The sequence below is a fragment of the Neofelis nebulosa genome, chromosome 3 (genome assembly GCF_028018385.1).
Source record: "Neofelis nebulosa isolate mNeoNeb1 chromosome 3, mNeoNeb1.pri, whole genome shotgun sequence".
NCBI lineage: Eukaryota > Metazoa > Chordata > Mammalia > Carnivora > Felidae > Neofelis > Neofelis nebulosa.
In genome coordinates this window covers 199302484-199374060 of record NC_080784.1, presented here as the reverse complement: position 1 = coordinate 199374060, position 71577 = coordinate 199302484, and the positions used below count along the sequence as shown (strand labels likewise).

Below are 71577 nucleotides of genomic sequence, written 5' to 3'. Positions count from 1 at the left end.
AGTGGGGGAGGAGCAGAGAGAGAGGGAGACAGAGAATCCCAAGCAGGCCCCTCACAGCGAATGCAGAGCCCGATGTGGGGCTTGAACCCATGAAGAGTGAGATCATGATCTGAGCCGAAATCAAGAGTTGGACACTTAACCGACCTAGCCAGCCAGGTGCCCCAACAATTGTCTGTTTGTCTTTAACTTTTCAACATGGGTTCAGATAAAGAACGATTAGAGGTAGCTGAAAGCAGACTATGCTTCATTGAAGATCAGATCGTAGTGACGAAGAATGGCTTCCGTAACTCTTCCCCACTCCGCCCCGGAAACAGCAACTTCTGACACAGGCCAGTGACAGCAACTCAGGTGCTAGTCAGGACCGAGTCCATGAGACATTCTGGGAATGAGATAACCAGCTAGGAAACAAGAATGCTTCTTTTTGGTTCACAGGAACATATGGGAAAATGTCAATTCTAGGCAGAGCTTCTGAATGGACTGTCCTGAGTCTCTCTATTGGAAATCTCACCACAAGGGAGGAGTAGAAAAGGCCACCATCACAAGTGAAAATATTTTATGCATTTTGGGGCAAGAGATTTATGAGCCACTGGTTTGAATAAATCAAAAGACACATCCATATCGGGGTAGGATATATTATTTATAAATGGCTGTATGTATTAGCTGACTCCTAGGTCCTTAAATGTCAACTCACTTAGCACTCCAAGTGACCCACGAGTTAGGAACGGATATTCTCATTTTCTTCCCCATATAATTAAACAAAGCTTCATGGCAGTCAGTGTGTCTGAGCTTTCACAGCTGGGAAATGTTGGAGCCCATTTACGCTCACGTCTGTCTTACTTTCCTCTGGAGAGCAGGAGGCAGACGGAGGGGGCATCTGAGCCCTGCGTCATCACAAACAATGAAAAGAAAGTACCTGAGGAGTTTGCTGGAGTGAAGAAGTCTCAGTAGGATACGACGGGGGTCTGACTTCAAGCCATCTATCTTCTACAAGATAGATAACAACAGAAACGCTTTGGTTAAGTGGGGATAAAAGTTGTTCCCTCTGAAGTGCCCCGAGGCAAGTCAAGTCACTTACTGACTCAAGGCAGGGTAGTTCAGTGAGTAGGCAGGTACAGCCTGAGTCCCACTGCCTTGAGCCCCAGCTTTGGCTAGCCCTGGTGTATGAACTTAGGCAAAGACCTGAACTTCCTGGTGGTACATGTGTTCCTTCGGGTCCCCTGAGCCCCCAATGCCAATATGGCGTTAGACACGTTAAGACATTTAATGAAGGAATGTATTAGCGTCAGCCCGTGATGCTGAAATAAAATACCACAGACTGGATGGCTTAGGCAACAGAAATCTATTTTCTCATAGTTTCCAGAGACGGTCAAGTCCAAGATTGGATGTGCTAGGCATTCATGTTTCTGGTGAGAACCCACTTCCTGGCTCTCAGTTGGCCACCTTCCTGCTGTGTGTTTACATGACAGAGAGAGACAGAGTATGATCTCTCTCCTCCTCTTCTTACAAGGACACAGTTCTATTGGATTCGGGACCCACCCTTGTGACATCATTAAATCTTTATCACCTCCTAACGAGCCTTATTTCTAGACACAGTCACATTGGAGATGGGGGGGGGGGACAGGTAGAGCTTCAACATCTGCATGGTGGAGGGGGTCCCGATTCAATCCATAGTGAGGAGGGAGCAGGAGGAAGTTGGGAGAACCTACAGAATTCTATGGGGTCTGATATCTGTGAAAGATGAGAAGAGAAGAAGACTTGATGAGGAGGAAGGATCTCTGTAGCACAGCTTCAGGGAAGATTTGGCTGAGCTAATAGGTGTACTTGGGCCAGTCTCCTACCGAACGAGTCTTGCAACTCACTGGAACAGTTGTGGAGTGTTCTGCCCTACTTGGCCATTGGGTTGGAAGGCGCCCAGGGAAAGTGTGCTCTTTCAGACATGGTAGCGCATTCACGGGGACAGCAGCCGGGACTCTCAGCAAATTGTGCTTTCTACCGTGAGAGATCCGGACAGTACCTTTCCATGGGTGCTCAAGGCATAGATGAGAAGGAGAAACCGATAATAGTGCCTAGCTCAAAAAACTCTTCGCAGGATTAAATGAGTTAATACAAAGCTCATGGCTTGGTGCCTGGCACACGGTGAGCACTTAGTATATATTAGCTCCTATTAAAGTGTACTTATCATGCACCCTGGTCTTTGGGTGAAACTTAAAGAGCTCCCATTACATATTCATCCCAGGTTGGGCTTGTTGACCATCAACGTCCCTTCGCACCTCAATTAAATATACCATTGATTTTATTGCTTTGTAAAAAATCTTCAGAGGAACATCAACACGGATGCCAGAAAAGGTTATTGCTCTATAAAAGGGAAGAAGAACTCAATTTTCCTGGACTTGAGGCTAGTGACTGTAATATGCAATTGCACTTGTAATGGTTATTTGTGGGCTTCTAGTTTGGTCGAGGTACCCTAGCGTTACAAAGTCTCTGAATTAAATGGAACATTCTAAGCCATCTGGTCCAAACACCACCTCTGCTGAGGTTTCCCAAAGAAATGGTCCTTCAGCCTCTCTTCACAAGCAGCAGTGATGAAAAACAGAGTGTTTCGCAAGGTCGGCTCCTTCTTTCTTGGACTGTAGTCAGCCTACCCTCTGTCTGGCTCTAGATGGTCTCTTCACTCTTCTCCACCCCATGCTTCTCTCCATGAGGCTGGTCTCTGTGGAATGTATTCTTGCTTCTAGTTGGATTGAGCCAATAGATTTAGGCAACATCCAGCAGGATACTGGTGGGTGGGAGGAGAGAAGTCAGGCTACCGGCTTCCTTGATTCCTGCCCTAAGGATAGTATAGGACAGGTAGGTCCCTGACTGAAGTCACTGCTCCTCTCAAAACAGTGGGTGCTTGTAACCGTCTTATCCTGTCCTTTTTATTAATCCAAATGATCACACTGTTCTTCATACTTTGCCCACAAACCCCTGCACCTTTGTAGTTAATCTATTTCCTACTGGTACTCTGCCATAGACGGTCCCTAACTGATAGAAAGTTCTCCGTTATCCAGGTGATGGAACCCCCCCGTGTCCCATGCCTTGCAGTCAGACAGAAGGGGTCTCACACATCTGCCCAAATCATATCCCTTCAAGCCCACAAGGACTAAAACCCCAACAGAGTCCTAAAAATCTGGACACGGCCACTTTCAAGTTGAGGCTTTTGTGACAAATATTTTGAGAGGCATTTTGTGAAAAATCAAATTTTTTTGATTGTTTTCCCTATGTATGCTGTGCTGAGCTCAACATCTCTTGTATACCTTCCATTCAAAAACTTATCTGAGGCTTTTAACAACGTACTTATATTTTCAGTCCTTGCCACTCCTTAAGAAAACACACTCCTGTGTGCGTAGCTTTGTGAGGCTACATGCTCTCTGAGTGTGTCATATGAAGCACGATAGGCTTTAATTTGTCCTCAACTGACTGTGCTCAAGCTTCCTCTGAAGATGAATTATACATCTTTAATGTTATTCAATTTTTCATCTTAAACAACCAGTAAAAAATGGTAGGGAGGGGGATGTGGGGAAAAGGAGAAAGCAGAGAAAAGGAAAAAAAGGACAGAAATGGATCTGATACTTGCAAAATATTAAATCAAAATCTAACCTACATCAGGGCACCTGAGTGGCTCTTGTCGGTTGAGCGTCCGACTTCCACTCAGCTCACGATCTCACACGGTTCACGAGATGGAGTCCTGCGTTGGGCTCTGCGTTGTCAGTTCAGGGCATGCTTGGGATTCTCTCTCCCCCTCCCTCTGCCCCTCTCCTGACTTGCACTTTCTCTCTCTCTCTCTCTCTCTCTCTCTCAAAATAAATAAATATCCTCAAAACAAAATCTAACTTACATCAGTAAGGTCCTCTCAAATTGCCTATGAAACGTTGGCCTGTGGTTTTTGAAAAGCATTTGCATCTTGAGAATGTGAGATACAGAAAGAGAGATTCTCCTCTTAACATCTGCCTTAAAAGCCACCTAATTAAGTTCCCTCACCTCGTTTTCTTTTCTCGGACATCTAGGACGCTTGAGGAACGACAGTCCATGTGAAGTGCTGTTCACACGGTCCAGCGTCTGATCGCTGCTTAAGGAAGGATCATGTATACGTTGACTCGAGCACTGCCCCTGTAGAGCTGTGTGACTTCAAGTAGGCAACTCAACCTCTCTGGGCTTTACTTGTTTTATCTACTGAATTAAGATGTTATGTGAGCTCATTTCAGAGAGCTCCGTGATTGAATGGTGTCAAAATCTATGAACCACAGTCCTAGATGTGACGGGGAGCTGTCGGACCCGCACCCTTCGTTCATTTAGGCCTTATCATGGAGAGGAAGAGAATGATGCTTGAGCGGGGACAGGCTGAGCCCTCCATCTGGGCTCCTATGCCCTCTCTACCACCCACCACAACTTACCACGGAGAAATGGCGCGGAGACAGAACATATGTTATTTCTCCGCCGGGCTCTGCTCGGTTCCCAGATAACAAGTCAGGAGTGTGTGCTGAGTCGAAGAGCTGAGCCGGAGTAGGGGGGTTTCAAAGACAGCAGACACATCAAACCCATAGCAGGTGCTTCACTGGGTTGTCCTGCAGCACTCTTTCCCATCTCAAGGCTTTGCACTTCACGTGTCTGGCTCCTTCTCACCCCTCGGAGCTCAGCCCGCATCTCACTCCACCCCAGATGCCGTCGCTGGCACTGACGACCCTATACCCCTCCTCCACCATGACCACCTCATCCCGGGATGCTGTCCGAGGAGCAGTGATCACCCCTAAAATTGCGAGCGCGTGTACGCTCGTCTTGTTTCCTGGGCCCCCAACTAGAAGTCAGGCTCCACGAGATCTGGAATGCCTCTTTCCTGTTCATCATCGTGTACCGATACCTGCCGGGTACTATAGCTGCATGGATACGTGTCAAATGAATAAACGAATGGGCTTCAGGAGAAAGCCCGACAGGAACAAGGTGCAGGACAGAGTAGTCTGCGGAAGGGAGGAGATCATGAGCGATCCAGACGGTGACCTATGAAGTGGAGGAGAGGGGCAAGAGTGGTCTGTATGGAAGAATATTTTATCACTCATGTGGGTTAGCATCACCAGTGCATGGGAGTAAAAGAAAGCAGACCTACTTTTACTTCCTTTCACTATTGGTTTTAAACTCTGGATGGACAATGTGCCCATCAGTGCCCACATCCAGGGCAGACTGTTCCCCCTGCCCTGCCCTTGGTACCACAGGATTCGGAAGCATGTCTTCTTCTAGATGGAGAGAAAGAAATATCCTCCCCCTTGGAGGACACGAGTATTTGTCTACTCTTTATTGGCTCTTGAAATATTCTCACAGCAAACATTTGTTGGTCACCCGCTATGAGGCCAGGGCTGCGTGAGGTAAAAGAGAGAGACAAGGAGACACAGGCTTTGTGCCTGGTTGGGGACTCCAGCCAAGAATGACCGGGACACTGAATGATAAGGTCTGGACACGCTTAAAAAGTGCTTCAGAGACGTTGTGAAGGTGTTTTCTACCTATGGGGTTAAATCCAAAAGGTGCGTATCAGCTGGGCTCTGAAAGTCACACAGGCCACTGTACCAAGAAGAGGAAAATGTTTTGAGCTAAAAAGTCCTAGAGGTGTGAAAAATTATGGTCTGTCTGGGAATCCTGGCTGGTGTATCTGCCACTCTCGTGGCTTGACAGGCCGCTAAGTACGTGGAGGAGTAGAGAAAGGGGACAGGAGGGTACAGTCAGGCCAAGCTTGCAAAAGGCCTTGAATGCTGCATTCAAAAAGCAAAAAAAAAAAAGCAAATTTGCCTTCCCTCAATGGTCAGCCAGCAAGGTACGTAAGTGGGGAGGGATCTCCTGTGAAGCAGAACCCCGTGTAAATGGTGGCCAGCCGCAGAAGTGGAGCCCCAACGCCATCCACCTGCCTTCTGCATCTGTGTTCCTATCCCTTATTGACTGCCGTGTATCTACACCTCAAATACCCGTTCGTGTTTATTAATGAGAGTCTAGAGTACATCACAGGAGTGTGGCGTTTAAAAACTGGAGGTTGTTTAAAGGATGAGATTTCCGGGTGCCTGGGTGGCTCAGTCGGTTAAGCGTCTGACTTCGGCTCAGGTCATGATCTCACGGTCCGTGAGTTCGAGCCCCGAGTCGGACTCTGTACTGACAGCTCAGAGCCTGGAGCCTGTTTCAGATTCTGTGTCTCCCTCTCTCTCTCTGACCCTCCCCCATTCATGCTCTGTCTCTCTCTGTCTCAAAAATAAATAAATGTTAAAAAAAAAAAATTAAAGGATGAGATTTCCAAAGAAAAACAAATTCCTCCACATTCGAACCCCTCTCAGTTCTACCAGCTCCCATGGCTTCGCAGCAAGAGCGTAAGGGTTTTTAAACTCCAAGTGCTTCTTACAGGTTGAGGACCCAAGCTTGAGGTGTTCCCAACATTGATTGTTGCCTCGTATGCCATGAATATGACAGGGTCTTGGGCAGGAAAGGTCCATTGTAGCGTGCTATGATTACGCATACATCAAATGCAAATGTAAAACCTTGCTTTGCGAGCATAATTCGTCCTGGAAACATGCTTGTAATGCAAAGCACTCATATATCGAAGCGACTTCCAAGAACCATTGGCTCAGTTGTGACCATGTGACGTTCGGTGTCACGTACTACTCATACTGCAAGACATCGCTCATTTATCGAATTAAAATTGACTAGGAATGTTTGCTTGTCCTGCAGAACACTCGCAGAAACCAGTTACTGCGAGTTACAATCCAAGTTACAAACCAGTTACGATCCAAGGTTTTACTGTGTTAAAATGACGCACGTGCAAGCAAAGGGAGCAGAGCAGAGAGAAACGGAGGACAGATTCAGTGTCCTGTGATGGGGAGAATTTGCCGGAGAGAGAGACCTTCCTGGGCTCAAACCCCAGCTTCAATTTCCTGTCCTCCAAGGAGGCAATCAATGTCAAGGTTCAGGGAGACAGAATACACCGAAGACGTCCGCTCTGCGTCCAAGCAAGGCCACATATACATTTAGTTCAAAACGATAGTGCCATTGACGCCCCTGGCTTGATGGCAGGGTCCCGGTTCCTCTCACCCATGTCTTCCAGTTCTTTCCTCCATCCCCAACAGGAGCATGTCACATGCTCACAGTGAACAGCTGTCATCACTGCCCAGTGAGTTGTCTGCTTAAGCTCAGGTTGTATCATACAACCCAAGGCATCTACAATGGCAACGTCGCTGAATCTCAAAGGCTTGGTATCCAACCTTTGTTTCTAGGTCCCACAAATCTGCAGAGCATCCAGGGACTTCGGCACAGTTTCCCCTTGCAACTTGTCCCTGTTGCCCGTGCGGCTGGGGAGGAAAGGGGCGGGGATGTGTACACGGAGCTACCGTTTCGTTGGACCGCAAAGAAGCCCTGTTCCGCCCACAGCCCCACCAAAAGATCTCATGACACCAGATCCTTCTGCTACTCTCCATGCCTCCTCTCCTGCACGCAGGTCTGAAAAAGGACTTTCAAGGATCATCTCCGTTTCCCCAGCGGTAAGGTACAGTTTAGAGCACATCCTACATCCATTGCCCTCTGCCGGTCCCTGCCAGGCCCCACTGGGGACCAGGGCAGCGCTGACTTAGCCTCTCCCACTGTAATGACTGACTGATGTCCCATATGAAATAAAAATGGCTTGCCCTCCCAAACCATTGCTAACCGCCTCCGCTGAAACCCTCTGCACGGCAGGGGTGACTTTTCTAGAACAAGATTTGCAAGTAGATGTGTCTCAGGACAGAGGGAGCCACGGCTGCGAAGAGATCCTCCAGTTTCCTCATCGAAGAGCATCCCAAAATGGTCACAGCTCTTCAGAGATCATTTTTCTGGCTCCTATCCAGGATGATGTAAAAAAAACAAACAAACAAAACAAAAAAACAAAACAAAACAAAACAAAACTAAGGTACTAATTTCAGCCAGAGCAGCCTGCGAGTTAAAATCTTGGCACGTGACAAAAAGAAAAAGAAGAAAGAAAGACAAAAGGGAAAAAGAGAGGAGCACGGAGGAAGGAAGGGAGGGAGAGAAGGGCAGATAAGAAGAAGAACAGACAAAGCTCCCCTCTTTTTCTCACCTAGAAGTCACAACATTCTGGAACTTGCCAGGACCTTAAAGAGGTCTAGTTCTGTGACCTTTACTGGGGAAGGAAATCTGAGCCTTGCAGAGGCGAAGGTATTGGTCTCAAATCACAGAGCTGGTGAAGAGCTGGACCAAGACTTGGTGCCCTGCTGTTGTCTAGAGAAACACCAGCTGGGGTGAGTATCGCTTCCAGGCTGGCACCAAAAATTCCAGCCTCCCGTCTGTACAGAGGTACTTGGTTTCTGTGCTGAGAGAGAAGTGCTTGTCTGAGCCCCTGGCCACCAGCCAGAGAAGCAGGGCCCTGGAAAGGGTTCAAGGGGACCGCAGGAACGGGAGGGAGCCTCCTGGCTGGGAGGAGTCTTGGCTCCCCACCGAGGAGTGCAGAGGAATCCTGCACAGGAAACTATTAAGAAACCCCTCCAAGAGAGTAAACAAGTCCAAGTGTATAGGTGCCGACAGAGGATGAAATACTGACCTGAACACAAAGTGGGTTCAATGTCTTACTTTGTTACTTTCTTTTTTCTTCCTCCTTCCCTCCTCTTCTTCGCTCGTCCTTCCTCCCCTTCCTCCTCCCCTTGCCCCCTCCCCCCGCCCCGCCCAGCTCTCTTCTTCTTCCTCCTCTTCCTCTTTCTTTCCCACCCCCCAAAGTGATTTATCTCTTCAGGTGTTCAAGCCCCAGCTGTCTAGAGATGCCAGCATCTATCTGCTTTCCCTGGAGTGTCACACACAGACACGCGGTGTGTGACTGAGGTCTTTGCCAATCCTTCGCGATGCACTCTGGTCACTCAGCAGTAAGTTTGCGCCATTCTGAGTTCCGACCCTGTCCGCGTCTGGCTGTGTGTCCTCGAGGAAGCTACTTGCCGTCTCTGCGCCTCACTTTCCAGAGCTGACCGCAGGGACAAAGCACAGACCGCAGGGAATCCTGAGGGTGATGTAGGAGATGCATCCAGTCACCCAAGTTCTTTGTCTCTTAGTGATCTTCAAAGTTGGCCTTCCTGTCCTCTCTGGTGTCAGTATCTATGCGCCTGATAAAAAAAGAAGAGCCATTTGTCCATTCATCAAGTATCGGTAGCATAAACCAGGCACTGTTGTAGGTCCCGAGGCTTCAGGAATGAACACAAAACACAAAATGCCCAACACAGAGACTCGAACTCGGGCTGTGATTCAGCCACTAGGAGGCGCCCCCTCAATTCCATCAGGCAGGGGTACACTCTCCAGTTCCCCTCCTGAGATCCCAACTAGAGAGCAAGTGTTTGATTACTCTGTGTGTTTCAGAAGAACCCGTGGCTCTTAAAGAAAAAAAAGAAAAAATCAGATTCCCTAAGCCCAGCCCCATTCCTGTAACTCAGCATCTGTCGGAAGTGGAGTCTACTTAGTTAAGCACTTCTTTTTAATTCAAGTTAGTTAACCTACAGCGTAGTCTTGGCTTCAGAGGCAGAACCACTGATTCACCACTTACATATAACACCCAGCACTCAACCCAACAAGTGCCCTTCTTAATGCCCGTCACCCATTTAACCTACCCCCACCCACCCACCTCCCCTCCAGCAACCCTCAGTTTGTTCTCTGTATTTAAATGAGTCTTTTACGGTTTGCCACCCTCTCTGTTTTTATCTTATTTTTTGCTTCCTTTCCCCTGTGTTCCTCTCTTGTGTTTCTCAAATTCTGCATATGCATGAGATCATACGGTATCTGTCTTTCTCTGACCGACTGATTTCGCTTTGCACAATGCACTCTAGTTCTATCCATGTTGTTGCAGATGCCAAGATTTCATTCTTTTTGGTCGTCGAATAGTATTCCATTGTGTGTGTGTGTGTGTGTGTGTGTAGCACATCTTCATCCATTCGTCAGTCAATAGACATTTGGGCTCTTGCTGTATTTTGGCTATTGTTGTTAGTGCCGCTGTAAACATTGGAGTACATGTGCTCCTTGGTACCTTGTGCGTATAAGGCATCATTAGAACACAGAAGGAGGAGGGGAGAGGGGATTTAAGAAAACCTTCAGGAATCTACTGAAGAATGGGGGCTGTGGCCAGTGGTAGGAGGGAGGCAAACGTAAGACCATCCATCAAGTCTCGGGTCAAATGTCCCCTGTCCTGTGATACCTTCCCCAATCCAGGTGACCACCATGCCCCCTATGGACCCTCTGTCTCTGTCCACCACTCTATCAGGGCTTGAAGATCCAACTGCAGTCTTCCTCTCCTTTCTGTCTCCTCCTCTGGGCCATGGCCTCCTCCAGAACAGGAACTGTCTGAGCCATTGGTCCCCATTTTGATGTATATCAGAAGCCTCACGCAATGTGTCAGAAGAATGCCCAGAAGGACATACAGTAGGGTTTCAGGGTGCAGACTTAAAGACACAAACTGAAAAGGGGAGATGGGACAGGATGGCCTGGGAAAGGAAGAAGATGAGCGAAGACTGGCCTGACTTTACCTTTACCTGCTCCCATCTCTCAAAGTGCCCCAGGGCTGAGACTCAGAAAGAAGCCCCAAGCAGAAGAACTCCTTAAAACCAAGAATTCTCTCCCAGCCACCTCCATTTGCAAAACAACTGCACTCCCTTCCCGAGGTCCCCGGGTGTGGCTGGGTGTGACCCCTCCTTTTATCTTGTGTTCTAAACCTGAGGCCCTTCAAAGATCAAGAGTCTGCACCTTAGGGCACATCAGAGATCTGCCCAAGCCCTGTGGGAGGCCCCATAACGGTCTCAAGATGTCCACACCTTGATCCCCCCAATCCCTGTGAATATGTCACCTTACCTGGCAAAGGCACTTTGCTGATGTGCTGAAGGTAAGCATTTTGAGACAGGGAGGTTACCTGGGTTACCAGGGTCACCCAATGTAATCACAAGGACTCTTTTAAAAGGAACACAGAGGTCTGAAGAAGACTGAGGTGATGTGGGACCACTGGCCAAGGAATGAAAACAGCGTCTAGAAGCAAAAAAAGGACAGTTCCCCCGGAACCTCCCCACACTTTGACTTTAGCTCACTGATTCGGACTTTGGACTTCCAAGATCACCAAATGTAAGATCGTAAACGTGCATTGTCTCACGCCATCAGTTAAGTTTATGTTCATATGTTTGTGTCCATAGAAAATGAATACAAGTGCCCTGCTACATCTTTCGGGTTAACAGAATCCCACTTGTAGGAGAAGATCCCATTCCTATACAAGGCAGGCATTCTGGGACTTCATTGTTATAAAAAAAAAAAAAAAAAGAAAAAATGACCCAAAGCTGGCCTGTGTACATTGGCACCTAGTTTGTTTACTTCCTCATGGCAGGCTCAGACCCCTGAGTTCAAAAGCCCACTGGCCCCTAACACAAATTTTTACATATCCAGTTCTTTTTAACAGCCAAACAAGCAGATTTTCAGCCCTGGGGACACTGGCTGCTTTGTGTTCTCGGGGAAAACCTCACCCAGCAACTGTTAGCCCTTGATAAGAGACCGCCCTGTAGTTACAAGTCCCCAGGCAGCTCCCGCCCTCCAGAGTTCTCTGACTCAGAGACTGCTGGCCTTGCTGCTGAGCAACATCCTCCAGATTTGTAAGCCCCGTTGGCTGAGTGACATCCCCTAGATTTGTGAGTCCCATTGGCTGAGTGACATCCCCTAGATTTGTAAGCCCCATTGAGATACCCCTCTCCCTCAAGGCTCCCCTGCCCTCCTCCCCCTCTGGATGGTGACCCCCTTGCCTACGCTGTGTGGACTCCCCTCTGGTGCTACCCTGTCCAAGTTCCACTCAGTAAATAATATTTTCCCTGGATCAGCCCCAAACCCCTCTCACCATTTATACCTAGAAGCCTCTCTTAGGAGAAATGTCCCCTGTCCCCTGCCTGCCCGCCCCCCCCCCCTTAAACTACTGAACTGTTATAGAAATCAAAGTATAAACTCTAAGGTGTCAAATTCTCTCCTTACAAGACTGTGTGTATTTGCACAATTAACTCTCTATGAAGTTAAACACAGAGCAGTCTCATTTCTAGTTCTACAGCTTTTTCCCACTCAATATCTAAGAAGTTGGTTTATGAGACATAATGATACGTACTCAATCACTGCACCTATATGAATGATGGATAAAAAGCAAAAACAGACAAACAAAAACCTGGCATGTTAATGTGCCCCCCACTATTAATTTGTTCTTTCAGTTACTTTATTTTTTTCAGTTCCTTTTAACAGACATTAATTAAGCACATCATTTGTTTTTGCTTGCTACTGACCTCATCTTTTTAGCGTCTATTTCAAATAGTGTGGTGAGCTAAGCTCAACCCGCGATGGTAAATTTTTGTCAAACAGAACTGACAAGGCCAGGGGTTGATTTTCACCCTGGAAAGATCAGACTGATGATGCACATACCCTGCAGTTGTGACGCTGACCACTTCCCACATAGATTGGGAACAGCCTCATCTGGAGAGGCAATAACGTCCTTTGCAGGATGGAGAGAAGGTGAAAACTCTGTACAGTCGCCGAACTGATAAGGATGAATGATTTATTTGGTTTGAAACTAAGCCAGCCACCAGTTGGGGACACAGAAAGTGGGTGTAATTAGGTCTGCTTCACGTCAGGTATCATGTGTATTTCCCATCTATAAACTGATAAATAATGTAGCGATTAGAAAGTGCAACTGTAGGGGCGCCTGGGTGGCGCAGTCGGTTGGGCGTCCGACTTCAGCCAGGTCACGATCTCGCGGTCTGTGAGTTCGAGCCCCGCGTCGGGCTCTGGGCTGATGGCTCGGAGCCTGGAGCCTGTTTCCGATTCTGTGTCTCCCTCTCTCTCTGCCCCTTCTCCCGTTCATGCTCTGTCTCTCTCTGTCCCAAAAATAAATAAACGTTGAAAAAAAAAAATTAAAAAAAAAAAAAAAAAGAAAGTGCAACTGTCAGTCAATGATTAGGCACAGAGTTCGCACTTTCCTGGAAGTCCTTCTGCATATATTGCAAATGAACCAAGAATGTGGTTGGGCTGGTTGCAATTAAATACAGGTAGTATAGAGCCTAAGAGTGCATTTTTGTCTTCTTATTTGGGTGTATGTATTTACGTGTGTGTATATGTGTGTGTGCGTGCGTGTGTGTGTGTGTGTGTGTATGATAAAAATACAGCATAAAGTTTGACATGTTAACCTTTTTTAAGTGTACAATTGGAGATCATTAATTACATTCAAAATATATACCCGTCGCCCCTGTCTATTTCCAAAACTTTGTCATTACCTTGGCAGGGACTTGGCACTTATTAAGCAACGGCTCTTCACTCCTTCTTCTCTCTCCAGCTCCTGAGAACCTCTACTTTACTTCTTGTTTCTATGAATTTGCCCATTCAAGATATTCCATGTAAGTGGAACCATACAGTATGTGTCGTTTTGGGTCTGGTTTATTCCAATTAGCATAACGTTTTCCAAGTTTGTCCACGTGGTAGCACGGGTCAGAACTTCCCTCCTTTTCCTGGCCGAATAGTGTTTCACTGTGTGGTGAGACCACGTTTCTTTATCCAGTCATCTTCTGATGAACATTTGAGTTGCTTCTGCCTTTTGGTGATTATAAGATTGGAGTTTAATACATAGATTGGCATGGCTAAACTATCCCCTGAACCTTAAAACTCTTCACGTTTCTTTTCCAAAGTTACCATAACCTCCTCCCCAGCAAGGTAAAAAAATACTAATACTAAAAATAAATAGGACGTTGTACATTGGGAAGTGGGAAAAAACCAATTTTAAAGGAGAAATTTTGGTAAAAATGAGAGAAATGGAAGCTCATTGAAAACTAGTTATTTTGGATCCTTGGAAAACAGGAGCCTTCTCTACCAAAACAGGTACATTTCCAAACTATTTTATTTTTTAAATTCCCTTGAATCTGCATCTGTCATGTATAGAGAACAAAGAAACAAAGAGACCATTTTCTTCTTCATTATTTGAATATTTCAGGAAAATAAAAAGAGCTTTATGATCTGGGTAACTGTCTCAAAGATTGTGTTTGTCTATGGCTTGGATTTATCTGCACGTTTATGTTGAGAGGCACAGACAAACTCGCTGACTTTGGATGTGTCGGTTTTGAGGTTCATGATGAAAGGTAATGCTGAAGCTCTATTCTATTACCAACAGTGGGTTCTTATTCACAGACCCTTTGGATGGGTCCACAAAGGGTGTGTGAAAACAACATTGGGGGCGCCTGGGTGACTCTGTTGGTTAAGCCTCTGACTCTTTTCCACTCAGGTCATAATCTCGCAGTTTTTGAGTTCTAGCCCCGTGTCAGGCTCTGTGCTGACATGTGGGGCCTGCTTGGGATTCTGTCTTCCCCTCTCTCTGCCCAGCCCCCACTTGTGGGCGCGCACACGTGTTTTCTCTCTCTCTCTCTCTCTCTCTCTCTCTCTCTCTCTCTCAAAATAAATAAACTCAAGGGGAAAAAAGGAGCAATGAATGTACATGTACTGAATGCTTACTCGGTCCCTGGATGGGATCACAGCTTCTAAGATGCACAATAATTCAGGAAACAAAATCTTATTCCCATTTAATACGTGAGCAAACTGACCCTCCGAGACGGTTAATCAAATTTGCCCAGAGTTAGCCACATTTTAAGTGATTATGTCAAGATTTAGAAACCCAGTGTTCTTACTGGGAGGCAGATAAGCAGATAAATAGAGGGGGAAAAAATGTAAATCACAGCTGAATTGGATACTTGAAGTGCAAATCAGAACTAGGTACAGTCTTTAATTGTGTGGAAAATGTAAATTGCTACTAAAGATAGAACTTCCAAATTAAGGCAAGTGGAAATGGAGTTTGCCATGCATTCTTTTTTAAATTCTGTATAAAGCTTTTTACATGCCGAGTTCAAGGTCCCAGCAGCATCCTCTCGCGCTGGACAGATGATCTAAGAGGTCTTGTAGGTGTGCCAGGGTTCTGACCTACATAAGACAAAGTTTTCCACGTTGATCCCAGTCCACAGTTTGCTCTAAGCATATATATATATATTTTTTTTCTCAGATGGTTTGGCTGGGCTTTATCAAAATACAGAGAAAGAAGCTCAGTGTGCATGCCGGCACCCTACTTCTGGAACAAATGATTCATGCACAATCACTTCATCACCATCACCCACGATCAAAAGATTGAACTGAAAATAGTCAAATGCCTTAGGTCAAAATAGCTGAAATTATATAGCAGGCCCAAGGACTTACAGTAATGATAGCTTACATTAGTATAATGGACTCTAAGGTTCATGAAAGCTTACACCTATATTAATCTCCCTTTTAAGTATGACCAAAGATCCATTAGGTGGGTGTTCTGTCCGTTTTATTGTCAAGGAGCAACCAAGTATGGTAATGGGCCTCCAAAGAGGACCCACCCCCGAGAACCACACCCTTTATTATTTAGCTCTCTTTGTAGTCCTTGCCCACACCAAATCTGGGCTGGCCCTATCGAAACAATGGGGTGTGGTAGTAGTTTGGAACGTAACCCTTGCAACTTGGGCTTTGGTCTTCTGGAGCATGCACTCTTCGGGACAGCCAGCTGCCGTGTAAGAAGTCCCACCCATGACCCTGCAAGGAAGCCCAAGCTGGCCACACGGAGCGAGAATGATGCCTCGGCAGCCCCAGGGGATGTGGTTATCCCAACTGAGACATCGAACGTGCGGCGAAAGAAATCCCTTGGACATCCAACCCAGTCCAGCCTTCAGACAATGTCAGTCCTAGCCACCACCTGACCACAGGTGAGCGTCCAAGCGGGACCTGCACAGCTGTTCCCAGACCACCCACAGAGCTAGGGGAGAGAACAGATGGTGGCATTAAACCACTACATTTTGGGGTGGTTTCTTACATGGCCATGGGGAACTGGAACACTTGGTCTGTTTAGCTTTGATTGCTTGTCCCACTGCACCAGAAACATGACTACGTGAGGTGGGTAACTTCCATGGACCACTATCAACTAGATATCCGTGTTACACAAATGACTGTGGGAGGCACTATGGTCCGCCTGGGGAGCAAACTGTGTAGGTGGGGAGTTCGATGGGTGATTGGACACCAAGTATACAGTGTGGAAGGCACCAGGAAGTCGTTCTGAGTTCTCATCTGGTTTCTGCTATTAACTACGTGAGCGTGACCAGCGACTACCTGTCCACACCCTCACCTTCTTCGTCCATAAAACAGGAAGATTGGCTTAAATGACCTCTAAGATCCCTTTGAACTGTATCGACAGATATCAACCGTTGTTTTTTTCTTTTTTTAACTCCAGTTTTGGGTAAGTTATCAAAAAGATGTAATTTAATTTTAATATATATGCACAGATGCAAACACATTCATAAGCTGGAAAAATCTGGAACCATGCAAACCAAAAATGTTGGCAATGGTTATCCCGGAATAGTCTCACTTGAAGGATCTGGTTGTCATACAACAGACACGTATCCCTTGGGTGACAAAAAAAAGCCCTGCATTGTGTTTGTTTTCGAGAGAGATTATAAAAAAGTGAGCGTGAGCCAAGATGAATGGCAAGAACATAGACTTGTCTTTGCCTTAGTTATCCACACGTAACAGATGACTACAAACTCAGCAGCTTAAACCAACCTACATGTAGCGCCTCGGTTTCCATGGGGCAGAGTTTGAACAAGCCCTAACGTCGCTTCGGTCTCACAGGCAACGCTCAATGCTTCAGCCAGGCTGCTTTGTCATGTGGAGCTTGGGGCCCTCCTCCAAGCTCACAGTCTGTTGGAAAACCCAGTTCTTTACAGAGGTGGAGCTGCGGGCTTTGTTTTCTTGCTGGATGTTGGCTGGCAGGGGTGGAGGGCATGGGCGGTGGGGTGGAGCCCTCTCAGGATTACTGGCCACCACCGTCCCTTGCTATGCTCTCCCCTCCTAGGCCTCTCACAACATGGTAGGTGACATTTCCAAAGCCAGTGGGAGACTCTCTCGCCAGTCCACTGAGTTAGTCTCATATACCATATATAGTCCAATGTCATCATCTTTGCCATCTAAAGTAACCCAATTAAGGGGCGCCTGGGTGGCTCAGTCGGTTAAGCGGCCGACTTCGGCTCAGGTCACGATCTCGCGGTCCGTGAGTTCGAGCCCCGCGTCGGGCTCTGTGCTGACAGCTCAGAGCCTGGAGCCTGTTTCCGATTCTGTGTCTCCCTCTCTCTGACCCTCCCCCGTTCATGCTCTGTCTCTCTCTGTCCCAAAAATAAAATAAACGTTAAAAAAAAAAATAAAGTAACCCAATTAAGAGAGTAAATATCTCATCTTATCTCAAGTCCTACAAACTTTCAAAGGGAGAGGACTATACAGGATGTGTCCAGCAAGGGCTGGGAGCATTGGGGAGCCATTCGTGAATTCTGCCCTTCGTGAATATAGTCTTATTGCTGAGATTCGTCTTAAGTTCCTGATCTCTGTTTTTGCCTTCCGGGTTCTAGCTGTTTCCATAGGCGGATAAGTTGGGGAAGAAAGTCTATTTTGCATTGAAAGAGAATGCAGCCTGGAGGGTGAGGATCGTCGCCCTGAAGACGGACCATCCAGGGGACAAATCTGGCTCTACCATTTACCAGCCATGCGACATTCAACATTTCTGTGCCTTGGGTTCCCCATCAATAAAAGGTTAATAGTAGTACCCATCTCATAGGCTGATGTGAAGATTAAATGAGATAATACCTACCTAGCTTTTGAGTAAACACTCAGCTATTCTCGCGTTAACCTCTATGGCGGATGACACCGATCATGAGAGTTGAGTTGCTTTTTTAATATCAGAAGAGTGCTTACAGAATTATGATCTCTTTTGTTTGCACATCGTCCGCTAACCAGGTAATACTCCAAGAATCTCTGTAAAGCAGGCATCGCTTATTCTGTTTTACAGATAGGCACCACACATGAAGAGAAGTTAAGGAAATCGCCCAGCATCACACACACACACACAGCTATGGAAAAGGCTGAGCCAAACCCATAAGTTTGGGTCTTCAGCATCCAAGGCTGGCGTTCTTTCCAGGGTTACCGACATGAGAAAGTGGGATGAGACTTGTTCTTCCTGACACCCGGTAGTAGAGTTCACATCCACGGGAAGAATCTAGGGAGTAGAGGTTTAGGTACAGGAAGCGTGCATTTTAAGAGCCAGGTTGGAGATGTCCTGGGGTGCCTTGGAGCACACTAGATTCTCCGTTAGTGCAACACAAGTACGGCATAGTGGAAAGAGCCTGGGCACTACAGTGAGCCATTCAGTGAGTACCTATCTGTAACTCCTGTGTCGAGCATGGGTCTTATTTGCTGGGGATATGATGGTCAGCAAAAAGCACGGAGCTTGGATTATTTGCCCAGAGGTTTGTAAGGATTAAATGAGATGGTATCTTGTGAAATGGTGTTCCGGGGAGGCAAGTCAGACCCCAAATCTGGGACGTGGTGGAGGGGGTTTTCCCATCCAACTGACTCCTGGACTCGAGTTGCAATTCAATCCCCAAACAAGTCCTTCCTATCTACCCTGCGCCAGGCACTGTGCTTGGCACGAGGGTGTCACAGTCAAGAGGAAGAGACATTCATGCACCAGCTCCCAATGAAATATTTGACAAACAAGAGAAATGCGATGCCCTATAAGTAAGACGGAGTGATGCCTTCATATTTGTGAGAACAAGGAGGTTTTCAGGAAGGTGCTGTTTAAGTTTGATATTGATGCATTAACACTCTTTTCATAGTCAGAGAAGCCAAAAAAAAAATAAGAGACTATCACTTGGTAACAGTTATATCTACTATTAAATTCAGCATTTTTATGTATCAGCCAAGAAAATGGACTCATTCCCTCTTGTCTGTTGTTTAATTGGAAGAACTATAATAAGCCTGTGGGTTGGTCATATTATGCGCACGAAGTACAGAGAGAATAAAACATTTCTGCAAATTGACTGTGTTAGGTCGGGCGCCGTAGAAGCAAAGCCTTAGGATGGGGATTCCTGTATCCTTGGGCGAGTCACCTGTTGAGGAGAGGATTATGGAAGAAATGGGTAAGGCAATGAAGGGCACAGGACAAGGGAGGGAAAGAAGCTTCAGCAAAAGTGTGGTTTCAGGGGCACCTGGGTGGCTCAGTTGGTTGAATGTCCGACTTCGGCTCAGGTCATGATCTCACGGTTCATGAGTTCGAGCCCCGCATCTGACTCACTGCTGTCGGCACAGAGCCTGCTTCGGATCCTCTGTCCCCCCTCTCTCTGCCCTCCTCTGCTTGCGCTCTCCCAATAAATAAATATTTAAAAAAACAAAGTGTAGAGTCAGGAGAAGCCTGGCCTGGGCCTGATACCACAAGGAGTTCTGGAACTTGCGTTGTACCACACGGGTTGTCCTGCCCCGAAGGTAGGAGGCTGGGCTGCCATCCCCCAACCACACCCCCTCCCTACATCCATCAGTCATTAGTCATAAGCAACCACCAAGAAAGCAGGGAAGCTGGCTGAGCTCAACTCCCCAGGCACCTCCAGGTAAGGCAGCTCCTTCAACGCAGGGGAAGCCTCCAGAAAGTGGTACAGGGTGAGCCCTGAGCAGCCAATCCTTTTGGTAGGTGGAGGTGGGGATACTTCCCCCCCTAGTGGGATCTGAATGGGGTACGAGCAGCAGTGGAAACAGTCCCACAGCCAGAAGTGGACAGGGAGACAGCAGCAGTGGGTGTCTGCGGACCGGCTCAAAACCCGATTTGGTGTCTCTCCTAAAATCCTAAATGCCTTTTCACCACTGAGCCACATCCCCACAGAGTTTATAGTTTTTACCTACTTTAGCCCATTGGATACTCCCCCCCCCCACCCCAAAACAGAATCAAGGAAATATCAGCCCACCTATATAGAGAAGGAAGTTGAGGTTCTGAGAATTTGAACCCAAGGCCACATCACATGTCCAATACTCGGCGAGGTCGGGACACCCACGGGCACAGCGCTCCTGGCTCTAAATGCTTTTTCCCTTGGGTGACCTAACGGGGACTTGGAGAAAAAGGAGTGAAGATCTCGATATGAGCACGAACGGAAGGACCGAGGCCATTTCCTACATCTAAATATTTCAGCCAAGCAACTCAAAGTTCCTGTGAGCGTTTGTACCTGTGGTTCTCACTCCTTGTTTGCCATTTGGAGAGCTCTGCTGGGGTTGCTCTGTGTTAGCGGGAAGGAGCCTGCTTTAGCATGGGCCCCTTGTATCAACTCCCCAGCCACTCTTTTTTATTTTTTTAAATTTTATTTATTTTGAGAGAGAGAGCACCAGAGCAAGGGAGCTGGGGTGCGGCAGAGAGAGACGGGGAGCCTGATGAGCGAACTCACGAACCATGGGATCCTGACCTGAGCCACAATCGAGAGTCAGACGCTTAACCGACAGAGCCACCCAGGGGCCCCAGCCAGCCACTCTTTTGTTTGAGGACCTCCCGGTATCACCCTATCTGTGCATCGTCACATCCTGAGGGCCCGTGATTTCTCTTACATGCTCTGCTCTGCGTAATAGACGGATGTTTGTGCCTTACTTCTTCCTCCCTTCGCCCAAGATTTCACGGGCCACAAAGTAGTACAGCGAGGTCATCGGAGACTAAGTTCCAGATGTAACAATCAGTTTCAGGCTCTGACATCCTGGGCAAGCCCTTCAAGGTCTGAATTTGAGTTTTCCTCCTCTGTAAAAATAGCACAATGGTATTTCCTACTTCTTGGAACTGTTCTGTGGATTAGAAGCAACACATTTAAAATACCAAGCACAGGGACGCCTGAGTGGCTCAGTCGGTTGAGCGTCCGACTTCGGCTCAGGTCATGATCTCACGGTCCGTGAGTTTGAGCCCCGCGTCGGGCTCTGGGCTGACAGCTTGGAGCCCGGAGCCTGCTTTGGATTCTGTGTCTCCCTCTCTCTCTGCCCCTCTGCTGCTTGCACTCTGTCTCTTGCATTGTCTCAAAAAGAAACATTTTTTAAAAACTTTAAAAATAAAGAAAATACCAAGCACAGAGTGGGTGTGCAATAAATGAGAGTTATTTTTCTGGGACAGATACACCCGTGCAGGAGACTGAGCTACACGGGTGGCTGCAGAGAAAGCTTCTGCCGCTCGGAAAGCAGATGTCGAGGCCATAAGTGCGTGATGCATAGTGAGCTGTCAATGTGTTTAAAGTCTGTTGCTCACCTCCCCTTCCTCTTTTCCCCTCCCCATCACTGCTGCCTGGATTCCTCAAGCTGCCCTTGTCCAAAATGCCTTGCTTTGGTTACATCCGTTGCCTTCCATGCTCCGGCTCCGTAACAATCCTTCACAGAAGCTTTTCCTCGCGAAGACCAGGGTCCTGTGGCCCAGGAGTTAAGTGATTATGCCCTTTGGGGATGCTCCTTTTTCTCTTCCTCCTCCCCAGTAGTGGCATTTGGAGACACGCCTCTGCCATCTGTCTCTCGCCTTCTGTTGAGGACCGTCAACGCCACGTTTCCCATCTCCGGGACCACGATACCCCCAGGGAGAGCGAACGAGGGCAGGTCCGTTTCTTACACCTGTTTCCTTCTCTCCATAACAGGGCCTGCTGACTCCTCCCAGGGATGTTCCCGAATGATAGGAAAAAGGGCGGAACATACTGCACTGGCCAGTCCCCACACAGCTAGGTGTCCTTCTCCTTCCTTCCTAGCCCCTCCATGCTTTTTATTTAAACCCACAACAGTTAATGACAATTAGTTCCTGTTGCACTGTCTGTTACGCTCCTGGGGCTTAAGCCCATGCGAAGCACACAGTAGGTCTCAAAAGAAAAATCAAATTTTAGCGAACACCTGAATTCTTGGTGATCTTGGATCCCACGCCTCTATAGGGCAGTCACCCGCGGCTATGGACTCTGCGACATCTCCCTTTAGGTGAGTACTAGTCTCCCAGGATTCAAAGGGCAAGCCACCCTGTATTCAGAGGCTCATCATCATTTTTGCTAGATTAGCGCATTTTTAGGCTGTGAGCTGGTAGCTAAATACTGTCCACGGGATTCTGGCGCTATCTGATTCCTGGAAGAAGGGAGGGGGCAGGGGCTGTCCTGACTCAAGTGCAGCGAATTTTCCAAATACAATAGCTGGGGCCCTGCTCAGCTGTTCCCAGCTGCCTCTGGACGGCCCCACCTAGAGGCTTCCTGGGATCAGGGGCTCATCTGGCTCCTGGAGCATTGCATTTGTGCCCCTAGGAAGGCGGGCCCAGGTCCAGGGTGGGGCCTCTCTGACTCTGGGAATGCTCAGGTGAGATGGAAGGGCCCAGGCTACTGGAGTGATGGTTCCTTCCTCCTTGTACTTTCTAAACAACTGGCTGGGGTTCTGCCATAAATGGCAGAAAACCACCAGGACCCCTGGCCCCTTGCCCATGGTAGACCTCTATGCTCAGTCAAGACCCCGCACCCAAATCAACAACTACCGAATTTGTACCCACATATCCACCCCCTACCAGGAACTGTGCTGGCCTGAGGCCCTAGATCATGTCACCAACACTCAGTCCCTCCCTTCTACCCATCACCTCTGGCCCCAACACTGCATGGCTTCAAGCATACCATCCCCATTAGGGTACAGGCTTCCATAGCTATTTTGCAAGAAAAAAACAAAACAAAACAAAACAAAACTCACACTGGAGTCTCCACATCAAATTCCTGGGCAATCTTGAAAACTCACGACCTCTCTGGATGTCTCTACTCTTTAGTTCTTTATTTAAAATAAAATTAAAAAAAAAAAGTCTTTATTTATGTCAGAGAGAGAGAGAGAGAGAGAGTGTGTGTAAGTCGGGGAAGGGCAGAGAGGGAGACACAGAATGTGAAGCAGACTCCAGGCCACCCGCACAGAGCCTGATGTGGGGCTCGAACTCACGAACCGCAAGATCATGGCCTAAGCTGAAGTCGGATGCTCGACCGACTGAGCCACCCAGGCGCCTCTGTACTCTTGTTTTTAATAGGTGTGAAAACAGCAAGATCCAGCAATGTGTTACAGAAGGAAGCCCTCTCTCCTTGCAAAGTACCCTGTCAAAGTGAAGTCGGCTATGAATATTTTGGCTACCCCCTCTGGGAGTTGGTTGTTTAATGGCAATCTTAATGGGTTCTGAAGAGGAAGGCGGTCTCTCCACTGTCCCTGCAGGGCCAGGGGTGGGGCAAGGGCCACACTAAGGTCGGGCCAGGCTGCAGCTGCCACAGTTAATAAGGTGACTCACTTCCCTGATAACGCGGCTGAGAAAAGTGCAGGCTATCTCTTGTCCCTTTCCTTTGGCTCAGGCACACCTCTTGAGGCGGAAGACGTTTGGCACCAGGGAAGGAATGTGTCAGGTCAAGTCAGGAAGAGCGGTCTCTGAGTCTGGGCCTTTCCTTTGCAGTTCAGAAAGACTAGAGTAGGAAAAAACCAAAACGCCCGAAATCTGTGCTTTGGCTCTCAGTGGACTCCAAGCCTTGGCTTGGAGTCAACGTGACCTTGGCAAGTTCCTTATCTTCCCTGGGCCTATTTCTTCCGCCTTGAACTCCTCGCCATAATAATTCCTACTTCCTGGGGCTGTTTGGGGGAGAACTTTCAAGGAGCGCTGATATAGAACGTCCATTTCACTCTGCTGCCTTAAATATAAACTTTGTCAGGACACGGGTGTATTTTGCTTCTTTGTAGTTTTTGTTTTACATAATGATTATGTTTTCTTTTCCTAGTAAGAAAAAACAACCCACGTATTTAATCCTGTAAAAGGCTGACCGAATAAAGAGCGCATGAGAAAACCGGGAGGGGGGGTGGAGCTTGTGTGATCACATCCAACAGGCCAGCTGTTCAGAAGCAGAAGTGAAAGTGAAATCAGGCCTCTCTCCTGTAGGGACAGGTACAAGGACTTCTTCCTTACACATCGCCACCGCATTGGGCGTTTCTTTTTGCAGTCGGGACCCTCGGGGTTTAAATCTCCCTTCCGTTTAAGGATTACACACTCAGAGTTGAGTTTTAAAACACACACGTATTTCTGTCTCTGTGCATACGGAATAGGCATCTATAAATGGATATTGATCATTCAGGAAATAGATGAAGCTTTCAACCTAAGCAAACGTCTACACCATTAGGCGGCTTTTTCACAGCACCTACAAGATGGGAACACGCACACTTTGCAACTTCTCTTTTCTGAGTTTCCGGAGACCCCTTGGCACGTGGGGCCAAGCACACAGCCCCAAGACCATGCTGAAGGCCAACGGTTTAATCCCCTTTATTGTGTCGTCTTGCCCATTGCTGAGCTCAGAAACGGATGCAAGCACTCTTTGAGGCAGAGATGTGTAACAGGGAGCCTCTTGCGGGTATTAACGACTCCTCCAGTCTTAATATTGCTTTGTCCACGCGGAGTCTATGGGGGTTAAAAAAAAAAAGATCCACACTCCGGAACCTGCTGTCAAGAATGGGCGAACCTGAAACCTCCAGAAAATAACAGGGGATATCTCAGTGAAGACAGATCTCACAGTGCAAGTAAAAAATAAATCTGATGGCCACAGCGAGACATTAAAAATTAAAAAGAACAATGAAGAAAAGAGAGGGCAAGAGAGAAGCATAATTGCCATGAAAAACATTTCTTTTTAAAGTAACAAAGGAATATATAGATCTTGCAACGAATATAACACAGACAGCTATTTTGAGTCGGGGCAAGTTAATCATATTCAAAAAAGACAGGGTCTCCAGATTTCTGTGTGGTTTTTTTTGTTGTTGTTGTTGTTGTTTTTTTTTTTTTTTTTTTTTTTGCAGTGAAATAGTTTAGTTCCTTCATATAGAGACATATTACACAATGTTAACAACCATGAAAAACAATACAAAATGCCCTCAATTTACCAAGTAGAAAAATATAACTAGTATATATGGCAATTGTGAATCTAATACTGTACAGAAGTAATTTATGGACTTTACAAATAAATTATAGCTTAAATGCCCTTTTAAAATTCTCCTTTTTCTCTCTCTCCCCCAGATGTACACCGGAACTTACAACGGGAAAGGTTCCGAGCCTCACTTTATTGCTAATCAGTGCCAGTCAAATGTCCGGCCGACAAGCTCGAAGAATTTCTTATTTGGCTCGTGAAAGTATTCGTGCAGTTTACTGAGGAGTCTGGGGTCCACTCGGGGGTGCGCCCGGCCTTTGGACTCGTGCAAGCAGCGGTCCCGGCCGCTGTCCCGCAGGCAGTAAAAGCCCTTGGTTTTGTTAAAGTAGAAGTTCGAGGCGTTGATCTGCGGCGACAGCTTCAGGAACCGCTCGACCTTCTGGATCTCGGGGAAGGGGTCCCTGATGAGGCGGTCGCCGTCGACGATGTGGATGCGGCGCAGCGGGAAGAAGCGCAGCCAGTTGTGCAGGTGCACGTGGTACAGGCTGCGGTTGAGCGCCTTGTAGCCCACGTTGAGCCGGCCGTCGCGCACCAGGAACTCCTCGATGGACGGGTAGGGCTTGCGCTTCTGCACGTGGTTGTAGAACACTTGGGTGTAGTCGGACAGCACGCGCTCGGACGGGTCGCGCAGGATGAGCAGCAGCCGGATGCCCGGGTTCATGCTGTGGACGCGCTCAGGCACTTTGGGCGACGTGAAGTACGCGGGGGTCTTCTCCACCGTGAGCTGCTGCGGGGACGAGAAGGGCATCTGGCCCCGGTACCAGCCCAGGCCTTGGCTGTAGTGCTCCTCCCAGTCGAAGAAGTGGACCTCGTTCTCGGCGGCCGCCACGTCGGGGTGCAGGCTGAGCATCTCCAGCAGCGCGCGCGTGCCGCCCTTGCGCACGCCGATGATGATGGTCTGCGGCAGCTGCTGCGCCGAGCCGTTGGGGGGCGCGCCGTCCCGGCCGTCGCCCTGGACGGTGGCCGCTCTGCGCGACAGCTCCGGCTGGCCCGGCTCGGCCCCGGGCGCGGCGGCGGGGCGGGAAGGCACGGGCTGCAGCTGGGCCACCAGGAGCACGGCGCCCAGGAGCAGCGCCGCTGTGCTGGACACCATGGTGGCTTCACTGGGCCGGGCGCCGCTGGGTCATGAAGCGCTGCCGCGGGGAGAGCCTCCCGATCAGTGACACATGGGTGTCGCGGGCCGCCAGTTACTAGGAAACAAAGGGGGGGAGATGTTAACCCCAAACGCACGCAGGCCTTCGTGGAGCTGCCAATGCCGTGTGATCCCGGGCAAGGCGGTCACCTCCCTACCTCCCTGGGGCTCCCCCCCCGTTTCTTTACCCCGTAAGGTAGGGCCCGTGGCAAACACTTCCTGTCTGAGGGGGGCCGAATGGGAAAGGTTTTCGGCTTTGCGGGACACAGGCTGGACGACGGCCCCAGGTATGCCCGTTTGGCTCCAGAGGCCACAGACAATTTGCAGAGGAATGGGTGTGGCTGTGCTCCAATGAAACTTTATTCACGAATCCTGGAATCTGAATGTCGTTATCATTTTCATGCATCACTTTTGAGTTTCTCAACAACTGTTTTCCACAATCTGTATGCTCAGCTCTCTGCACAGACACGGGGACAGATCTGGCCCTGCGGTCAGAGCTTGCCCAGCCTCTGCTGTAAAGGAAAGGGCCGGAAAGGTCTTTTGGACCTCAGCAAACATCAGTGAAATACCTCCTACCTGCCAGCGCCAGGCAGTGGGGCTGGTGATCTAAAAAGCAGACGCTGTTCCTGACCCTTGCCACCCCCCAGGGGCTCCTGATCTAATAGGGCAGGTGAACCTGTATGGAAGACTGAATGATTAGATCTATTTTTTTTTTTTTTAAGGTTTATTTTTGAGAAAGAGAGAGAGAGAGGGCAGGGCAAGGGCAGAACGAGAGAGGGAGAGAATCCCAACCAGGCTCTGTGCGGACAGCCGTAGGCCTGGTACAGAGCTCCAACTCCCAAACTCCAATATCACGACCTGAGCCGGACGCTCAACCGACTGAGCCACCCAGGTGCCCCGACTAGTCCCGATTCTTTTACGCCTCCTCTCTCTGCATCCAGCTCTTGCTACGGCCTCACCATGTGGTGGGGTGTGCTCCCCGACGATTTGATTTGGGTCTGGCCAACGGCCCGTGAGCGGAAATGACAACGTGCCGGTGGCCAGCCTTTGCGTGTTGGCACTTGGCCTCTTGCTACCTCGGCCATGACCACGAGAAGAATGCGCCCCGGCCAGCCGCTGGGCCCCAGAGGATGATGGGAGACACGTGTAGCAGAGCCCCCACACCAGTCCACCGTGCACCGCACAGCCATCCTGGCTCGAGTGACAATGCATCACCGTGGCCGTAAGCCAGTGACTTGTGGGGTGGTTGGCACCGCAGCATAAATTTGGCAAAGGCTAACTGGCATGACCTGGCTGCAGGCGTCGGTGCTGGATGTGCTCCGATTATAGTTTGCACAGGGCAGCGTGTGGACACAGGTCCGCTCATTTTGCCTGAAACGACTGGGGACGGCTTCCTGGGAGAGGAAGTGTTTGAAGCGAGCCCAGAGGGACAGACAGGTAGGCCGGCTGGAAAGAGCAAAAGTCCTTCCTGTGTGCAAGGCCGTTCTGCTCATCAAGTGGTTTTACGCTCTGCTCAGTTGATTGGCACCTTGACCCGACAGTTACAAGGTGGGAAGGAACAGCAGGTACCGAGAGGAGTCTTACCCAAGGACACAAGAATTTAGTCCGCTGCAAAATTCATAGCCCCCGTTCAAAACTCTGAACGCAGGGCTCTCTTTGCACAAACTGCCTGCCTTCTCTTCACCTGAGATTTATGACACTTAGGCACTGAAGTCCCACAAGGACACAGCCACTGCTGGGCGAAATGGCAAGGGGTTCCCCAAAACAAGAGGACTCATGTCCATGTTTCAGGGAGCTGATAAACAACAATCATCAAGAGGCGTTTGACCATCTTCCAGAAAAAGGGCATTGGAAGCTCTTGTCTGAACACAGTTAAGGAAGGGTTAGTGACAGGCCTGCCTTGGGGACTATGGGGATTATAGAGCCAGTAAACGTGTTCTCCACCGAAACGGTCCGTCATCTTCTTTATGCCAGGTTTAAAATCCACTTTAGGGGCGCCTGGGTGGCGCAGTCGGTTAAGCGTCCGACTTCAGCTCAGGTCACGATCTCATGGTCCGTGAGTTCGAGCCCCGCGTCGGGCTCTGGGCTGATGGCCCAGAGCCTGGAGCCTGCTTCCGGTTCTGTGTCTCCCTCTCTCTCTGCCCCTCCCCCGTTCATGCTCTGTCTCTCTCTGTCTCAAAAATAAACGTTAAAAAAAAAAAATTAAAAAAAAAAAATAAAAAAATAAAATCCACTTTAATAGTTTAACACTGTGTCCAGAATGGATAAATGAAGAATTTCTATGGTCTTCTATTTTTATAATCAAACCTATCGAATTCCCTGCCTCAGTGATCAACTCTATTAACTGCTTTGAAAAATGTGTATTAAAATGTATTCACTTAAAAAAGCAATTAAAAACTGGAAACGTGTAGGGGCGCCTGGTGGCTCAGTCGGTTAAGTGTCTGACTTCGGCTCAAGTCAAGATCTCTGCGGGTCTCGAGCCCCGCATCAGGCTCTGTGTAACAGCTCAGAGCCAGAAGCCTGTTTCAGATTCTGTGTCTCCCTCTCTCTCTTCCCCTCTCATGCTCTGTCTGCCTCTCTCTCTCTCAAAAATAAACCAACATTAAAAACTGGAAATGTTTAGAGAATCACAGAGCACTTGAGAGGGGACCTTCAAGATCAGTTGACCTAATTATTTAGGGGGGGGAAAAGAGAGAGACAAAAAAACGTTTAAGGAGAGATGACCAGGCAAGATGTTGGTGCAGAATGTTCTACTGATTGAATGATGTCAAGTGAGGGGAAATTTTGCTTACTGAGTAAATGCTTTAGTACATTTCAGTCAAATTTCATTTCCTTCTCAATGTGGGACTGACCCATATATGGATGGATCCTGCTGTGCTTGCCTTTCACGTGTCTGGGGTATACGTGTATGCCCACGCATATGCATACTTGTATGTCTGTACATATATGCATGCGCTCACATGCGTGTGAGCCCATGTGCACGGGGTGAGGTAGGTGAAACGCAGGAGAGAGTTAACTACTCCACACTAGATAGTTCCACTCTTAGTGATGAGTGCTGCTGACCCCATCCCATACCTCTGCATTCGGACTCAGGAAGCAACCACACACCCCAGTCCTTCCACACCTAAGGGACAGAATCAGGGGCCAGATCTGAAATTCAGATTTTCTAAGTATTCACACTTTTCTTTCGCTATTATGAGGCATCCTGCTTAGTACAGTGCACATCTGAGTTTTTTTTTTTTTTCCTAAAGGGGAATTACCAACAGCAGAGGAGAAGCTAAATATATGTCTGTGTGTGTGTGTGTGTGTGTGTGTGTATATATATATATATATATATATATATATATATATAACCTGGGCAGTTAGTAGTCTAAAAACTCCTCACTTCTACTTTAATACTTTCTAAAAATGTATTTACTTATGTCTAAAGTCTTGTACATTCCAAAAATATTTGAGGTAGATAGGAAAAAAAATTAGCTAAAGTCTCATACACGTATGCTATATATATAGAGGGAGAAAAGCATGTATATGTATGAGCTATATACATATGTATAGCATGTATATGTATGGAACTTTAGCTAAGTGTGTAGATACACACACACACACACACACATATATATGGACATCTAAATACATATATAATATATTACACACACACAGTGGTCATTGTGAGACAACTTTCTCGTGTAGTAGTTTGGTAATTTGAACTCAGAGGCACAGCCAGAATTTCTGGGCCTTTAAGTAACACTCTTGGAAAAGAGAAGACCTTCCAGGTCAGGTGAACCTGTAAGCGAGGACATCGGAGCCACACTGATCCTGACAACGGGATTGTGCACATCAGAGCACATGAGGGCCACAGCGAGGAGGCCCAAGATGGCTTGTCTAAGGTCACAGAGAAAATCAGGCCTAGACCTCATGGTTCCAGCATTCCAGTCCTGTTCTCTTTCCGCTATTGTTGCTGTCTCCCTAGCATGTGGCCTTAACAAGTAATAATGGTAAAGTCTTGGGCATCCTAAAGAGGAAAGGCCCTCAAAAATCTAGTCAACAGTGACAAAGTCCCAGGCCACCTCCTCCAGAATCAGCTGACACACAGGGTAGGAACAGGACAGCATGAGGTCAAACTCATTTGTTCCCTTCAGTAGAGGAGTCGAAAGGGATCAGCCAGACTGTAGGGTCAGGAACCTTGTCTCTAGGTTGGATTTATTCAAAGTGACTTAACCTGTCTTAGCCTCAGTTTCCCCATATGTAAAATGGTAATAACTGTGCCCACCTGAAATGATTTCCTTGAGACTGAAATGAGGTGATCTGTATTAACAAGCCCCGTCCATTAGAAATATGAACGTGAGCCACGTATGCCCTCGTTCATTTATCAAACAAATATCTAAATTTATTGAACGTATGCTACCTATCTGATATTTTAGTGAAGTTACGAGAGTAACTTTCCGTTTTTACCAATACCTTCTCCCCTCCGTAATGCCAAACAGCACCTCCCCCTAGTAGCTGTGCAGGATATAGATGATAGAAATAAACGTAGAACACACAGGTTTATTACATTTCCAGAAAAATTCCATTATTTATAGGCAATCAAGCGGCGCTCATGAAGGTAACAGTCACCCCTCCTAAAGGTGACAGGGACCATTTATTTAGACATCCCTGACAGTCACATCTTGCCCTAGGACAAAGCATCTATTATTAGAGCTTTTATTGTAAGTGTTCAAATGACCCAGGAGCCACACTAAAATTTTAAACTTTCAGGAGCCACATTCAAAAACAGAAATATTTTTATGTTCTCCAAAACGCTATCACTTCAACACATAATTCCTATATAATATTAAGGGGATACTTTCCACCTCTTTTGTATGAAGTCTTCAGAATCTAGTGTGTGTCCATTTATTTACTCCTACAGCACGTTGCAAGGCCACACATGACCGGTAGCAGCCGAGGTGGCCGTTCAGAAGTTCACAGCGCTGAGTAGGGCTGCAATTTAAGCAAAGAAAGTGCTCTCTGAAAGTCAGATCCCCACCCCCCCCCGCAATGCCCCACTCACGAAGTAGGAGGAGGGCAAGTTGGAACTTTTAGGCAGCACAGAGATGAACTGATTATCCTCCCTCCATAAGTGAACTAACGAATATTGAGCAAATGGAACCTTCTAGAAATTCGGAGCCCTGAGCTGGCATGGGCAGGGACAAGAATGCTCCAAGGCACCTGGAACCCAGGCCACCTGCCTTGCCAAAAGCAATGACGGCAGCTCCCATTTGCAGTACCTGTTACTGAACAGACCCTGGGCTGGCATCGTCCCACACTGGGCCCCCGCAATGTTCACTGCAAATCTTCACCAGAACTGATCTCACTACAAGAAAGAGGATCAGAGAAGTTCGGTGGTTTGTCCAGAACGGTCGAGGCTGAATGCGGATCCAAACTCAGTCTGAGCAGGCAAAGCCAGGGATGTCACTGTCCCTGTCACTCCCCGGCGATGCCTGGAGTGAGGGTACGAGTAGTTCCTGGCCCTGAAGGAATGCTTCCCTGGTCCTGTTGAACATTCGTGCCAGGTAACGACCCTTTGATGAGGGACAGGATTTCATGGAAGGATGAACAAAACAAACCCTCTCTTTCCTTTTGTAGATGGGTTAAAAGTTCCCCAAGAGAGATCCAGCCCCCTCTCTGTTCACTCCCCTTTATCAAGGACACAGTGATCAATCAAGCCCTGAGCTACGAAAATTCAAAAGACGAGTCCTTCCCATCAGCAACACGAAGCTTCCTTGGGCCCCCCGTGAAGGTGCTGACCACCTGCCAGGGACGGGAGGCACGAGGAGAGCCCACGGGATTTCTCAGATGGAGGTCTCCTGGTACCTGAAATTAAATCCAAATTCCTTTCCAGGCCTGGGGATTCCCCCAGGATGGGAGCTGCCGGTCGGTCTGTCCCTCTGGCCTCAATCTGCTCCTTCAGGCCACACTCCCACCTTGCTGACCTTTCGGTTCCTGTGAACACTCTGAGCTCCCGCCAGCTCTGGGCGCTGGCATTTGCCGCTCCCTCTTTCCAGGATGCTGGGTCCCAAGGCTTTCTGGGGCTGGTTCTTTCCTGCCAATTAGCTTTTATTTCAAACACTGGCTTTCCCTGCAACACGGGCCCGCCTGCTCTCTTGTAACCATATTCTCTCCCATCACCCGGTTTCGTATTCCTCATGTACTAGCCCAACCTGGATATGCTTGTTTATGGTCTGGTCTGCCCCTCCACCCGAGAATACCAATTTCAGAGCCCCCCATCAGTGTCCTGATGCTTTCTCTCTGCTGCCATCCCCCCAGGGCCTGGCACAATTTCTGTGCACAGACCTTATTTGCTAAATGAACATATCGACGGCAGTGCAAGGTTAAGCGAATGGCCCAAGGTACTGAGAAAGGCTTTTAATTCACTAGAAAGACAGACTGAACAGTTTGTCCGTGAAAAAGACTGTGTCAAACGGTAGTGAGGTTTTCAACCTGAGAGAGTCAGGCAGGAGCCAGGTATTGAAAGGGGGACTCAAGATTTCTCATGGTGACTGGACGAGATCACCTGAGAATCTAGAAAATATTTTAATTAAAAAAGGGGGGGAGGATGCAGCGAAATAACCCTTGGAAATATTTTAATTTTCTCAAGTCTTCTCATTACATAATTCACATCATGACCTAGATTTCAAATGTAATTAACTACAGTATATTCCCCGACTCCCACCACTGCAACATATCTGTGGATAAAGTGGAATAACGAGAATATTCCACGAGAGGTAAGTTTAACGCGTCGGAAATAGTGCTGCCCGTAAGCCCTCTGTCTGCCCGGTATCTTCCCAGGCCCTCAACAGAAACTAGTCGTGCATCTGGCACAGACCAGAAGCTTCTCTAGGATAACAGGGATTCTCAGAACAGTCAACCACGAGTGTTTTCCGGGATTTAGCAAAAGCGTTGGAAAGGAAGACATTTCTTACTTGGTGCCCACTGGGTGCCAGGTGGTGAGCACCAGTGTATAAATCATCTCTTCCGATACTCGCAGCAAAACTGAGCAGTGGTTATGCTAATTTTATCTGACTTCTCTGAAGCAACGAAAAGGTAACGTGCAGTAGTGGGAAAGCAAAGGCTGTGAGGACTAACACTCCGTGGGCCGTCTCTAAAGCCGGTTGTGCTTCTTTTCCTTTGACTTGGGAGGTCTCCCCGTGGGCAGCGGGGAGTGCATGCGGGGCAGAGGGGAGAGCTTACAGGAGAGCATAAGAAGAGTAGACAGGATGGGATCTATGCTACTACCAGACAAGAACAAGCATCTGAGAGTGCTGAGTGATTTAATCTTCTGGAATGTTGGGGCGCCTGGGTGGCTCAGTCGGTTAAGCGTCCGACTTCAGCTCGGGTCATGATCTCACAGTCTGTGAGTTCGAGCCCCGTGTCGGGCTCTGTGCTGACAGCTCAGAGCCTGGAGCCTGCTTCCCATTCTGTGTCTCCCTCTCTCTCTGCCCCTCCCCTGCTCATGCTCTGTGTCTCTCTCTGTCTCAAAAATAAATAAAAACATTAAAAATTTTAAAAAAATCTTCTGGAATGTACTGAAGCCTCAGTAAGACAGTTTGAACAACAGAACTGTCATTTCCGCATTCAACCAAAGTTCCGGGCAATCAACAGCCAAGGTTTTTCCTTCATCTTTAAGAGTCAACAACGTCTTCACTTTCACCTTTAAGCAACTCCTTAAGGGCTCGTCGTGATGGTGTCGAATTTCCATCCTTGGCAGATCATCTTGGAAAGCAAGAAAGAGGAAAGAGATTCGGCTTGCGCCTGTCAGTCTATGAAAGGACAGTGATATCTCAAGACTTCCATAAATATTTATTTTCTTGAAATTGCCTGCACATGACACTCTTCAACAAATGTTGACACTCACTTTTGTTCAGATTTACTTATGGTAATTCCTGAGAGGCCTACCTCACGTGGGGTGGAAAGGGTTCAAGGCAGAAAAGACCCAAGGTCAGTCCACATAATGTAAATAAGTTTCCGTGGGTCACATTTACCTGGGGAAAGGAAGGGTCACTGGCCCCATTCTCCCCCCGAAACATAAGAGGACTTTTCGAACATTGCCTCCTCCGGCCTTTCTACGCCTCCTAGCATCCACACACAGCAGCGCTGGGAGTTTCCGTATTTACAAAAGGCTACCAGGATAATGCACAAAATTCTGCAGGAGTCAAGGAAGAAGCTATCTGGGCAAGCCAGGGAGGGCAACGTGGTGGGGAAGGGGTTTGGGGCCAGAAGATTTCAACGATAGTGTTGTTTCTAGGCCTCTGAGAACTCCACGGTATCATGAGGCTGACAAATGCAACCTGTCCCGTAGGAAGTCTGAAGCCAACCCACACAACGTTCTTCTCCAAACGAGACGAGATATCAGGGTGGAAGGACCTTCATGAGGAGCGGCCAGTGTGGGGTGAGTAGAGCATCGTTCCCAGGAGCCCTGGGTGCCCCACTGCAATCGCCTAGCACAGGGCTTTCCAAAGGCAGACGTGCCCACCGGTCCCCCGGAGATCTAGTTCAAAATGCAGACTCGAATGGAAGGGGTCTGAAGAGAGGCCCAAGAGTCTGTGTTTCTAACCAGCTCCCAGGGAAACCGGCCTACCCACCCTCAGCCCTTAGAATGGCAAGGACTCTGTGAGCTCCAAATGCTCATGCCCATTCAGGTTCAGATCCTGATTGCTCTGGCTTTGGGTGGGGGGGGGGGGGCAATTTTCCTCTGGTGTTTGTTTCTTACTATTGCTGGGGCAGTTTGTTTTTAATACCGGGATTTTAACAACTGTGGCAGACGAACTAGAGAGGGATCGGTCCAGCCACAGAGGTAGAATTATCTGTAGAGCAGGGTGGAGGGGCCACGCTGGAATTAACAGAGGATTCAGAGCCAAAAACCCCGGCTTACATCTCTGCTCTGTGATTCCAAACCCCCAAGACAGCCCTGAAACTTGGGAGCCTCAGATAGAAGGCACTGGCTCCATATACTAATTGCAAGGATTAAATCAAACACCCTATGTGGATGCTGAGGATGTTCCCATATTGCCTGGCCCATGGCAAGCCCTCAAATCATGGTAGCTATTCTGGTCCCTAAAAATAAAAAAAATTTAAAAAAAAAAGGCGGCTGTGTGGTATAAATGGGATCTGGAGATGATAATTAGTCAAACACATTTGTTCATGATCCAAAGTACTGTGGTGACTCAACCAGGCAGGGGCTCAAGGAAGAAAGGACAATGGCAGGTAGAAAGGCTCCAGCTCTCTGTGACTGAAGGGGTGTGCGGTGTAAATGCCCCCCTTGGTAGATCCTGAACAGCCAGGTGAGTGCAGCGGTGAGGCCCCGGGGAGGGAAGAGGGAGGAAGAGACACTCAACATGTTTAATCTGCGTGGCTGTGCACAGAAGGCAGCAGTGACCTAAATAAATCCTTCATTAGAGGCAGAAACACACTGGCACAGGCAGTGCTCAGCAGAGCTCTGTGACAGGAGGGCGGACGGGGCCTCTCTTATTACTCGGTGCAGCTGAGTGGAAAAGGGGCCGTGCTAGCAGACAGAAGACGGGAGACAGGCCTCCTCGGTGTACCTGGGTGTGCGCAGCATCAGGCCAGGGGGGACCCAACCTCCTGACAGGGGCCATCTGATTGGGGGGGTGGGGGCGGGCATGGCTGGGCCCCATGGGTGGGGACAGCCATGAATCCCTAACATGTCCCCAGAAAAGACACACAGGGTGTCCGCAGCCAAAGGGCCATCTGCCATCATCCTGTCCCACCATTATCCCGGCAGAAGGGGTCAGTAGGGTAGGGGGAGCATGCGGACCCCAAGGTCAAGCACGCAGGGGGCTAAACTGAATTGGAAATCCAGGTCTCCGGACTCCTACCCCACTGGATCCCAGAGACATGGAAATCGAGGCTTGTCTCGTGCTGGGGCAGCGAACGTTAGAATAATTTGCTGCTGAAATACACATGAGCACAGCAAAGGACATCCTTCCCCTAGACGAGCAAGGCGGAGGGAGGATTTATCTCATTTCTTGAGCCAGCCTGTAGACAGACGGCGTCTCTGTCTCCCCTCAAAATCCCCACGTTGAAGCCTTCAGCCACGATGGGATGGCATTTGGAGGTGGGGATTCTGGGAGAGAATGAGGTTTCGATGAGGTCATAAGGAAAAGGACCCAAGATGGGGATAGTGACGGGGTAAGAAGGGAGACCGAAGGGGTCTCTGTGCCAAGTGAGGATGCAGCCTGCAAGCCAGGAAGAGAGCTCTCCGCAGGGGCTGAGCCTGGGGACATCCTGGTCTTGAACTTGGCAGATGCCAGAACTGTGGAAACGTTTGTTGGTGTTTTAGCGGGTCGTGTGTGGTACTTAGTTACAGCTGCCTGAGCCCACCGACACACAGCCCTTACCGGTAAAAGCAAAGACAAGTGGGCTTCCTGGGACTGCTGTGTATTTCCTGGGGTAACAGGTGACATCAAGGGGCAAAGCTGGCTGGACAGTGGGGACTGCAGCCAGCACCCGTGGATGTGATCTGTCTTAAAGAGGCAGCAGCTGCCGAATCCCCGGATGCTGGAGAGGAAGGACCCGTGTGACCTGATCTTTGAGGTTTCCAAGATTCAACTGTGAATATTTCCGTGAAGGCTCCTGATTTTCATGAACGTCACAAACAGATATTAGTTGTCAAGTGTGGTGAAGGTCGGGAGGTGGGGAGGCTGATGGGCGAGGCTGCGGAGACTGATGCCTGAGGTCCAGACTCTGCCCAGAGGTGATCACTTGGGCAAGGCACCCACAGTGTTTCTAAAAGTGTCCTGAGTTACTGGGGATATAGAAAGAATCTAGCCGCTGTCCTCAAAGCACCCTGCAGAGGAGAAGACAAGCATGGAAGGGAAGTGATCACCACATTCAGTGTGAGCGTAGATGCAGCCACAGTTACACGACAGCCCAGAGGCAACGCTGAGCTGGAACGAGGGCAGGGACAGCCCGGTAGGAGCCCTCGGAAAAGGCAGCCAATGTCCAGGCACCATCTGGGAAGAGACCTGGGGTCCGTTTCTGCACTGGGGCTGCTTCGGAGCTGCAGCCTGTGGGACACGGTGGTAAGGCTGCCCCAGCCGGCAGGCGTGGGGTCCGGAGAGGCGGCAGGCTCAGGGATTTAGAAAGACGGGGAGGGGGAAAAGAGCCTTGGCAATGGAAGGCAGCATCAGGTCCTGAGCCTGAATCCCAGCAGCACCATGCACCCGCTCCAAGTGGGGGCGGGTTAACGGAAAATCTTGGAAACTACCGCGCACGTTTGGCCCAAGAGTCCATCTTTCCTTTTGAACATGCCTGTTCTTGGTTTCACACGATCGTTTAAAAACAGACATTGAAGTGAGCACTTGGCATTGACAGGCACCGTGAAACTCACCAGCGGGTCAATGAGGAAGCTGGTCCTGCCTGAGAGGAGCTGAGGGGAAGCAGGCATGTGGACCATTAAAGTGGGGGGGGGGGGGGGGGCGTGGCTGGTTTGGATTTTATACCGGCCGTATTTCCTCCTGTCCTGAATTAAAGTGTTGCTCTTCACGTGATGGCACCGACTAAAGCAACAGCTTGTAGTGTTTTCCCCCACCACACACATTCCCACACGTGACCGTGATTTCCTTCTACCCCTCGCTTGAAACAACTTGAAAAACACTATTCAAGTTGACTAATCCTCTACTCTGAAGCTTTGGGTTCTACGAAACGAGCCAGTATTTCATCTGCCTCTGACGGAAGCATTACGTTCTGTATAAGGAGTTTACTTAAACTGGGAGTTCCTGTCTTATTTTCTCTCTCCCGGAGTGCCCCTGAATGTAGCCAGAACACCTAGACCCTGCCTTTGACCCAACCGTCTCTGTGATCTCTTCTTATCTCGTTTCAGTACCTTCAGATGAAACATCCTACTACACGTTAAGTTAAATCTATCACCACCCTGATGATTCTCTCTGAACGTTGATGCCAAAATGATTTCTATTTTATACTCTTAATATAGTATTTACTTGTTAGGTCTTACAGTATTTGAAACAACCGGGCATCAGGGGAGGACATTCAGAGATCATCGCGACGCGGGAGGCTGGTGGTTCAGAGAGCGGGTTTGAGTCCTGGCTCATCCCTGACTCCCACTGGGTGACCAACAGCGAGTGATGTGGCTGTGTGTGCCTCATGTCCTCCCCTGAAATGTTGGGGTGGTGAGAGCGCCCACTCTGCAGATTGCCATGAGGACAAAAGGGCACGTTACTACATGAAGTGTAGCTTGTGTGTTCGTGTGTGTGCGCACCTGTGTGACAGCTCCAATGAGGAACTGAATTTTCAAGACTTCCTGCTAGTCTCACACGCCTTCAAGGCCATTAACGCATTAATGAAGGCAACCCACACCTTGAGGCCCTGCAACCTGCTAGCCCATAGGATGCTTCCGCGACAGGAGTCTCGATAGGCATCGAAACAACAAAACTGACGGACCCCACGCTGCCTTTCGACTTTGACAACCACCTTCACTTCCCCCACCAACTGGTCTGAACATGCAGACCGGGCTGTGGACTCCAGACTGGCACCCAACTTAAACCAGCAGGCTCATTAGCATCCAATGTACCCCGGAGAAGGAATAGGTTTGACAAGGAACAATAGTTCAAATTAAATGAGGCTTGAAGATCGTGCTGAGATTTCTGGTTTGGCTTTCCATCATTTGTCTTCAAATGCTGAGAGTCATAAAGACTAAGACATTGAATAATGTTGAGTCACTAAACCGGATTCCAAGAGGATTGCCTCTTACCATGACTATCTTCCTTCTTCCCTCAGACACAACCCAGGAGCCTAGGTCATCCACTCAGGACACAGATGCCAGGCCTCCTGTGTGCTGGTCCTCTCGCTGGCATTGCCCAGGGACACGGGAAGATGTGTCCTCTCAGCCCCAAGGGGGCTCACTGTGTAGGGGGCAAGACAGGGAGACAAGCACTTCCAGCCCAATGAGATGTGGGAGGCTATGGGAGGGACACTATTTTAGCAACTTAAAAACCATCCAAGAAGAGGGTAGTTTGGGACATGCTTCATGGAAAACACCCCTGAGAAATATTCCGAGGTCTGGTGAGGACAAAAACCAAGTTCAATGTTTTTTTTTTTTTTTTCTTGAGAGGGAGAAAGAGTGCAAACAGGGGAGGGGCAGAGGGAGGAGAGGGAGAGAGAATCTCAAGCAGGTTTCATGCTGAGTACGAGTGTGAGACAGGTCTTGATCTCCTGATCTCACCACCCTGGGACCAAGACCCGAGCCAGACTCAAGAGTCAGATGCTTAACCGACTGAGCCACCCAGACACCCTCAAGTTCAATGCTTTTAACTGAGGTTCAGTGTAAAGCAATAACAAGGAAATAGAGAAATGAATGCAGGGGTGAGGGAAGATCAAAGCAAGGGAGTTCAGATCTACCAGGATTTAGACCCTGCCTTAGGTATTTGCCCGTGGAAAAGTCACTTTCCTCTCTGGGCCTCAGTTTCCCCACCCAAAGACAGAAATCTTTTCTTATCATCTTGAGTGGCTACAAGAATTAAATGAGAGGGGCGCCTGGATGGCTCAGGCGGTTAAGGGTCCGACTCTGGATCAGGTCATGATCTTGTGGCTCATGGGTTCCAGCCCCGCGTCGGGCTCTGTGCTGACAGCCCGGAGCCTGGAGCCTACTTCCGATTCTGTGTCTCCTTCTCTCTCTGCCCCTCCCCTGCTTGCACTCTGTCTCTCTCACTCTCTCGAAAACCAATAAACATGAACAACAAAAAAAAATTTTTTTGGAAGAATTAAATGAGGTATTGCAGGGGACAACAACAACAACAGCAGCAACCCTGGCCCACCTGTACAGGACAGGTGGATCCTTCCTACACAATCATATTTGCTTAGTCAACGGTGCTTGATGACATCGGCCTGAAGAGAAGCACAAAGGAACGATAATCACAACAATTTCGGTTTTATAACAACGGGTCTGCTTACATAACTGTCACTAGTAATGAGAGAACCACACCCTTCCCAAAGTTGGCAATAAGAAAAAAGCACTCTTGGGTGCAAACAGGAAATTCTGCTGTGTTGATAGCCAGGCAGAGAGATACAGATGACAAGAAAAAAGCAGAATTAAAAGCCTAAAGTGGCTCTTAATCTAATGTTTTTAAAGGACAGCCATTATGAGATAATTAGCCTTTGTGCCATCTTTAGGGAAGGACCATAAAGCACCATTCAAGTAAGAAAAGGCAGCAGGTGAAGCCAATTCTCAACACATGGGGTCGTGGAAATCAGCGGGGCCCGGTGGCCTGTGTCACCAGGATCCTCACGAATGGCTCCCTGCCAACCTACAGCCCTTCTGCCACTTTTGCTGAAATTGACGGTGAAGGAGGGGTAGCTGGGGATCAGCAACGGAGAAGGAATAGCTGGGGATCAGCCGCGGAGAAGGGGTCGCCGGGGATCAGCAGCCAGCAAGGCAGGCCCCACCCCTCAAGACTGAAAGTGTAAAGAGGTCCCCGGACCAAGGCTGGGAGAGGCTGGGGAGGCTCGTGGGCACACAGCTGTTACCGGAGCTCTACAAAGGACAGGCCACTGGGTGGAGGTGACTCTACCCAGGGAACATCTTCTTGGGACAAAGGAGAGCTGCCCATCTAAGCTCGAGAAATCTGAACGCAAACATCAGCCTCCTCTCCAAGAAACAGAAATATCTCTATTTATAATAATGGCACTTTCGGGGCACCTGGGTGGCTCTGTTGCTTAAGCGTCCGACTGCAGCTCAGGTCATGATTTCACGGTTCGTGAGCTGGAGCCCCGCGTGGGGCTCTGTGCTGTCATCGCAGAGCCCGCTTCCGATCCTCTGGCCGCCTTTCTCTCTGCCCCTCTCCCGCTCACGATCTCTCTCAAAAATAAGTGAGCTTAAAAAAAATATATGTTTATAATAATGACACTTTCACTTCTCAACTCCACCGGAAACCCTCCCACACCCCTTCTCACCATGCAGGTCCCCACGTTCTTCAGCAATCCCGCATCGATCTCCTGGACCAGGCACGGGGGGTGCACAGCTCTAGAAGCGGTGGTTTGCCCCGCTCTCCAGGGAAGCTGTTTCCTGAGGGATGCGGCCGAAACAGCAAGTGATGACACTAATGTCACCTGTGTGGGAAGGCACACTCCAGGACAACTGCACAGGCAGGGCCATGCTAAGGTAAGGGAGACGAACACCCCCTCCCCAGGCAGCCCCTCCTCCCTTGGCTGCTCGTCCCAAGTGGGCTGGTGGCAGGCCTCGGTTCACGAAAGTCTCCCAGAGACCTAGAACGACAGAACACCTGCTGTCTCAAACGGTGCACATCACAAGCGAGAAGGGAAGAGAAAATGCACAATGCATGGGCGGTTCTCAAAGCTCTGGGCCAGATGTGACACGCGTCACTTGGCCTCACTGTCCTTGTGCACAGCAAGTCACACGGCCACGCCCACCTTCCAATAGGAAAAGTGCAACCCTCGTGTGTGTCCACGGGGCTACCACACGCACATTTATTCATCACGCAGGGGGGGCAGCGGACGGCGAGGGCATCCAGGACAAGCCTGTGACACGGCCCGTAACTGGGGAGGATGGGGAGAGGGCAGCCGGGCACAAGACTGCACAGGGCAGAATTCTTGTCCACATTCCTGATTTATCTGGGGGAACACGGGGTGGTGGTGCTATGGTCTGAATATGAGGCATTGGACGGAACAGCAAACAGCGAGCGTGAGGCTTGAAAGATGGGAACGTGGACGCCATGCTGCGGGGACTTGAATTTCATTCCTTTTACTATATAAAAAAAACAAAACGGCCAAGGGAAAGCTAGCCTCTGATCACCCACTATGCACGTGAAACATCCTGTACGAATCACCACATTTAATCCCGACAACCCTAAAACAGAGGGTACTGGGGTCTTGCATTATTTCTTAGGTGCCACCTGCCTGCCAGGCACTGGTTCAGGCTGGTTCCAGGTTTGGGGGCTCTAGACAACACCTCCGTCCTCCTACAGTTTCACCTACTGAAACAGATGAAACATTAAGTAAATAAGTGTATAAACACGCATAATTAAAAATCACGAACAATATGTGACTTCTGGAGAGACTACCTTGCCCAGGGGGATGCCGCCATGAAGCGAGGCGGCCGGGCACGGACCTCCCCCTGTGTTTCAGAGTCCTGCACTTAAACGCTGATACTGTAAATAATGGGGCTCCTTGGGATGTTCTGCATCGGGGGACAGGGCAGGGACCCGATTATGTTTTTGCGAAGTCTGCTTGGGTCCGGGGGAGAGCTTAACATAAATACTGCAGATTGCAAATAGCCGTAAAAGTGATGGAGCTGGGGAGGCAAATAAAAGTGAAACCAGAAGAATACAAGATGTGTGTTTCAGCTGAAGACAGCAATAAAAGAGACAGGACGCGGAACAGGATCAATTCCCGGCTACAATGTACAAACATGAGCGTAATAGTTGCTCAAAGGCAACAGGGACCAATTCAGGGTTACGTAGTTGATGAACTGTCCCTTCCCACTGTTTCAAATGTCTGTGTGCCTCCATTTCCTCTTCTGTGATTCTGGCCCGTGGCATGTGACCAAGTTTTTGGCGAATGGGACCTATAGGGGAATCCTGCACAGGCTTTTGAGAAAGATTTCCTTCTCCAATGAAAAGAAGAGAGTCCCCCCACCTTGTTCTTTTTGTAAGAGCAGAACACTGAGACAGGCCACCCTGGGGAAAACATCATGGCCCTCTCACCAGCTGGGGGGGGGGGGGTGGTCAGCCGGAAGGAGGAGGCAGACTGAAGGTGAAATACTATCCTTACGGACATTCCTGATCTGCTTTTCAAACAAAATAGCCTTACCAGCAAGAAAAGCTAACCGGGGCCACTCAGTACTGCATTATAGACATTTGGTCTGTACCAGGCTCTCAAATAGGTGTTTTACATGCATCATATAACGCGACTCTCACCTCAAAAGTCCATGAGAAGCATAAACCCAGTGAACAGGTAAGGCAACTATATATAAGGTTTGGAAAAACAAAATCATTTCCCCCAAGTCAAATAATATACTCCTTTCTGGGGCAAAGGGTACCCTTTTGTGCCCAGAGTCACTATGAACTCTAGACTGGCCTGGCCCCAAGAATGCTTTCCCCTTGAGAAAGACTGAGGAGGATGGGTCCATCCCCCATGGAAATGGTGGGTTCCTATGATGTGTGTAGATGGGGCTTAGAGACCAGGGAGGTGTAACCATTTCATAGGGAATAATCAGGCAGAAGAGATGCCCCCTGAAACCCTCTTTACTAAGGGCTGATATTTAATGAAAGGAGATTTAAAGCCAACTCAAGAGTAACAAACTCCCTTGCAGCCAGAGGAAGACGACGAGGGGACCGTGGCCGGTCCCTCCACCAGACAGCACTGGGTCCCCCTGTCTTCAGTCTGTACCTGTGATTTTGTGCTGTCACTGAACTGGAGAGAGGCCCCAGCTTCACCTTTTATATCCCATTCTCCGTTCTTTCCAGGACCACCATTACAGCTGTGTGTCTTTCCCTCAAGGCCATGGACATTCAGTTGGGGTCCTGAGAAGCTTCGGGGAAGGGAGTGGAGGTGGCATTGACTGAAATGACAGCACTGGGATTTAGTCCGGAGCTTCCGAAGACTGCCCCCGTTACAACAGGTCACGGCCTTCCACGTTCTTCAAACTCTGCTGTCTGCTTTTAATGGTTTCTCCGTCCAGGCTGCTTCTCTAAGTTCCTTTCTCTCCCCCTCCCTCTTACCCAGGTTCCCCTCCTCTACTCGGTTCCTGCCCTCACATCTCCTTCCTTACCTTCTCTGCATTGCTGCTTCTAATCCCTTGGCCCGGAAAATGAAATAATAAGGTTGGTTTAAATTCTATAAATGAACACTCGAGAAACAAAGAGCAAGAGACTCAGACAGTCTCCCCAGAAAACGACGCATGAGATCAGTCCTGGTCCCTGACATTCTAGATAGAGCCTGTTTCGCTTCCTTCTGTCGCCTTAATAATGGTATCTTTTTTGGTAACGTTAACTGTGAGTCAGGCACTGTGGGATGCTTGCCTTGCTTGTTTGGTTTAATGTGCACTAAGCGATCCTGTGCTGCAATTGTAATTATGCCCATTTTGCAGATGCGGAGACGGAGGCTTAGCGATGAGAAGGAACTGGCCTCTCCTGCTGCTCTGCGGCCAAGAAGCACCCGTTGCTTTGTGGCTGAGAAGCAGCAAGGTGGATTCTAACTAGATCCCTGGCTGGGTAAGCCTGGGTACTGACTGTTGTGCTGTTTCGCCTATTTTCTGGCCCACGCTGCAGGTAAATAAACACTGCTAGTGAGCAGCTCAGGTTAAATGAAGAGTTAGTAATGTTCTATGAAACAGAAACTAATGACCTGGCCATGGGCAGTATTGCACTACTGAGAAAACCATAAAACTGCTTTGGAAAGTCCACGGCAACGGAAGCCTTGTTAATTTCGCTCCCCACCAGGTTATCACCTAAAATGGAAACACAGCATTTTCACTGCCAACCTCAGAGCAACCTACTCCAGCAGTCTTCAGGGAGCTTTCTGACTCAGTTTATCACCTGAGGTCATCTGCTAGGAGGAGCGAGTCTGGAAGACCCTGTAACAGTTTTATTAGCTTTGGGTTCGGCGGAAGGGGGAGCAGTGGCAGGCGCGGGTTTTCAAAGCCCAAAGTTTCCTTCAGTGGCCTCAGCGGAGCCCTCGTTTGGACCTTGTCTTTGCAACCCCAGCCCTACGGGAATGTGCTCGGTGCAATATTTGACTGTATCCTGGTGGCCTCACGGGGTTGAAACCCTGTCTTCCAGAAGTTGTTGGGAATAATCTGGTGCACGCTGTCACCACTTGGGAGAGAATCTGTCTCACTTATTAAATGCACTGAGAGATCTGGTTAGAGCCACAATTCTTTGGCTTCTGTGAGCAAACAAACAAACTTGCCTTGGATTGAGCCGCGGCTTAGCTCACCAGAGAAAACAACCCCTCCTTTTCTCCTTGGACCACACCCCGGTCCAAGGTCAAGATTATATCACCTTCAATATTACTGTTCTCCCCTCTCTAACTTCTTAGGATTCTAGGACTTTCACCAAAATAATCTCTCAGAACAGTCCCCACGAGAATAGGAACACTTAATAAAATACAGTTCTCCCAGTCAAATTTATATTTCATAAAACAATGGATAATTTTTTAATACTTAGTATCTGGGATACACCTGTACCAAAACATGACAGGTTGCTCAAATTGAAATTTAACTGGATGTCCTATATTTTTACTTGTAAGCTCTGGCAACTCTACACAAGAAGAATATATGTTTTCTGGAGATTTTGCTAGGCATTTTCTAATGGCAATCTCCTGTAATTCTCATTAGAACGTTAACAAAACAGAGGCCCAGAAAACTGTATTTCTCAGGATGACGGTCGGTGAGGGGACATCAGCCATTCAAACAGATGTGACTTCAAAAGCCACGTGCTCTCCACCACAACAGTAATTCCAAAATCGAACCCCAGAAATCTGTCACTGTCACCTTCTCCCTCCTTCCGATCCTGGACGCTGGGGAAAAAATACCTGGTGTAAGACATAATTTAAATAAAGTGCCAGCAAGTTTTCCGAAGGAGACGCCCAGTCCGTGCTCACTCCTCGCCCCTCAAGTATTTATTTTTCTGAGCACAGCAAGGCAAGCATGCTTTTCATTTCAGCTGCTTCCGCAATCACCTTTCTCCCGCTGTATTTAACTGCTGATACAGGACTCTGATTGACTCTCCTAAACTAAGGAGTGGAGACATTTACACGAAACAGCTTACTGCGCGTGTACCTAATCGGCAGGAATTCTAGGGGAAATTCAACAAGACACAAAATGCATCTCGGAAAGTGCTGAAATGGAAGTTCTTGACAAATAAAAGGAGATGCGAATGTTTTAAATCTAAATATATTTCTTCCTTTAAAGAAAATGCGGGCTCCTCGGTCCTCCAGGGATTTAAGGAGTCTCCACCTTGGGCCATCTGCTCACTGCAGGTGGGGAATCATGGCTGCAAATCTGGGATCTGCCTCCCTCGTTCTGGGGATCTAAGAAAAGTTGCCTCAATTCCAGACCTCAGTTTCCTTAAATATAAAAAAAAAAAAAAAAAAAAAAAAAAAAGAAGATGCTAAGAGCTCTCCGGCTCTCTGGCTCCCTTGAAGGGCTGGGTGCAGGAAAAACAACAACAACCAAAAAACAAAAAACAAAGGAGAATATGGGTATTATCACTCAACATAGAAGTAAGGAATTATCAGTGTCATCATTTTCTTTTTTTTCCCCATTTTTTTATTCTTTTTAAATCTTTTTTTCATTCTTTGCATGCCAGAATGCTTTGGAACAGCCCAGATCTGCTCAGCAAAGGGTTCCTGTTAACCCGCTATTCACCTGGGGTGACCACATTAGGAATCCCTAACTTGGACAAATGACTCAAGGAGGGCTTGGGGGTCTATACAAAGGGTGACTCCGTTTTACCATCCTTCTTTGGCTTTTCTCTCCATGCCTCTCTCTCTTTCCTTAAATATTTCTTCCCCAAGAAGCCTTCCCTAGTTCCCCCCGGAAAGAAATGTTGCCTCTTGTTTCTTTTCTGAGCAACCACTTGGAACCAGTAACACTGTTCTAGGAGCTGGTGGGAGAAACATGCCTGCATGCCAGATGTCTGCCCCCCTGGGGCACATGTTCTGATGGGGAGTCACAGAATAAAGCAAGAGAGCCTGAGAAGTTAACACGATGACTCCAGATAAACATCATTGCTACAAAATCATGCTATGAGAGAAAAGGACTGCAATGAAAGAAATCAACACATTGATTGGAGGGAGGTATTCTCCAGGAAAGGTGTGTCAAGGACCCAGGCAAAGCCCCAAGCACTATGCATTTACCCCTCCTGTGTAAAAACATGCTAATTGATCTGACTGTCATACTCACTCTAAGTTCCTTAAGAGTAAGATCTATTTTTTAATCTTCTACACTGCAGTCAACATCAAAGCCCAGGGTAAATTTGGCAGAGTGCGTATCAGAGTTTCAAAGGGCACAAGTACCTTTCACACATAGAAACAGTTTTTAGAATACCTCATTTGGGGGGCACCTGAGTGGCTCAGTTCAGCGCGCAGAGCCTGCCTCTTTTCTTCTGTTCCCTTCTCTCTCTCCCTTCCCGGCTCATGCTCTCTCTCTGCTTCCTCTGTTCCCTTTTCTCTCTCTGCCCCTCCCTTGCCCATGCTCTCTCGCTCAAAAATAAACATGAAACAAAATTAAAATACTTCGTTTTTGTGATACAAAATGAACTTTCAGAAGGATACAAAATGTCATTGCTAGGTAAAGAAATTAAAGGTTCAAAAAAATCTTCACTGATGGTGGGGTCCTGGCTTCAACCAGGCAGAGAAGCAGAGACAGAAAGGGTTCCTAGCACAGATCAGATGCTTGATTACAAAGGTACTGAATGCCGGAGTTCCAAGTGCCAAACCTCGATAGTTAAGGCGGACGTCCCACAATGCTTGCTCACTTTAGTTACCTACTCTTCTGTGATCATTTATTAATGTCTTCCACGCTGGTCTCCAATTTCCTTGAGGACTAGTCCTTGATGGGTTTTGTTCATTAATGGATTCCAGCACTTACTCCAGTGTCCGGCACCCGATAGACACTCAACAAATGGACTCAATAGTCGATTTCATTAAAATTAACAGTATAGTCTGGGGCGCCTGGGTGGCTCAATTGGTTAAGCGTCTGACTTCTGCTCAGGTCACGATCTTAAATTCCGGCCCCAAGTCAGGCTCTGTGCTGACAGCTCAGACCCTGGAGCCTGCTTCGGATTCTGTGTCTCCCAATCTCTATCTGCCCCTCCCCTGCTCTCTCTCTCTCTCTCTCTCTCTCTCAAAAATAAACATTATTATTATTATTTTTTAAAGAGTACAGTCTGTTTTCAGGGGTTTACCTGCAACAGCAACTCCTAGAATACGATCAAGGGTCTAAACTCCCACACCAACAATCTTTTATGTCAGATTATGACATTTCACTTTGATTACACTGAGTCAAGAGACTGAACTTTGAGATCCCTGGTTCCTGGCCTAAGGTATTAGCCTAGCACTCTGGCTTTTCATATGGCCTTCTCCTGATTTCTCCTTAGCATATCACTATCCAAAGGAGGACAGATTATCATCCATCTTGCTTTAATCTGTCCTGTCCCCTGGAAGGTAAGTACAAGGTCAAGAATTTCCACCTGTGTTATTCCCTCCTGTGCCACCAGTGAGTAGTGCAATCCTCGGTCCATGGCTGGAAGTCAGTACACATGTGTTAAAGGTCTAAATGTGATCGTTGTAACTGCCTCTTAGGACAGGGAACAGGAACCGCCAAGCAAACGCTCCTTGAACATGAAGGGTAACTCACTGGAATGCTGTCTACACAGCACGCCCAATAACACCTTTGCTTCAACATTCTGGGTAACTGATTTTACATAGTCTCATATTCCAACCGATTTCTTCTCTCTCCCCAGAAACCAGAGGCCATACTCTGGAAGCCTGTGTGACAGATATATAAAGTCTACTTACAGAAGTGCTCTGTTTGGCCCACATGGTATTATTTTTTAAAAAATCGACTCAACTGCTGGTACTTAAAACTCAGTAGATTCTTTGCAAAATGGTGAGCTTACAGCTCTTGGAAAAAAAAAAATCAGATGTGGCTGGACAGGGCCAGAGGTCCTGGCCACCCCGATGTTGGGGCTGAGCTCCAGTGCCCAAACCCCACACTTCTCAACCAGGCACCGGCTAAGGCCTGTTTCACTCAGGCTGGTACTGGCCTGGCCTCGGAAGGCATTTGAATGTACGACCCCTGCTGGAAAGCTACCAAAAAGCAGGCAACATGGAGGGAAAAAAAAAAAAAAAAAAAAAGAAAAGATGCCAACTGGGATCTATTTCCATTATGTTCAAGCTATTCTTCGCAAGAATAACGTATTCATTTTTCCAGAACTCTGGTGGTACCACATAACCATTGACAAACTATGGCCCAGTAAATATTATTCTAACGGCCTGAAAAAGCTATGAGCTTAATTCCCTGTGGGGAGAGGAAGCTGAGAAAGCTTCATGCCGGAGGCAGGCCTGAAGACGGATCGTGAGAGGCTGCACAAGAGCTGGTTACAATTCCGGCTAACTCAGAAAAAGGAGCTTCCTTGAAGACTAAGGGTTACCTCCAGGAATTGATGAGAAGCTGAGAAGCTAAAAAGCCAGGCTTGGAAAAAGAGAAGGAAGGAAACCTGGGTGCCAGGGAACATGTCAGGGTCATGCCATGGGAACAGCACCTCTGGGAAATCCTGAAATCTCCCGCTGCTGCTGACGCCACTTGATTCATGACTCACGGTGGTAAATGAACACTTAGCTGTCCTGACGTCCCTTAGCAAGTCCCTCAAGATGCCAGGTCCCAGGTGGGATCCTCCAATCGAGCCTCCGTTCAGGGCCCAGAGAGATGGACAAGGAGAAAGAGCGCCCCACCTCCCACTGAAAAGTCCCTCCAGGGACACCTTCCAAAATGCAAAAGTCCACTGTGGGGTAGGAGGATCTTAGGTGGTGATGGGAGGGATGGGGCAATATGATCAGTGCAGCGGCACAGAATGAGAACAGACAGACCCGAACTCCAATCTGGAATCTTCTGTACCTTCAAGAAAACCAGTTAACTTTTCTTCTGATCTACACATTCCAAATCTCTAAAATAGAAATCATGCCATCTGTCTGTGCACAACACAGGGTTGCTGTGGAGATTCCGTCCAATCGTTCATTCAAAACTACTTGTTGAGCCATTTATTAAGTGACCAGGCACTTAGCTAGGTCCTGGGGCCAAATCTGGAACACCCACAATGCAACAGAGACCCAGTGCTTTATGCTGATGACAGATTTAGACAAGGGAGCCCAGCTCCGGTCCTGAAATTGATCATGTATTACTCTGCCCCAACTGATGCACTCATCTGCAACTCTTCTCCTTTTCTGATTAATCAATTTCAGCTCCCTTCCTCGAAATATACATACATACATACATATGTTAAGATACAAAATCCATTAAGTTAACTCTTAAAAAATACTCTACAAAATTTAACTCTGATCCTGAAAACAAGAGACTAACGGCTCTGAGGAGCAGGGAGGCCTGGTGCTGACCAATTTTAGGTGATCACAAGGAGATACCAGCCCATTATATGAAATCCTCTCCCCCATTTAACCTTTAGCATATGTAATTGACACAGACATCAGCAATCTGTAATTAACATTAAAACAGACCAAATGAAATTTGCAGGAAATACATGGTAAGTAGCCCTGAACATTTTTCACCCTTGTTTCACAATTGCCAAATGCTCTGCACATACGTTTTCTCACTTTCTCATAAAAAATCTTTCAGCCTCTTATTTTTCAGAGGAAGAATTCAAGGCTCCGAGGGAAAGCTAATTTGCTTAGGGCCTGGGGCAAGAGGCGGCCTGCAAATCCCACTAGCACACTCACCACTCTCCCCACTTAGAAAAGGGCAGCTTCGGTAGGAAGCACTGGTTCATTGGTGGAGTCCAAAGAAGATACACCAAAATCACGGAGGACAACTTGGTCTATTCCAACGCCCACTGAAAAGTTACTGCATTTGCTACATAGCAGCTAGAGCATTACAACTCTCCAGCTTTGTCTTCACCCCTCCAAGACTGTCTCTCAGAACAGGGATCCTGGCTTAGAGACATGCCCCGGAGCCTGCTGTCTGAGCCCTGACCCTGGGACAGGCTCACCTACAGGATATCACCTACAGGATATCAATACATTGTAGTGTTCTTCTCTCCAGTCTCTAGGCTCAACAGAGAGAACACGACTCACGACTCAGTACTCAAGGTGGGTGTGTGTTACCCTGGGTAGATGCCCTGGCAGGGGAAAGGCAGTGTGCACGGATCAAGCAATTCTACATCAGCCCGTCCGTACTTCTAGCCCCTTCCGGTCACTATCAGGTGGTAATTCAAGGTAAGAAAAGCTTCCACATTGCTTTTCCCTTCAAAGAGCTCTCTCGGGGCTTTTCCAGTAAGGAACTTTCTTCTTTTGACAACGAAAGCACAAGCCTCAACTGTATTGGGGAGTCCAAGCAAAGGGTTCCTAAGCATCTACACAGAGCAAAGCACTGCTTTGGACTGGAGGACTTGTGTGTGGCTTTATACTAGGGGTACCAACAACAGAGCTACGAGCCCTGGGATTTTCCCAATCCCATTTGCAAGTTCAAGGTACCACTTTCTCACCAGCTTCCCAAGCAAAAAAACAAAACAAAACAAAACAAAAAAACCAAACCTCCCATTTTAAAGCTACAGTGCACCATACACCAGGCAGCTTGGGCCAATCCTCACTCAATGCTGCTGTCCTAATTAACTGCGAGGACTTAGGAATGCTTAGTCACGAAGTTGTGAATCCCAGATCCCCATCAACACGGGCTGAGAGTTAGAGGGACCCACTGGAGCCCAGAAAGGCTCCTTGAGAAGCTGATCCTTCTCTTCTAGTTCTGGGGAAAACCTTATGTAACACAATGGTCCATTTGAACATGTTACTTCTGCAATCTTATGGAAGTAAAAGGATGTAAGCCCTGGAAATGCAAAGAATAACGCGAGGATTTGCAGTTGAAGCGTCCATCTCCCGGAATTTCACGAGGTCAGGCTTTTCTAGCTGCACCCAATCTTGCTGAAAACAAGAGTATTTCCAAACGCCAAAGGATGGGCTTTCTAAACACAGGGAGACAGAAGAAGTTAGGTTATGTCCCTTCCTCCCCCACCCCTTTTTAAGACGGAATTCCTGGAATTAACCCTTGAGTGGAAGTTGGTAATTGCCTTTCAATGAAATTAGGTGAGATGTGGCTGCAAAGCGAGAACGCAAGAGTTAGGACCCAAAGGATCCTGCGTGCGCCCGGGCTGCAGCCACGAAAGCCAGCCAAACGACGGCGCCCGGACGCAAGGGACTCCTACCGGGACCGGCTCCCGTGGCGGGCGGCGGGCGGCGCAGCCGAGCCGGTGGTGCCCGGGTTCCGAGAGCTCTGGCTGCGGGAGGAGGAGCGGATACTCTCCATCCTCACTTGGCTGTTCCTCGCGGCTGCTCCCTGCCAGCAGGGTACCGCTTCTGGGAGCGCAGTGCGAAGAGAATGGATTTGGAGTCGCCTCCCCAGAATCCCCCCAAAAGCACCTTCCTGCAAGTAGTGGCTAAAAATAGCCGGCGGATAACGCTGGGGGAGGAGCGAGACGCGCGCAAGGCAAGGCGAAGCGAGGCAAGGCTACGTCTTGTCCTGCACAGTGGAGGGCGGAGGAGAGATGCAACCCAGCTCCCGAGAGAGGGGCCTGGGTACACGAAGAAGCGGGGACGCCCGCCAGCGAAGGGGGTGAAATGGAAGACGCACAGCGCCGGCAAACAACCGCGCAGCCAAGCGCACCCCCCACCCCGAGCCTTGCAACCCCGCTCCAGCTCCCGCCCGCTTCTCCATCCTATGCCCGGCTCTGGAAGCCGGCCCTCCGGCTCCCGGGACAGGCTGGGGCCAGAAGGGGGAGCAGCGCGCAGTCCGCCGGCTGGCTCAGAGAGCGCACCTGGAGATGTCAGGCTCGCCTAGTTGTGCCCCCGGTTCCGAGAGGGGGTCTTGTGCGCTCCCATCGCGGGTGGGCGCCCCGCCTCCCCCCACCCTCATCTGCCTCCACCACCCAAGGTGGTGCTCGAAATAGAAACAGAAGCAGAAAAAAATCGGTGAAAAGTACTATGAAAAAGCAGGACGGTGTAGAACTGGCATTCGGGAAAGAGATTACCTATGGTCCATCGCCTTAATCTCTCTCCGCCGGAACATCCCCGCCCCTTGGGAGATGTCCCGTGTCTCCTCCACTCCATCCAAATGCAAAGGCAAGGCAGACCTAGGTTTCCCCACCCGGGGTGCTCTCTCCACCGACTGACTTTTGCTGACTGTATCCCTGCCCCAGTTCCCGGCCAGAGTGGTACCCGGGCTTTGCTGCGCGCTGCGCTCCGGCCGCCCCGAGCCGTCCCAGGGAGATGCGCTGGGCAGGAACTAGCTCCCTGGCTCTGCTGGGGGAGGATCCAATCCACAGAGTCAAAAAGCCGAAAACCTGTCCATAAGGGGGAAAAAAAAAAGTCCCTCGGGATTTGCAGAGCTGAGAGGGCAAGGCAGGAGGTGAGAAGGATGAGAAAACCCCGGATCTCTCCTTCCCTGTTCCCCCAAATCCACTCCACTTGCTCCAGCCTCGACTCACCTTGGGCTCTGCTCTCGCCCTTAATCCGGGACGCCGGTGAGGGCACCCCGACGGCCCCAAGTCTTGCCACTCCCCAGCCTGGGAGGCCCCCGCCACAGGCGCGCGGCACTCACCTGAGCTGCGCCGCGGTCCAGCCGGTCCGGCGCCCGAAGTCGGCTCTCGGGCTGGGCCATGGGCAGCGCCGCGGAGCACCGGCGGCCGGCGGAGCGAGCCGGGAGGGAGGGGGGCGCCTCGGGGCAGGCGGACGAGGCTGGGGCGCAGGCACCCACGGAGATCCAGCAGAGACGGCGGCTGGTAGCTGCCGGCGCGCCGGGGACTTTGCAGGCGGGAGGCTCGGCGATCAGTCCCGCGGAGGGGAGGAGCGGGAGGAGGAGCAGGAGCAGGAGGAGGGGACGGAGGAGGCCGGGCCCTGAGGGAGAGCGCGTTGGGCAGAGGAGGATCGCGAGCGCCCACTGCTGCCCGGCCCGCTCCGGTGCTGCCCCGAGTCGGCCCCGCTCCGAGCGGCCGCGCCGGGTTCTCGCCTCCCGCCGACCGGTAGCGGACAAGTGCATCAGGCCCCGCGGCGCGGCGGCTCCTCGGGTTTCAGTCCAGAGGGAGGGGACCCGCGCGGCCCGGAGGGTGGGGTCGGCTGTGGATTGGGTGACGCTGCCTGCGCCGCAAACCTGGGACGTCCCGTCCACGCCCTCTCCCCCGCTGCGAAAGGCTAGGTCCGAACTCCAGCCTCCCTCCCCTCTTTTTCTGCACCCTCCAGCTCCGCACGGCCCCGGGGTCGGCCCCGGGGTCGGCGCCCCTCCCAGGTGCGTCTGCACCCCCAGTTTCCTCCCTGGCAGGTGACCCACCTTAGGCGCCCGCGCTTCTTGCGCCGCCCTGGAGGCGGAGGGGGCCCTCCCCGGGAGCTCGCACCGCCTCCCGGCCGGGACGCCGGCGACCCGGGAGCCCCAGCCGGAGCGGGAATCCGCGCCCGGAGCCGGCTCGGTTGCGCGTCCGGGAGTGGATGCGGATTTCCCGGGAGAGCGCGGAGAATTCACCTCTGCTTCTGCTGCCACCCCAGGGTTGCACACGTCTGCTCGGAAATCAAGCAGGGATTCTCTGTCCCCCCCCCCCCCCCAGATCCGGTAGCTGGAGGTTTGGGGTGAGAATTCCACCAGCATCTCAGTAGTTCAACTTCGGGGTTCCGGTTTCGAGGGGTGTGGGGCTGGGGTCCCCTTGCGGAGGCTGGATCGCCTCCCTGCCTCGCTTACCTGAGCCAAAGTAAGCTGCCCTCAGAGACAGGTCGGCAGACAAACGTGCTGGGAAGCAGGAAGGGAGGCGCAAAGAAACACGCCAAATGCACCTCCAGGTAATTAATTCTCAGTGAGATTTCAGCACATCTTCCGTCTCGTAAATATTGGAAGATAAAGATGTGGAAGAATTCGACTTTGTCATTTAAGTTTGAAAAAACAATCTTTCCTTAATTTTACTTAGTTTAGAAATACTTGCCCATTGAAGGAACGGTTGCGGGGGGAAATGGACCCCTTTACTTGAGGAAGGTTACCTATTTGCCCCCTTAGAAAGCGAGGCGATGACCACCAGCATTTTCTATCTGATAAAGCCAGTAACATCTGGGAGCCAAGACCGGAGACTTGTTTTGGAAAACAAGCTTTTAGGGGTTTTTGTGACCCTGGCTATTTCTCTGAGCCAGACTAATGCTGATATAGGTATTTTGGGTAATATATGCATGTATAGATGAATTTTTAAGTCATTTTAAAGCCCTACTTTGAAAAGCCTCAGCATTTAAATTTACATTAGCTTTAAAAGAACTGCTTCCGCCGCCCCCCCCCCCCCCCGCCATTCTATGAAGCTGTGTGAAATAATATATGAGTTGGTACAGGTCAAACGGTCATCTGAGATAAACTCTTGCCAACATCCTTTAGCTCCTACCAGCAGCTAAAGCCAAGCGCAGATCAGGGGTTCTTTCAAAACAGGGGGCAGCTTTGATGTTCTGTGTTGGTATGATTACTTTTTTTCCTTGAGAGTTCAAATTGCTTGCGTGTGTAGTTGGGAATCTCACCTCTCATTTGCAAGATGCCCAGGGAGGCTACCACTGATTCCATTTAGCACCCTGGGAGCCAGAGGGCAGGTTCACTGATCCCCTTAGTTCCCCACTACAAGTCCTGAAAAGGAACAAGAACCTTCGGCCCCAGCCCCGAGTCTCTTCTAGAAACTTCACTTCTTGGAGGAAGCAACTCCAAGTAGATCTGGCAAGTGACAAGAATTTGAGGACTGAGGATTAAGTGTCTCTGACTTCGGCTCAGGTCATGATCTCGTGGTAAGTGGGCTCGAGTCCCACGCCCGGCTCTGGGCTGACAGCTCGGAGCCTGGAGCCCGCTTCCGATTCTGTGTCTCCCCCTCTCTCTGCCCCTCCCCTGCTCATGCTCTGTCTCTCTCTCGTAAATAAATAAAACAGTAAAAAAAAAAAAAAAAAAGAATTTGAGGACTGAATTTTCAGCTTCTCTCATTTAAACAAAAAATCAGTCAATGTGAATTAAAAATGATCCACGTTCTTATGTTTAGATAAATAAGAAAGTGTTATTGGCCTTTTTGTTCTTTGTTAGCTTTAGGTCTCTGCCAAGACATTTGTCATTTCTCTTAAACAGCCTCGTCTGACCTCTTCTGGGCATGAGTTAGGTTTCCTATTCAGGCATTTATGTATCACCAGGACTCAGCTCAGCTTTAAGAACACAAATATTGTATTGAAAATATCTGCGTAGAGATTTGTCTTCCCCACTAGACTAGAAATGCTTTGAGTTGTGGGGACCATTATGGGAACCACAGAGAACTCTGTGTTCTGTCCCCAGAACCTTGCCTGAGCCAGGCAGAGAGAGAGGGAGAGAGAGAGAATCCCAAGCAGGTTCCATGCTGTCACCCTGGAGCCTGAGGCTGAGCACGATCTCCCCAACCCGGAGATCATGACCTGAGCCGAAATCAAGAGTGGGATGCTTAACCGACTGAGCCACCCAGGCGCCCCATGAAATTTAACTTTTAATTGTTCGTTAATTAATTTAGAAGGCTAGGTCCCACAAAGGTCAAAGTTATAATTCAACACTGTAACCACACATGCCAAGAATAAATTTGGTGTCATAAGGGGATAAAAGTCTGGCTTTCAGAAAAGCATAAAATAATCCATTAATCATGGACGCGTCGATTGTTTGTAGGGACGCAAGTCAAGTTGGGAGTTGGACACTGGTTGGGGGAGGTACATGATGGGTGGGGTGAGTTGGGAGGAATTGCCATCCTACATGTTTTCTGGATATGACCCTCATTTTCTCTCTCTAGAGCCAACTGTGCCAGCTAATTAGCAAATCAAAAGAAATGGAAACAATCCTAGACCTGAGCACAATCAAATTAGCAGAGTTATTTGAGGATACCATTTTCACACAGTGTAATCATGTTCTCTTTGTTTCGGTCAAATGAGCGAAAATCATCTTTCACACCCAATGCCCTCCCCTCTGCCCAGCTTTCTGGATGGTGCATTTGCCTATCTGTTGTCATCAGTTTTACACACGATCTTTTCTATAAAGGCAAGAACGCACAAGGTACAATTAGACAGTATCCATCAAGCTTCCCATACAACAAGGACCTTTTAAAAATACATCTGACTTTTCAGGTGATTCAGCAGTAAGAGCCATTAGTGCACCATCTAAATCAGGACTTGGAAAGTTTATTAAAATTGGATTTTTAACCTGATCCCAATTTCCTCTGCTTATAAAGAATCCCATTGGACTCCTTAATATTCATGCTATTAACCTGAAAGATTCAAGCTGTCATTATGGGAGGAAAGACTATACAGGGTACGTAGCCCCACAGGCTGGAGTTATAGATAAAATCACATTGAACCCAGGCAGGGGGAGGGACTATGGATCCTGAACGTCTTCAGGAAAAGCAAGCTCTCTCTTTTTCTCTCTCCTCTTATCCCCTTCTCCCAACCGCCCTTTTCCATGACACATGAAAACAAACAGAATTAACAAAAGCAAACATAACCAAACCATTTAATTACAGAGAGCACTGGGCGAGGAGTCTAGTTCTTACTGGAAGGGTAGCTGCCTGAGAGAAATCACCTCTACCTCTGAGGCCCTAATTACTCCCACTCATGTCATGGCTGTAAATCCGTGTCCCTTTGCTTTTGTCGTAGGAGGAAATCACAGTTTTTAAGACGGTTGGTACAAGGACAAAATGTACACGTCCTGTCATTCGTGTTGCACGGTACCTGGCCCCAAAGCCTTGAAAAAAATCCCAGCCGGTGTTATTACTGATTGTTGGTTGAACCCGTGGCGCGTTTGCTTTTGTCTCCATTTTCCTCCCTTTGTCTTCTGCAGAACGTGATTTATCTTCCTTCGCTTCTGCAGAACATAGTTTACAACTTAACTGATGCCAGTGAGTTTCGGTGAAGTCGGGGGTCAGTCCTGTGTCTCCTGGAGATAAGATTTTCTGCTCCCTTAGGACAGAGGTGGGGTCTTGACTCTCTACTTCTTGCTGAGCACCTGGCATGGTGTTGAACACATACTAGGTGCTCAACAAAGCCTCTTGTATCTTAGGATATTGGCAGCTTACAGATCACTTATCAAGACCCTCTCATTTTGCAGCTGACGACACCGAAGCTGATGGCTCGGAGCCTGGAGGCTGCTTCGGATTCTTTGTCTCCCTCTCTCTCTGCCCCTCCCCGGCTCACGCTGTGTCTCCTCTGACTCAAAAATAAATAAACATTAAAAATAAAATTTAAAAACACAACATTTTTGAGAGGCCCTGGAAGTACCTGGGGCTCCTATGACTCCTGTTGGATAAACAACTCCAGACAACATACTGCGTTTATTTCTGATCCTGTGTCCAACTTTGCCCCAAATCACACACATCAGTGCTGCAGAAATTACAATATTGCAGGCCTGAAGAGGTCCCCTTGTTCAGATTATCAGACCCTGCTGAGCGCCGGGATGCCTTCGGGGCAGCAGGAAATTGTGGCGCTCCCTTGAATTTTAGGTTTGCTGGGACCAAAGCTGACCGATGCTTTGATGAGCAGATCTTTGCTGGTTTTCCCTTTTTAGGCCTTGTTCGAGGATACTGGAGAGTTCAACTCTTGGAAAAAAATAAATAAATAAAGCTCTTTCCCTTTGTCTCCCGCCCCATCGGTTGAGTTGAAACAACTACTGAGTACTGGGTACATCCCATATCGCAGCCCTGGGGTAGGGATGTTTGTGGAGAAGAATAAAATCGAATCCCTTACCCGAAGGTGCGCACAGACACGCATGAGCAGAAAAATAACAATTCGGTCGGATCATTCTCATGAGCTCCTGGTGCTCTGCACACTGGAAAGCTCCAAGGAGAATTTGGACTGTGACTATCTTCCTCTCACATCCTTATGGAGTCTGCTTGAAGCAGCCCGTATTTCTAGCAGCTCTGTCCTCTGGGAACACCCTCTGACGCTCTCCAGTGTGGCCCCTATCGTCCCTGAAAACTGACCCTGTTGCCTTCTCTTCCCTAAGCCTTGTTTCGATTCCAGATTTAAAACAGAGGCAAAGATAAGCGTCGCTTGAAAGATCCTAGAGTTCCTTTCCCCCAGATTTTTGGCACACTGTTCTTACGAAAAGGTTGACCACGGACTCACAAGACCTAGCCATATATATGTATATATATACATATGTATAATATATAATACACAAGACCTAGCCATATATATGTGTATGTATATATATATATAATAAAAATATTATATTATATATTATATATAATAATAAAATACATAATATATATTTTTTTCTCCTTGATGGTAGTGGTAAGTATTTCACTGCGTGCTTTAAAGCTCAGACAACGTAACTCTTAAGTAAACAAAACAAAACAGCCCTTCACATTTTCAATGATCAAGGCAGCAGATCTCCATATATTTGTAACAACACGTTAATGTAAACTTGGCTAACTTGTACGAAATGAGGAAAATCCATCAAACAGGATAATGGAGGAAGAGCTACGTAGCGGTAAAGAAAACTCATGGCATTTGTTCATTAGCTTTGGGCTAAGCGATTTGAGCGCATTCTTTCTATCCCTGTTTCTCGTATGAATATAGGGATGTTATATAACTTCCCAAGGGTCACACAAGTAACAATGGTAGGTTTAGAACTGGTTCACAGTCAAGTCCTCCTATGCTCTCTCTCCGTCTCATGGTCTAATTCTCCCCTTCCTCTTTTCACTGCATGTGTGCACTTCATAGAACTAGGAACAGGACTCCCGTGTATTTCATATTTTATCTCCCAGTGAAGGAGCAGAGACCAGGGTTCCTCTTCATGCCTTCCGAATGTACTTACATTCTAGGAATTTAACCAGCCATAAGGTATTTAAATCCAATATTCATGATATTGTTATAATTGCATGTAGTAAACTAATTGACAAAATAAAATGCCAAGCTTTAAGCTCAGTTCTCAGCGTAATTGGTTTTCTCCTCCCACGTAAGATCAGCCCTTAAAAATAAGAGCCGGTGTGGAGTTGCAGCTCCTCACCTTGGGGCCCTCGATTCCTTGCGGTGCTTCAGACCTCGGTGCTTCAGACCTCGGCTCTCCTGTCCGCGGGCGATCATTCCAGCACCACCAAGTTCTATAGCTCTGACTCTCTGCCAGCACAGGACATGAGAAGGGGGCAGGACATGGTCTTTGTGCAGCAGAAAATCAGAAAGGCATCGGGCTATCCCGTGGTAGATGTTAAGAATGCCCTTCCCAGCTCTGGTGCCTTGGGTACACTCGGCCTGCCTTTATGGATTCACCTCTTTCTGGAAGCGGCTCTGTTTGGCAGGAACACTGCCTGCCTCCGGAGACAGATGGACCCATTTACTGGCAAACTTGGGAAGGATAAGGGTAGATGCTTCATGGGCTCCGCCCTTCCTCGTCTTGGGAGCAAGCTGTTTGGAGGGAGCACCCAACCTCTGAGGCTCCGCTGCTGTTCTGGGATCCTCCCTGTGGGGGAGAGGCCTGCTCTGGTCTGGGGTTGTCTCTTCTGCCCTGGGTAAGTGTGCCCAGGTCTGGTGGCGAGTGTATCTCAATATATTTGTAACAGGGTGTGTTGTAAAGTAACGTAGCATTGACTGACTGGTACGAAAGGAGGAAAATCTATCAAACAGGGTAATGGAGGAAGAGATACGTAGAGGTAAATAAAACTCATGGCGTTTGTTCATTAGCTTTGGGCTAAGCGATTTGAATGCAGTCTTTCTATCCCTGTTTTTCCTATGAATATAGGGATGGTGAATAACTTTCTGAGGGTCACACAAGTAGTGGGTGTATTAATTATATATTGCTACGTTACAAATTACCCCCAACGTTAATGCCTTAAAACAACACACTCGTATTATCTCTTGGTGTCTGTGGATCAGGGATCCAGGCGTGGCTCAGCTGGGTCTTGTCCCTCACTCAGAGTAGCTCAGGCTCTAGTCGAGGTGTATGTCAGGGCTCGAGTCCATGTGGAGGCTCCCCGAGGGAGGACTGCTCACTTACTCAGCTGTCGGCGGGACTCGGTTCCTTGTAGGCGGGGGTGGACTGAGGGCCAGCCCTCACTGGCTATTCCAGAGACCTCCCTCAGCTCCTGGCCACGTGACCTCTCCACCAGGATGCTTGTAACATGACAGTTAGTCTCCTCATTCTGAAAAAGCGAGAGAGCACAAGAAGACCCTCGGAACGGAGGGCATTATCTTTCTGTCACCTAACCTCAGAAGCGACATCCTGCCACGTGTGTCACATTCTGTTTGCCGATGCAGGTCAGTAGGTCCAGCCCACACTCCAGGGGTCAAGGTCGTGGGAAAGCATGGACTCCAGGAGGCAGAGGCCATGGAGGCCAGTTTGGAAGCATGGAGGCCGGTCCATCAACGAGCAGGCAGGGACATCAAGGTCATGACCACAGCACAACCAACAATAACTGAAAGATGCCATCAATCACGAGATAATCCCAATTTCATAAATATAAAATGTAAAAGGAAAAAAAAATCTTAAAGTCAATGCAATGCAAGGTGTTACATCTTAAGGTCTTGGGAACATCACCTTTAAGTGGTTTTTTATAACATTTCTTTTCCCCCTAGAACTTTCACATGACCTTTCGAATCACATGTTATAATAGAGAATCATGAAAGTACAAAATACAGAACCGAGTTTCGAGGCACTTATCGATTAGTAAGTCAATCTGTCAGTCAAGGGGCGGAAACTGCTGGGTCCTAGGGATGCATCCCAACCATCAAAATGTATGATGGACTCAGAGGAAGAAAATCATTGTAACTTGACCGTTAAGGGTCTGTCTGCTTCCAACTGGCTGATCAGGGAAGGAAAACCCCACAAAGAGGTGGGATCTGGGCCGGAGTTCCAGGATCATGAGGTTGGTTTCAAGAGAGGAGTTTGAAATGGCAACGTTCTCTACTGGATTTACTGCAAAAGGGAGGCGAGAGAAGCAGCTGCAGGGACAGGGTGATACATGACAGAAGACTGTGTCACTTTAAACCTCCACCTCTCAGGACCCAGGAGTTAAGTCAGCTACATCGTATTGATTTTAAGTTTGTTTGTTTGTTTGTTTATTTATTTTAGGAAAGCGAGAGAGAGAGAGAGAGAGAGGGAGAGAGAGGGAATTCCAAGCAGGTTCTGCACTGTCAGCGTGGTGCCCAACACAGGGCTCAAACCCATGAACCAATCGTGATATCACGACAGGAGCCAAAGTCACGAGTGAGACGCTTAATCGACTGAACCACCCAAGTACCCCAAGTAAGCTATATTTTAAAGGACACTTTTGTATTTATTTTATGAAAAGTCATACTTGTTCATGAAAGCTAATTTGGAAAATCGCAGAAAACTAAAAAGAAGGGAAAAAAAAACAAAAACAAAGAAATAATTCCACCAGCCACCCAAAGGCAATTCCTGCATTAACACTGAGTAAATAATGAGAAATAAAACATGAAGTTGAAATGGCCTGTTTGTCCTACTTAGAGTTTCTATGCTTAACTACATTAAGCATAGCATTTCTCGTACATTGGGATTTCCAGTTCCTTCGAAACAGGAGCAAGCAGGGGCAAGGTCTTTGATTTTAAAAAAATCAATTAGCGTGTAATACGTTAGTATTTACCTGCTAAAGGAAAAAAAACAAAAAAAAAAACCCTTCTCATCTGATTGTGCATGGAATTATGAAGACGGGCAAGTGACACTTTAAGCCAATTCTTGAACCAGAAGTAAAGATATGGTTCTTTAAAACATATGGATGGGTCTTCCTTTGCCACTCAGGTCAAGGCAAGGAACACTGAGGTCACTCCAAAAGACCCCCGTGCCTCTCCCTCATCATCCCTCCCTCTGTCCTTCCCCAAGGCCACCACTCTCTTGACTTTTAAAACTAGAGATTAATTTTGCAGTCTTTGGAACTTTATTTAAATGCAATCACCCAACGTTCCTCTGTGCTTCAGTCCTTTGGTCAGTGTTGTTTATGAGATTCACCCATGCTGTTTCATGGAGCTGAAGTTCATTGTTACCGCTGAATAGTATTATGTTGTATGTGTATACTGAATGTTCGTAGTCATCCTACTATCGATGGTATTTGGATTGTTTTGAATTTAGGACTTTCCCAGATCATGCTTCTGTGAACACTCTGGTGCGTGTGTTTTGGCACACAGGTGCAAATATTTACATTTGCTCCGCTTGGGCAAAGAATTGCTGTATCACAGGGCTTGCAAATGTCCGACTTGAGTGGTGAAGGTCAAACTGTTTTCCAAAGAGGCTGAGTGGGCTCCTTCTCCACCAGGAAGGAGTAAGTGAGTTTCCATTGCTCTGCTTCTTCTCCAGGACTTTGTACCATCAGTCTATTTAATTTTAGGCACTCAATCGAGTATGTAGTAATGTGTCATTCTGGTTTTAATCTGGATTTTTCTGAGGGTAAATGAGGTCGATCACATTTTCCTGTGTTTAATGACCGTTCGGATATCCCCTTTTATGAAGCGCCTGTTCATGTGTTTTGCCCATTTTTCTGTTGGGTTGTTTGTCTTTATGTTATCGACTTACAAAAGAGCTTTATATATCTGGGGCAAGTTATTGGACCTCAGTTTTCTTATCTATAAAATGGGAAGGATAATCATACCTACCTCCCATGATGGCGTTATAAGGATTATATGAGTTAAGACATATGAAAGTTTTTAGAGCCGTAAGTGACACACGACAAGTGAATCAATGTGTACTGTTGTTATTAGCCAAGCTCCCTACTAGAAGGTTGTGAACACAGAACTCCAAAGAGGCCTTCCTCCTTCTGTGAAAGTTGAAATAAAATAGAGCTACATATGTCAAGGGGTTTAAAATGGAGCCGGGAAGTCATTCAGAGTGTGGGCCTTATACATGTTCTCACTGGGTAGAACCATGAACTTTTGAACTGGGCCTAAATGCAATTCCAAGAACTGTTCACAAAACCCTGCAAGTTGCCACAATAATAGCCTTTTACTTAGTGAGTGAGAGCCTTAACGGCCAATTACATGGAGCCAAGATTAGTTTTCTGCCACCAACTTCAATCAAAATTCTTTGTCAACCATGTATACAGGCGTTCCTCTTTGCCTTTAAAAACCCTTGACTTTTGTTCCCTGGCGGGACACAAATTGGGTTGCTACCGAAATCCCTGCTCCCCAAATTGCAATTCTGAGACCCCAGCTAAATGCTTTTGTTTTGTTTCAGATCTGCCTCTTTCCAAGGTGGACACTTTTATTTATCGTCTTTGTCTTGTGTGTCCAGAAAGACTGGAACTCACCACCTTCACCCTTCGCTGTGCCCACAAGAGTAGCTTTAGAGGGAGATTCTGCTGTCATTATATTACCATCACCACACTTAAAAAAAAAACAAAAACAAACCTCAAAACATTAAAATTGTGCGTTTCCTCTGAGGAGAACAAGGTAGTTCTCAAACTGAAAATTACCGAAGAAGCATCTCACAGCCCCTGCACGTTGCAATTGGTATTTGACATGTTAATTCCCAAAGTTTTAACGGAATGATTTTGCACCAGAAGTTTAAAAAAAAAAAAAAAAAACTAAAACGTCTCCGAACACAGAAATACAATGTATTAAAAATTAAAGGACGCGCAATGTGAGCACTGAAGTATTTTAGGCCAAGTGCCCGGGGCCCCGCCTCATCCACCTTTCCTCGGTTCGCCAAACACACTTCGGAAAAAAGGGACAATTTTTCTCTTCCACCCCGCTGGGAATTGTTTGCTCCCAGTGGTCAAGGCGGCAGGGATTTCTTACACACAAACAGATACACACACGATAACCGGCCTGCTTTGCTCCCTCCATCTGTGAAATTTTCACAGATAGATTAAATAAATTCTTTTTTTCAGGAGGCAAGTGGGAGGAGGACCATAATTTAGGCCTTTACAACCCCAAAAGACATGCAATCTTTCATTTATTATTATTCCTCACGGAGAATGGCTACTAATATCTCCCTTCTAGGTCCCTTAATTAAATTCAGCTTCTTAATATTTTTTTTTTCTCGATTCACTCCCTTTCGTCCCTGGATTAACCTAGTTCTCCATCGTTGAAATTTCTCAACTGTTAAATTTCATTTACCTCATTTAAATTTCTGTAGATGTTGCTCCCCGAGTGGAAAGTTTGTTTATTTTTTCACTTCTCTCCCCGGGCAAGAAAGCCATCTCACTCAGACCAGAGCTGAGTAATTTATGAACATTCACGCTAAGGTGGATTTTGCCATATAGAAAAGTGTGAGCATAGGAGAGATTTTAGAAAGACAGAGGGGTTGGTCCCACGCGGCCAACAGTGATTCCCCTCTTCCTTGAAGCCCCCTTCTAAAGAGTTGTGTCTTCCACAACATCTTGTCCTTGCAACGCCCACAGGGTGACGCAGGGGACACTGCAAGAGACTAGGCTGTTTTTGCTGATTATTCGCTCCCCTTTTCTTCTAGGACCTAATACACACCTGCCTGTTGCTGTGACTCACAGCGCCCCTTGTGGCAAGACTTAGCAATGACATGCTGCCGCTGGTGCAATGCGCCCCGATGAGTCTCGCTTGAGGGGGAGCTTCCAAGGCCATCGCCAAGTTTCCACTAGCACTTTTGTTTTTCTGTCCCAAGTCCCCGAATGAGAAGGCACACGGAGCCACGGGAAGTGAGCTGTGGTCTCCTACGTATGACATGACCAAGAAATAAATGTCTGAGACTCGGGGGTTGTTGGTTACTTTCAGTCTTGCATTGAAATTACTTCACTGAAATTATTATTTGTTTACTGGTCTTCAAGGTATAGTCCTTGAAGACAGGGAATGCATTTTCTTTGTGGGGCATCTGCATAGTTTGGTCCTTGGCAGTCAGTAGGAAGTAATAAGTGATTGTGGAGTAACTGGATGACCCAATGGAGACCTCCAATGATAAGCATCCGTCCAATGCTATGGCAGCTGTGCCCTATTGGGTGATGTTTCTAATTCCGAGCAGACGTCTGATCCTCCAGGATGTCCACCATGGACGTTGGTTCTATCCCTTGGGCTCATAGAAAACCCCCTAATACCTTGTCATGTCTTTTGAAACAATGCTCCTATCCCCTTCAGGGGTGTCCTTTGCAGATGAAATATCCCCAGTCCTCAGCCCTGTTGTTATCTTTGGTGGTTTCAACCTCCTTAATGTTTTGGGGACTCTCCTTTGCAGGGACACTAGTTTACCCAGGTCCCTCCTAGAATGTGGGATCTGGAATTAGCACCAGACTCTGTGTGTGGTTACAGGAGAGCAAAGTGAGGAAGGGTCATCTCCTCTGGACTAATCCTTCATCTGGACTAATTACACTGAGTCTAACACAGCCTTTGCTGTTCTTGGCAGCCGCATCACACTGCTGACTCACACTGAGTCGACCAAATCCCTGAAGCTTTATTCACACGCCTTTATTGCCAAACTTGGCCTCAACTTGTGCAGTAGGTTTTGGGGACCCCAGTATAGATCCTAACACCTTTCTTTGTTCGGTTCTCTGCCTCATTTCATTTGGTCCATGGTTCCTGTCTGTTTGGGGAATAGAAGGCTTTATTCCTAGGGATAGAAATTCAGCTACTGGCCGACAGGAAGGAGAAACCACGTTGGGGCATCACCTCTGCCATGCCTAGTGAGCCCTGCTGTCTGGTTCAGGAGCCTGTCCTTAACTACCACAGCATACACTATGGTGTCTTTGTTTAGTTTTTCAAGGAGAACAGTAGAGTAGCATTGAGATCCAGCACAAACCAGCAGCTCTATTTATGCGCGACAGATGCCAAGATGGCTCCCATAATCTCCACTTCCTTGTACGCATGCCTTTGCATAATTCCTTCTGCCTGCGGGTGATGTGTCCTCTAACTTGCTTCAAGCCAGCAGAATACGGCAAAGGTGATGGAATATATGTGATTGCATCCACACAATTCCATTACATGAGAAGATAACGTTGTCTTGCTAGGAGACCCTTGCTGGCTATGAAGAAGCCATGCTGATTGTGAACTGTCCTGCGGGGAAAGACATGGCCAGGAAGCTTCTAACTGATAGCGAGAAACTGAGCCTCTCTCTCTTATAGCCTGCAAGAAACAGTATGCCTCCAACGATCGCGTGGGCCTAGAAGAGGATTTATCTCCAGTTGAACCTTGGGGTGAGGCTGCAACCCTGGCCAATACCCTGATTACAGCTTTCAGATAAGACTCTGAAGCAGAGAACCAAGAAAAGCTGAGACTGGATTCCCGATCCACAGAAACTGAGCTATAATAAATGTGTGTGGTTTAAGTTTTTTGTAGTTGTAACTCAGTAACATGTAACTAGTATATCATGCAATTAGGTAGTAGAAACCAAAATCAGTTGGGAGCCCATGCATCAGAAAACACATGCCCATTGTCTCTTTTTGGTGAGTCGCATAGACTTATAGAGACTTTCATGATTCCCGTGTCCTATTCCACCAGGATGTAAAGAGCCACCTAACATCCAAACTCAGAAATAGAGATTAGTTTTTTAATAGTATTTGCCCAGAATGACCTTCGGCTCATCCATCTCATTCAATGGTCCCAGCTCCCCTCTTCTATCTTTCGCATCCTTTGGTCCTATACCCAGGTTTGACTATTTGCTCCCTGCCTTCCTGATCTCCTAACTTTAACTCACTATTGGAGCAGCGGTTCCAGTCTTGATCCTGACTTTAATCTTGGACGCCATTTCCATCTTGGTTCCATTGTATCTTCCAGATCTGGATCTCCCAGACCTTCTGCCAAAGTAGAAGCATGCAATGGTCCAGGCCCCTTATTGGTGACAAGCCTCTAGCCAAGAGTGTGGCCCTCAATACAGAATAGAGGTGATGTCGATAAGGTCACATCAAGCCGTTTTGTTTTTCCACTGGGGCTTTTTCCTCTTTGAGCCTGAGCCTTATCATCATCATCAACATCATCATTATATTCAAATTTTATTGCTTCCCTTCATGAGCTAAAGGTCCTTTGGCGAATGACCCAGGGCAATGGTTTGTAGATCCTGGGAAAGCGCTTGTCCATTCGTGCTTGTCATTTCTGATGGCTCACAGACTGGACCCTGAGACCTGAGGGAGAAGCTGATGACTCAGCCTTTCTTTGTACTGGCCACACTATTTTTACCTGGGGCTGATCTTGCCAGAGGCTGAAAGGGCCCCTGGATTCCCTTAGTCCTAATGTACCTTTCATACTATCTATGCAGGTATAGAGAATCCAGGAGCCCGGGTCCTACTCAACTCAGTCGAGTTCTTTGAAAGCAATGGATCTTTGAGTTTAGGGACATGGGCGCTCCTCATAGACTTGACTTTTTAGGTTCAGGCCATTTTCCTTAATGTATTACTGCTGAGGCAAAACATATACGACGAGCCCTGCATCGGGCTCTGTGTCAAGCCCACGGATATCAGAAATCGGACTGAGCTAACCACTAATTCACATCCCTAGGTTTACTAAGAGAAAAATAGGCACCCAGGAAGATTAGGTACCCGGGCCAGATTCATGCAGTTAATTAACAGCAGCATCCGAGCTTGATTTCAGACAAGGTAGCCATGGTGTTCTTTGAAAGGCCGTAAAGAAAAGCCCAAAGGAGAGAGTCAATTACTTCCAATTACTTGGAGAAAAGATGAGTTAGAACATAGAAGGCTGGACCTAAGAGGGCGGGCACCAGATCCAGGGAAGATCATTCTCCACCTCCTCGTCTAGACTTTGAGGAGTCCAGACAACAGACAGGGATGAAAATAGCATTTGCAAAGCCAAGGAAACCAGGGTCTAAGAAGGGCAGGCGTCACAGGCATGATGTCCTTCCCCCAGGGTTTCTGCGTGGACAGAGCAGCCCTCTTAGACAGGGTTTTGATATTATAGGACAGTTTATTTTCTTGTTTCTGTGCCTGAGCATTTAGTGAAGGGCTTATTGATTTTCATTATTATTAATTCCAGCCTGGCCTCGGCCGTACAGTGGGGAGTTAATAGAAAGGTCTTTTTTGGTCTGGGCCAGAGTGCTTGAAAAAGATTACTGCCCTCTGAAGTCAGCAGGATGGTGACAGCGGGAACCAGAGAGGGATGCAAAGCAAAGGAGAATCTGCAAAATGAGTTCAGCACCTCAGAATCAGCTGTTTCTTCCTCCAAGGTACCCTCTTTCAGGCGTCAACATGGGAGGGATTGGTTTTTACTTTATTATTAATATTATTATTATTATTGTTGTTGTTATTGTTATTATTTTTTGCTTACAATCCACTTAGGACCTAGATGAAAGGATCACGGGGTCTCTAGACTTACCATCCACCCTCACAGCTCTCTCCGTGCGGCCCCATGGCGCATAATGGAACATCGATGGAACGTAGATGCCTACACTTTTAATCTGTCTTGTCTCAGACTTAGCTGTGCGTGGGTCTGTCCATCCTACCAGATTTTACTCTTTCTCAAGGCAAGGGAAGTATCTACTTAGTTTTTTTTTCTGTTTATTTATTTTTGAGAGAGAGGGAGACCGAGCATAAGCAGGGGAAGGGCAGAGAGAGAGGGAGACACAGAATCTGAAGCAGGCTCCAGGCTCCAAGCTGTCAGCACAGAGACTGACGCGGAGCTGGAACTCACAAACTGTGAGATCATGACCTGAGCCGAAGTCAGACGCCCAATCTATGAGCCACCCGGGCACCTCAGTATCTATTTATTTTATGTCACCTTCCTCTTCACCCCCCCCCCGCCCCCACACACACACCCCAGTGGCTAAAATAATGACTTGAAGTTTGCTGACGATGAAGAAATAAGTATTCTGTTCAGAAGAAACAGAGATATGTTTAAGCCTGTGGTCTCTGAAGTCAAACAACCTAGATTTGAAATGCGACCCCATTGAGTTCCCACCTTGTGACTTCCACCAGGATACTTGGCTTTTCTGTGCCCCTGCTTCGTAATCTGTAGAAGGTGAGGTTCATTGTATCTCCTTGTTGGGTTAGTGTATTAAGAGAATTATTTCATGAAAAACACTCAGAACATCGCATTGGCTGGCATTTACCCAAAGCCCTCCTGAAGGTCCATCCTTCGGGTCCTGTGGTCCTAACTCGGTGCATGACGCTCTGTGTCCCATCAGCGAATGACACGTGGCAGAGTGGCATTAGAAGCTCCAGCCTGGCTCTGTCTACACACTGCAGCCTTGACCCTGGAATCATGTCCAGCACGACCTTCCCTGTGTCTCTGCCGTCCTTTCCCTGACATGCAGGGATGTGTCGCAAGGCCCGGGGGGTTTTGCCTCTGTTTCCTTGCTGCAACTGTGCCATGGGTGTCCCAAGGCTGGGATTCTAGAAGCATCTAGAAGAATTCTAGAAGCATCACTTCTATACAGGTAACCACCTCCCTTTCCATCTCCCACTTTGCTTTTACTCCAAAAAGGGTTAGGATTGGCACTGCATCTCTGGGTCTCCTTGAGGACCACACTGAGAATTCCAGATTTGATTTTCTGATATGTTGTGGGGGAGGTGGTCTCGTGCTTCAGGGTTTGTAATTCCGTACAGAGGATCCCCTATGCTGTTCTGAGGGGTCGTTGATTGGAAGGGGGGTTTGCTTTGGGGGAATTGGTGACATGTGGAGTACCTGGGGACATTGTGTTCCTTCTATGTCAGTGGTTCTCAAAATGCGGTCCAGGACCAGCAGCCTCAGAAGCCCCCGAGAATTCTTCAGAAGTACAAATTCTCAGATCCCAGCCAAGACCTTTTGAATAAGAATCTCCGGGAGTACCTGGATGGCTCAGTCGGTTAAGCATCCAACTTCGACTCAGGTCACGATCTCACGGTTGGTGAGTTTGAGCCCCACATCGGGCTCTCTGCTGTCGGCACAGAGCCTGGAGCCTGCTTCGGATCTCCTGACCTCCTCTCTCTGCCCCTCCCCTGCTCACTCTCTCTGTCTTTGCCTCTGTTTCTCTCTCTCTCTCTCAAAAATAAACAAACATTAAAAAAAAAAAAAAACAAGGAAAAGAAACTCTGGGGGTGGAACCGGCAATGTGTATCTTCACAAATCCTCCAGGAGACACTGGCAGGTGCAAAATCAATAACACCCACTCTGGGCCTTCAAACCACCCCTTTGGTGGATGAAACTACAGATGACCGGGAAAATCCCTGCTAGGTGTCTATTCCCTACCTACATCAGGCAAAAGACTTCATTCACAGGGATGTTTCTCAAACTTCTGTGATGACAGGATCACGTGACAGAACTTGTTAAAAATCATTCTCAGGTTCCCGCCCCCGCCCCATCCCCCTCAATCAGAACTTCTGAAGGATGAGCCTGGAAAGTTAATTGTCTTTTCAAGTTTATTTATGGAGAGAGAGAGTGTGTGTGTGCGTGAGCAGATTAGGGGCAGAGAGAGAGGGAGAGAGAGAGAATCCCAAGCAGGATCTACGCTGTCAGTGCAGAGCCTGATGCGGGGCTAACTTTTTACCTGGAGTTGCAGCTGAATCTTCTAAAATTAAAAAAATATATATGTTTATTTGTTTTTGAGAGAGAGAGAGAGAGTGAGACAGAGTGTGAGGGGAGGAGGAACCAAGAGAGAGGGGGACACAGAATCTGAAGCAGCCTCGAGACTCCGAGCTGTCAGAGCCCGACACGGGGCTTGAACTCACGAACCATGAGATCATGACCCGAGCTGAAGTCGGATGCTTAACTGACGGAGCCATCCGGACACCCTGCAGCTGAGTCTTATCAGCGAAGCTTCGGAAAGTCTTCTGGAAGGTGGGAGAGTGGCTCTGTGCTGGGGTGGCTTCTTTCTATGTAGCATGTCAGACACGGGCATTGAGGACTTGAGAGCTGCAGAAGGACACATTATTATCAAATTACTTCATTACCTTTGGCCCCGTGAAGGGGACAAGCCACAGCTGTGTGAGTCTA

General features: G+C 48.2%; 1 protein-coding gene across 3 annotated transcripts; it reads right to left on the bottom strand.

Annotated features, from left to right (window-relative positions):
• Nucleotides 1-24195: 24195 nt before the first annotated feature.
• HS3ST1 (heparan sulfate-glucosamine 3-sulfotransferase 1) lies at nucleotides 24196-53814 on the bottom strand. 3 transcript variants are annotated; one of them, XM_058723085.1, is made up of 2 exons: nucleotides 53351-53814; nucleotides 24196-26056 (listed from the first exon to the last, which is right to left on the bottom strand). In XM_058723085.1, exon 2 carries the CDS (start codon nucleotides 25957-25959, stop codon nucleotides 25009-25011), a length of 951 nt encoding a protein of 316 aa, XP_058579068.1. In that variant the 5' UTR covers nucleotides 25960-26056; nucleotides 53351-53814; the 3' UTR covers nucleotides 24196-25008. The 3 variants fall into 3 exon arrangements, with proteins under 3 accessions (XP_058579068.1, XP_058579070.1, XP_058579069.1); XM_058723087.1 differs by having other exon boundaries at nucleotides 53238-53356; XM_058723086.1 differs by lacking the exon at nucleotides 53351-53814 and adding an exon at nucleotides 40963-41178.
• Nucleotides 53815-71577: the final 17763 nt, after the last annotated feature.

What these genes read in the sequence shown, in the direction of transcription:
- HS3ST1 (XM_058723085.1), bottom strand. Translation starts at nt 25,959, where the DNA reads ATGGTGTCCAGCACAGCGGCGCTGCTCCTGGGCGCCGTGCTCCTGGTG.